This window comes from Engystomops pustulosus, chromosome 7 (genome assembly GCF_040894005.1).
Source record: "Engystomops pustulosus chromosome 7, aEngPut4.maternal, whole genome shotgun sequence".
NCBI classification, from domain to species: domain Eukaryota; kingdom Metazoa; phylum Chordata; class Amphibia; order Anura; family Leptodactylidae; genus Engystomops; species Engystomops pustulosus.
In genome coordinates this window covers 29,472,682-29,523,279 of record NC_092417.1, presented here as the reverse complement: position 1 = coordinate 29,523,279, position 50,598 = coordinate 29,472,682, and the positions used below count along the sequence as shown (strand labels likewise).

General features: G+C 45.5%; 2 protein-coding genes across 2 annotated transcripts; both read right to left on the bottom strand.

Annotated features, from left to right (window-relative positions):
- Positions 1-26,268: 26,268 nt before the first annotated feature.
- Positions 26,269-30,990, bottom strand: EMC7 (ER membrane protein complex subunit 7). Its single transcript, XM_072115240.1, has 5 exons — positions 30,717-30,990; positions 30,060-30,179; positions 29,767-29,905; positions 28,390-28,470; positions 26,269-28,299 (listed from the first exon to the last, which is right to left on the bottom strand). The coding sequence occupies exons 1-5, from the start codon at positions 30,929-30,931 to the stop codon at positions 28,150-28,152; spliced, it is 705 nt and encodes a 234-aa protein (XP_071971341.1). The 5' UTR covers positions 30,932-30,990; the 3' UTR covers positions 26,269-28,149.
- Positions 30,991-34,449: 3,459 nt separating this feature from the next.
- KATNBL1 (katanin regulatory subunit B1 like 1) lies at positions 34,450-47,991 on the bottom strand. The gene is made up of 10 exons (XM_072115239.1): positions 47,773-47,991; positions 41,704-41,825; positions 40,835-40,875; positions 40,398-40,677; positions 39,743-39,861; positions 38,425-38,475; positions 37,530-37,619; positions 36,263-36,352; positions 35,645-35,738; positions 34,450-35,026 (listed from the first exon to the last, which is right to left on the bottom strand). The coding sequence occupies exons 2-10, from the start codon at positions 41,809-41,811 to the stop codon at positions 34,994-34,996; spliced, it is 906 nt and encodes a 301-aa protein (XP_071971340.1). The 5' UTR covers positions 41,812-41,825; positions 47,773-47,991; the 3' UTR covers positions 34,450-34,993.
- Positions 47,992-50,598: the final 2,607 nt, after the last annotated feature.

Genomic DNA, 50,598 nt, shown 5'->3' with positions numbered 1-50,598 from the left:
AGATAGCCAAGCCAGACGTTATGACGGTCCTTACATCATGGCGGTCCTTACATCATGGGGGTCCTTACATCATGGCTGTCCTTACATCATGGGGGTCCTTACATCATGGCTGTCCTTACATCATGGCGGTCCTTACATCATGGCTGTCCTTACATCATAGCAGGGAGCATAATTCACCTGCCGCTCCATTCAGACAAGAGGGCAGGACCCCCGTTCCTGTCATAAGAGGGGGCTATTAGTGAAATATTACCTCTCCTGAGATGATTTTAAGACTTGGGCCTACACCAAACGCCCAGGTGCCCACTAGCGGGTTTAGACAGACTCACTAATAGCACTGGCAGGATTTCCCGGCAGAACCTCGAATCACTGTCCTGAATGGACCTGCCGAGTTCAGTCCAGTGATTCAGAAATCCCAACAACACTGAGAGCAAGTGAGAAAAAAATGCCAAATGCAGTGAAATTGGTGAAAAAAACGCATTTGCAGCATTTTCTAGTGGGTTTGTTCCTTACGGCTTTTACTGTGCAGCCCCGAATGACGCTTCTCCTATAGTTTTTTGGGTTTGCACGTTCAAAGGGATACTTAATTTATATAATTTTTATTGTGTGTGTTACAGATGGGTGTAAGCAGCGAACACCCACCTTGTACGGAGAGGGCTCAGTTCTCTGCACACCCACAGCCGACTTGTGATGTATACCGTAGAAACCTCACATGTTGGTAAGGGGTTAAACCAATACAAATGTTCTAGGGCCCAATCTCACCTTGAGGGTGCAGTCACACATGGAGTTTTTGGTCCGTTTTTGGCTGTTTACAACCTGTTTATGTATTAAGATAATTGGACAAAAAGGAAAAAAACGGTCAAAAACTGATGCGTTTTTAAATGGACTGAAAACGCATGCTTAAAAACGGACGAAATCACTCTAAGTGCCCGGGGGTGGGCCTCGTCCGGATTACATGTGCGTTTCCATCGGTAACCAGCATCATTGTTTTGTCTTGCAACGCAAGCACCACGTGCAGCCGCACCCTGGGGGCGCGTTCACACATTCATAGCGTGATGCTAGCGCACAGGGGGCGTGGCTAGTGGCGATCGCATATGCATTTCCAGAGAAACGCATGCGATCGGGTTATCAATCGCATGCATTTCCCGGGAAACGCATATGCGATCGGCCACACTGTGTGTTCTTGGTTCTTCTTAGGCCGTGGTCACACGTAGCGCTAAGCGTCCGTCATAACGCGACGCTAGCGCACAGGGGGAGGTCCTCGACCCGAACGCACATGCGTTTCCAGGGAAACACATGCGATTGTTAAGCCGATCGCATGCGTTACTCTGGAAACGCATGTGCGTTCGGGCCGAGGACCTCCCCCTGTGCACTAGCGTCGCGTTATGAAAACGCATGCATTTTTGACCAGTTTGAATTAAGATAATTGGTCAAACCTGTCAAAAACGCATGCGTTTTTTTACGATTTGAAAACGCACTAACTAAAAACGGCCCAAAAACGGCCTAAAAACGCCACGTTTATCTCCACCCTTAGGCTGGCGGGACACGTGGCGTTTTGAACCCGTTTTTGGGGCGTTTTCAAGCAGTCCGTTCAAAAACGCATGCGTTTTTTGAAAACGCATCTGTTTTTGACCAGTTTTAATTAAGATAATTGATAAAACCGGTCAAAAACGTATGCGTTTTCAAAAAAACGCATGCGTTTTTCAAAACGCGTGCATTTTTAAACGTATGCGTTTTTTAACGGACTGCTTAAAAATCGCCCAAAAACGGGTTCAAAATGCCACGTGTGCTGCCAGCCTGAGGGCGCATTCACACGATGTATTGTGTCGCGTTGTGCGTTGGGTTTTTGACGCATTCCACTGGCTTCAGCCTCGATTACATGCTGAGGTTACATTTCGTTTTAGCAGATGCAGTGGAAACGCAATGTAACCTCAGCATGTGATCAAGGCTGAAGCCAGAGGAAAGGGTCAAAAACGCAATGCGCGACGCAACGCATCGTGTGAATGCGCCCTTAGGCTGCGGTCACATGTGACGTTTTGAACCTGTTTTTGGGCAGTTTTTTGAAAACATATCCATTTTTGACCGGTTTTAAATAAGATAATTGGGAAAACCCAGACACAAACTGATGAGTTTTCAAAAAACGTATGCGTTTTTTTTAACAGACTGCTTAAAAACAGGCCAAAAACGGGTTCAAAACGCTACGTGTGACCGCAGCACAAAACACCGGCGGCTCGTTCCCGATCGCAGACGTTTCCATAGAAACACCGATGCAATCGGGCCGAGGCCCGCCCCGGTGGGCGCTACTTTGTCTGCGTTTGCAAGCGCAGACAAAGCGCTACGTGCGGCACCAGCCTAAGGGTGATGGCAAACATGGCTTTTTGAACGCATTTTTGGGCCGTTTATCCGTTTTTTGACAGGTTTGACCAATTATCTTAATTCAAACTGGTCAAAAACGCATGCGTTTTCAGTGCGTTTTTAAACACTTGCGTTTTCAGTCCGTTTAAGAACGGACCAAGAACGCACTTTGTGACAGCACCCGTCCATGGATTCAGCTGTTCCGAAAATGAGTAATAAATCACCATGGATTTCATGGGGATACTTCTGTGGATTCCCACTCAGGGCGTGTTCACACGTGGCAGAAACGCATGGGTTTTCCAACGTATCTGAGCCTGATTTGCCTGATACTGTTTACAAAAAAAACGGATATGGTAACGCAATGTTAACACACATGTTGACACAGTGTTAACAAATGCATGTTATACCTTGCGTTTACAATGTATGCGTTTTGTAAATGCAATGTTAACAGCTGTGTAATCAGTCAGATCTCCTCTTCTCAGCTGTTCTCCAGCGTTACTGCCTTGACTGAACGCACCCACAGAGAGGAGAAATCTAATCCGAGACTACAGCAGAAAATTTACATTAAAATCCATATCTTATGGATATAAACTCCATAACCCAAGGCCGTGTTCACACACAGCATTTGGAATGCGTTTAGAAACATGATTGAAGAGCAGTGGGGAGAAGCTTGTATGTAGGCAGGTAGCATGTTACACGTTGTTTTACAAGTAAACATGTGCTGCTTGTTCCCGATCCCAAGTGATTAGGTGTAAACACATCTATGATTGACAGCAGACTCCTCCCCACTTGTATTATTTTTTGTAATAATAATTCCTTTATTGATATAGCGCACACAGATCTAATCAGTATGTTTTGAAGTGTGGGAGGAAACCGGAGGACCGAGAGAACATACAGACCCTTTGCAGATGTTGACCGCTGCAAGGCTGTAATGCTAACCACTGAGCCACAGTGCTGTATTTCTATATGCGATACAATAGCAGCATGTGAACATGATCTAAGAGGATAACAATAATCTCCAAGTGATCAGACATTTATCGTGTATCCAAATGGGACAACACCTCCAATTGCACTAGCTGAAAAGTGAGTTGTGCTCCACCGGAGTTATGTAAGACACAATACACCGAGCAGAGGTCAGGTCCGGGGAGGTATCAGTGGAAATACCTGCAGTAGTATTGTATAACACGGGTTATAAATAGTCACAAGTTACTCAAGTTCAACACGAAATCCTCCTGCGTTGATGGAACGGTAGACAAATAAATCCGAGCAGGGCGCAACCAGAATCCACCAACCGTGACAAGTCCACACTTGTAGCATCTTTACATGTCATTGCATCGTGTAGGGGGATACATTACTTCTAGACTCCAAATGGCTGCGTTCACACCTGGTGTTTACAGCTGAGAAGAGCAGATTTGCCTGTGCAATGCATTAACGGAATGTTAACATGTGTTAACATTGCATCAACATTGCATAAATGTAAATGTTAACAGCAATGTAATTCATTTTCCCCACATTCTGAATATTTAAAAGGCTTCTCCTCTATGTGAATTTGCTTATCTATAGCTAGAACTGATTTATCATTACATTTTTTACAGTTTTGAAACGCATTACAACAGCTGAGGAGAGGTGATTTGCCTAATTCCATTACTGTTAACATTTGTGTTTACAAAGCACAGTGTAAACGCATTGTAAATGCATGTTTTAACTATACGCTAACAAATAGTTAATGCATTGTATTTACACTAATGTTTACAGTAATGTAATTAAGCTAATCGCCTCTCCTCAGCTGTAATATGTTTCAAAACGCAATAAAAAGCGCATCCAAAACGCACCGTGTGGCCGCGCCCTTATAGGATCACATGAACGATCTTCGAGGAGAAGGCTAAATCTAGGATTTTCTTTTGCATATCAGATGGATCTTGTACTACATCATGATCATCCGCCGTGGAATCTGGTGATATTAGACGTTCCTCTGGGCTTTTGGTGCAGTCATCTGCTGATGTGAGGGGCTGGTGGTCCTCCATCATGACGTTCCTCTGGGCTTCTGGTGCAGTCATCTGCTGATGTGAGGGGCTGGTGGTCCTCCATCATGACGTCAATCTGGGCCTCTGGTGCAGTCATCTGCTGATGTGAGGGGCTGGTGGTCCTCCATCATGACGCCCCTCTGTGCTTCTGGTGCAGTCATCTGCTGATGTGAGGGGCTGGTGGTCCTCCATCATGACGTTCCTCTGGGCTCCTGGTGCAGTCATCTGCTGATGTGAGGGGCTGGTGGTCCTCCATCATGACGTCAATCTGGGCCTCTGGTGCAGTCATCTGCTGATGTGAGGGGCTGGTGGTCCTCCATCATGACGCCCCTCTGTGCTTCTGGTGCAGTCATCTGCTGATGTGAGGGGCTGGTGGTCCTCCATCATGACGTTCCTCTGGGCTTCTGGTGCAGTCATCTGCTGATGTGAGGGGCTGGTGGTCCTCCATCATGACATCAATCTGGGACTCTGGTGCAGTCATCTGCTGATGTGAGGGGCTGGTGGTCCTCCATCATGACGCCCCTCTGGGCTTCTGGTGCAGTCATCTGCTGATGTGAGGGGCTGGTGGTCCTCCATCATGACGTCAATCTGGGCCTCTGGTGCAGTCATCTGCTGATGTGAGGGTCTGGTGGTCCTCCATCATGACGTTCCTCTGGGCTTCTTGTGCAGTCATCTGCTGATGTAAGGGGCTGGTGGTCCTCCATCATGACGTTCCTCTGGGCTTCTGTTGCAGTCATCTGCTGATGTGAGGGGCTGGTGGTCCTCCATCATGACGTCCCTCTGGGCTTCTTGTGCAGTCATCTGCTGATGTAAGGGGCTGGTGGTCCTCCATCATGACGTTCCTCTGGGCTTCTGTTGCAGTCATCTGCTGATGTGAGGGGCTGGTGGTCCTCCATCATGACGTTCCTCTGGGCTTCTTGTGCAGTCATCTGCTGATGTGAGGGGCTGGTGGTCCTCCATCATGACGTCCCTCTGGGCTTCTGTTGCAGTCATCTGCTGATGTGAGGGGCTGGTGGTCCTCCATCATGACGTTCCTCTGGGCTTCTGGTGCAGTCATCTGCTGATGTGAGGGGCTGGTGGTCCTTCATCATGACGTTCCTCTGGGCTTCTGGTGCAGTCATCTGCTGATGTGAGGGGCTGGTGGTCCTCCATCATGACATCAATCTGGGCCTCTGGTGTAGTCATCTGCTGATGTGAGGGGCTGGTGGTCCTCCATCATGACGCCCCTCTGGGCTTCTGGTGCAGTCATCTGCTGATGTGAGGGGCTGGTGGTCCTCCATCATGACGTCAATCTGGGCCTCTGGTGCAGTCATCTGCTGATGTGAGGGGCTGGTGGTCCTCCATCATGACGTTCCTCTGGGCTTCTGGTGCAGTCATCTGTTGATGTGAGGGGCTGGTGGTCCTCCATCATGACGTTCCTCTGGGCTTCTGGTGCAGTCATCTGCTGATGTGAGGGGCTGGTGGTCCTCCATCATGACGTTCCTCTGGGCTTCTGGTGCAGTCATCTGTTGATGTGAGGGGCTGGTGGTCCTCCATCATGACGTTCCTCTGGGCTTCTGGTGCAGTCATCTGCTGATGTGAGGGGCTGGTGGTCCTCCATCACGATGTCCCTCTGGGCTTCTGGTGCAGTCATCTGCTGATGTGAGGGGCTGGTGGTCCTCCATCATGACGTTCCTCTGGGCTTCTGGTGCAGTCATCTGTTGATGTGAGGGGCTGGTGGTCCTCCATCATGATGCCCCTCTGGGCTTCTGGTGCAGTCATCTGCTGATGTGAGGGGATGGTGGTCCTCCATCATGACGTCCCTCTGGGCTTCTGGTGCAGTCATCTGCTGATGTGAGGGGCTGGTGGTCCTCCATCATGACGCCCCTCTGGGCTTCTGGTGCAGTCATCTGCTGATATGAGGGGCTGGTGGTCTTCCATCATGATGTCTTGTACAGATCTTTGTGTCCTTCTAAATCCTCCCACTCCTCCATGGAGAAATAGACAGCCATATCCTGACACCTTATAGGAACATCTCCAGCCAGCAGCTCAATCATAGGTGAGTTCTAGGATCTTCTGGTCATTGATGTAATCATGTATCAGGGGTTGAGGTGGAGGAGCTGGGATTGTGCTCAGGATTCTCCCCCGTCCTTCATACACAGGGGCCTGACAGCGACCACTAGAAGTCTTCTTCACTACTGTGTAAACAAGACTTCTCTCACGTAATTAGGCATATCCGCTCTCCTCAGCTGTTGTATTGCATTTCTTACCATAATGTAAATCGCTCAAAAACCAAGCAAACATTCAAGGTAAACGTTCACATTGCCTTGGTGCTGCCACCCATGCCGCATCACTCTCCCTCCACACCCCCTTGGCAGTTCGCAAGGCTTTGGGATTACTTCAGGGCTTCCACATCAGTTTTCTTAAAACTTTTGTTTGAATGGAGCAGAAAATAAGAAAACCTTCCCTTGTAGTACTTTGGGGTTCCAGGCGGCAACTTGTCCACGTGAATTTGTGCATAGAAAATGTCATAATGCAAATATTGTGCTTTGTATGGATTCGTAGCAGGTTCTACTTTTTTTTTTTTTTTAAATGTGCCCCATTGGATCATGGGAAACACAGTATAGATATCTCTTTAGTCATGTCTAAAAATATCTGTCTAATCTCCTTAGTGAAAGGGAAGAGCCGCTCAGGGGGCAGATGTATAAGATCACCTTGTCTGCCTATAATCCACTCTGTCTTGTATTGTCAGGGCTGTGCAACACCCCCGTCAACACATAGGCAGGCTGGTAGTTGCGAATAGCGTCCTCTCCAGGTTAGGAGCTGTCAGAGGGAGTCATGAACCTTCTAGTAAGTTCTAACACTGGGTTATTAGGTAATCAGAGCTGTAGAGGCAAGGGTTAAGTGGATGTAATTATGCCTACCAATTGTATTGCACCATGTACACTGGAGTGTGATTGGAGAGTAAGCCACCACCTGACCAGGGTAATAAACACCCCCTGGACAGGGAGGGGCTAGGTCTCTTGGAACCCAGCTCTCTTACCAGAGAGATCTTAGAGCACATGCCCTGACCACAGGCTTCCTAGGCCTCCGCCCTCATTATGGAGCACATCCTGTCACAGAGGAGAGAAACAGTGTCTGTGCACCATCGGCATGAACACACAGCTAAACCCAGGATAAAAGCTGCAGCTTCCACAACTGGACACAGCTCCATCCCAGCCTGTCTCTGCTACCAGGCTGGTGACCCAATTCCTGAGGACCACTCTCCGTGACCACTCCAGTAATCCGGAATCTGTACCAAGATCGTTCTGGCCTCTTGCCTGCTGTTGTTCTAATAAAGAACCCTGAGTTATTTTGCACTAAGTTGCCTCTGTCTGTTCCCTGGATAAGGCTGTACCACCAAGGGCTCCCCATCCATCACTCAGGGACATATATTACAGATTGCCCCAGAGAGAACCAGTACATCAGCCTCTCCCTCCACATTTCTTGCACAAACCACCTGCTGGAGACCTGCCAGGCTGTAGGACAGCCCTCCGGTGTCCATACCGAGCACTGTGACCACAGCGTGCCTAGGCCGCAGCCGCCAGCCACTTTGGTATTCTGGGCCCCGGCTGCCTCCAGGCCCCAAGAAAAGGCTAGGCCCCGGTGGTGGATGTTGCAATTTGCACAACGTTGCCTCCCTCTGATCCCTGGATATGGCTGTCTACCACCATGGGTTTCCTCATCAATTACCCAGGGACCTATCTTACAGACACCTCAGGGATTGGCCAAGGGAGAAACCATCGCATCAGCCTCTCTCTCCATATTTTTTGCACACACCACCTGCTGGAGACCTGCCAGGCTGTAGGACAGCCCTCCGGTCCCCCATACCAAGCACCATGACATCAGCGTGCCCTAGGCCGCAACCGCCAGCTACTCCGGTATTCTGGGTCCTGGCTGCCTCCAGGCCCCAAGAAAAGTCTAGGCCCCGGTGGGGATGTTGCAGCTGCATTTGCCAATAGGCAATTGAGGGTCTGTGCATAGGGTCACCCCAGCAAAATCCCTTTTTTGTTAATCTCCTAACTGAAGTTAAGGAATTGCGGTCCATGTGGTAATAGTCTCTAGGGTGTCATCTACAGGATTACAATCGAGGTAAATCACTAAGCGATATAGGAAATTGTGTATAAATGGGCCATTAATGGGAGTATGTCCAGGCTGAGTGCCTATAGCAGTGTTAGCTGTAAATATGGCCCTATATTATTTCATATACTGATCCGTGTGATACTATGTAGCAGATAAACTGTGTGTTGCAATAATGGACCATGTGCAGAATACACATAATATGTGATGGAGGAGGACAGGTTGTTCCGGGTTTGCAGCTGTTTCTTTTACTCCGACCCTCCCAGAAGAGACGGCCGTGCAGGTAAACAACATAGTTGAGGCGGACAGATCAGCGGCCATAATTAGAAATCCTATTTCCAGCCTATTTGTATAACCATGACTGTGCATTCTGCTGCAGTAAATAAGGATGTGTGTTACCGCTCACAAGTAGGGACGGATTATATGGCTCTCTATAAATGGGATCCTTCGGCTCATTTTTCAGATTGAGTCCCCCTCTGACCCACCAGCCTTTGAAATGCAGTAATGTGAGTTAGCAGTTCTTAGTAAAATCACAAATGTTTCTGGATTATTTCTGGAGTGTATTTCCAGGTAGGGGGGAGGAGGGGTCCAACTAAAGACTCATGGGCCCCTTCTGTAATCTCGCCTTACACCCACCAGCCACAGCCCCTTGATGCTGCACTAGTTTCAGATTGTCGTGTTATAAATTACATAGATTCTCTGCCCCTAACTCGGGTTGCCCCTGCCATAGGGCAAGTTGAGCCTGTGGCCTAAGGGCAGCAGAACCTACAGGAAGGATCAAGGGTCAGTGGCTATTGAAATTGAAAAATCCTAAGAAGCCAAACCAAAAAAAGTTACTTTTCTGAAGCAACAGGGTATCCAATGTGTGCATCTTCCCCACTGCCAGGACGTGTCATGCTCTGGTGAGGTGGTACATTTCTACAGGCTATGCCAAGTTTACCACCCGAAAAGAATGTATAAGAATCTACAAAAATTGGTACCTTTCACTTTTTTTCAAATTTTTATAAAACAATAATAAAAAAATAATTTTTACTTTGTTATTGGTTCCTGTAAAATTAATCCAAAATATTAAAATGTTATCAGTTCAGGGTTGCACCACAGGGACACAGTCAAGCACTACAGAACAAGCAGTAACACCCAGCACCAATCGCTGGCATTAACAGTGTTGGTGGTGAACTGAACCTGACCCTGCTCCGAAGTTCTAATGAAGTTTGGGGTCAAGTTAACATTGGAGTTAATTGCTAATCTAACACCGAAAACCTTGGCTTTAGCCTCTGCTTATTTTTGCTGATCCGCTATGTATCAAGCTCTATCAAGTTCTGGCATTGGGTTAAAAAAAAAATCCTTCTGCTCGGAGAGAAGTCAGTTTCCGGAGGGACCTTTCTGAACAAGTGAGAGATCCTTGCTGGTATGGAAACCCCAGGACCTGGAAATATTAATTGAACTATTTAGCGTTACTCCACCAGGGCCTGACCGCAGTGTGGAGGCAGCTGGATTCCCAGGGTCAGAAGTGGCTGGCTTATAGTGCAGCCTTGCGCCAGAATATGTCACAGTGGCACGGTCCACGAGAATTGGTCTTGTCCACGCCCCTAAGGGCCAGCAGGGAGATGCAGGAAGAAGGAAAGGCTGCAGTATAGATTAGAGACCCCCTTAGGGCACTCCTGGTTTGTCTGGTAATATATCCATGGACAGATGGGGAAGGTGGGGGGGCTGTGGCATAAGCGGCAGCAGCCAGGTATCACCCTGGACAATGGAAATCTTGAAATAACTTTCTCTTTAATGGCAGACACAATCCACACAGCAGCAGGTAACCAGCTGAAGATGGTCCTTCCTGCAGGAACACACAAGGCAGTAGATTGGTTGGCTGTGGTGATGATTCCCTTGTGGAGTAAGAATTTAGGAGCACCTCAGCCTTGATCCAGTGTTCAGAAGGCTGGAATTGGGAGCCAGGTTGGCTCGGCTGCTTGGGCAGCAATCGATGTGCAGAGATGAATCTCTCTGAAGGAAGACCAAAGAACTAAGACCCAGCAATTTGGATTGAGCTCCTATTTATTCAGTAGGAGTCACCATTTAAGCTTTAGATGGCGGTAAAGGATAATAATAGCGACTATTACTAAAGAAACTCAAACCTTAGGTTGGTGACAGACGTGGCATTTTTTACACGTTTCAAACGCGCTGAAAATGAATGTGTTTTTGCGCATGTGTTTTTTAAATGTTTGCTTGTGTTTAGTTTTTTTTAAAAACGCAATGCTTGATGTGCGGTAATATAAAGCAGCCGTGTCTTGGAACTTGTAAAACCCGCAGTGATCTTGTTCTCCATGCTGTTTATGCATGCGTTTCCAAACGCAGACCACAAACGCATGCGTTTTCAAAAACACAACCACTTTAAAAAGTGCAATGAAAACGCACCTCAAAAACGCAGACAAAAAACAGCAGGGGAGAAAACGCCAAATTGAGACACTTTAACCTAAAACCCATTGAAAAAGCCAATATGCTAAAATGATGCGTGTTTCAAGGATGCAAAAACGCAATGTAAAAAACTATATGAGGAGACAAGCACCTGTGTGACACCACATGACCAGAGATATAATGAGCCGTGCACCTGTGTGACATCACATGACCAGGGATATAACAATCCGCGCACCTGTGTGACACCACATGACCAGAGATATAATGAGCCGTGCACCTGTGTGACACCACATGACCAGAGATATATAACGAGCCGTGTACCTGTGTGACATCACATGACCAGGGATATAACAAGCCGAGCACCTGTGTGACACCACATGACCAGAGATATAATGAGCCGTGCACCTGTGTGACACCACATGACCAGAGATATAACGAGCCGTGCACCTGTGTGACATCACATGACCAGGGATATAACAAGCCGAGCACCTGTGTGACACCACATGACCAGAGATATAACGAGCCGTGCACCTGTGTGACATCACATGACCAGGGATATAACAAGCCGAGCACCTGTGTGACATCACATGACCAGAGATATAACAAGCTGTGCACCTGTGTGACATCACATGACCAGGAATTCTGAAATGTAATATAGTTGTTGGTGTATCTAGGGTGTTGGTTACTGGTGGGGCCCATTAAAATTGAGCAGTGTGACAGTGCAGCCCTCGGGACCGATAAAGGTTTTTCACCCCTGACCTACATCCTTAAATCAGGAATGAAACTGACATTTAACCCCTTACCGACGTGTGACGTATCTGTATGTAACATGTCGACTCCCACTGTATGGAGAGGGCTCAAAGGCTGAGCTCTCTCCATACAAGGTGGGCGTTCACTGCATACACCAACCAGTAACAACAGGTGGCACGGATCGCGGGTGTTAACCCTGTAAATGCCTCCGCAGAGCTGGATTTACACATTGTAATATATGATGTGTAAAATCCCCATATACTGCCATAATGTAGTAGGCAATATATGGTAGGATCAATCAGACAACCTAGGGTTATAGTACCCTAGGGGCTCTCAAAAATAATTAAAAATAATAAATAAAATTTATTTTAAAAAAATGTATAAAAAAAACCTAAAATTCAAATCACCCCATTTCCCTAGAACTGATATAAATATAAATAATAAGTAAAAATCATAAACATTTTGCGTGTCGCCACGTCCAAAAATGTCCCATCTATCAAAATATAATAAGGTTTTTTTCCTGACGTTTAAAGGACTTTTTGTCTTTGACTTCATTGATCAAATTGTACCAGTCGGATGCCCCCCTTTTACAGTATGCAGCCTCATACGCATAGCGCCATATCTATAGGACTTAAGGACACCCGACTTACAGATGACCCCTAGTTAGAGACGGACCCTCTGCCCACTGTGACCTCTGGTGAAGTCTCTGGATGTTACTATAGTCCCAGACTGCAATAATCAGCTGTAAGGTGTCTGTTATGAAGCTTTATTGATAATCCTTGGTCTCATTACAGCAAAAGATTTTGAAACTCCAATTGTCACTGGGGAAAATTTTTTTTTGTCTGGAGCTACAATTATAAAATATACAGTTTCGACTTACATACAAATTCAACTTAAGAACAAACCTATGGAACCAATCTTGTATGTACTAAGACAGTGGTGGCGAACCTATGGCACTGGTGCCAGAGGTGGCACTCAGAGCCCTTTCTGTGGGCACTCATGCCATCAGCCTAGGACAGAGTTCACCAAACAGGACCAAATCCATTAAATTTTCCTGCAGTCCTAGACACTTCATTGACTGTTTTGAACTGCTTGAAAAGTGAGAAGGTGTTAAAAGAACTGCATTAACTTTGGAGATCCTCCTGCTGGACCCACCGTTCTTCCTGTATAGAGAGACCCTGGAGAGAAGCTACAATGATAGTCTGAATTTGCCCACCTTCTTTCAACTGTATTGGTGGCATCAGGCAGCCGATACAATTAAAGAAGTGGAAGAGCAGGTAGCAATAAGTTACTGCTTAAAATGGCACATTGGCACATCAGGGTAAATAAGTGGATTTTGGTTGTAGTTTGGGCACTCGGTCTCTAAAAGGTTTCCCATCACTGTACTAAGATCTCCTCTGCTGCATCAGCTATGAGCACCGGCAGCGCTGTGTGATATCGCCCCCTACTGTCCAAATCAACTATATCTTCTCGTAATCACATAAGTCATAATAACGAGAAGTTGCATCATTACGACAATCCCTATCTGTATGTCTTATAGGGAGATGTGGAGAAAATGTAATCCCAAAATAACAAGCTTTGCTCTGCGGCCCCATGGTCATTACTTAAGGTTCTCCTAATTCGTTTTCTGCACATAGATATGGAACATATCTATGTTCTATAAAGTATATAGAATGATATATAATCCTCCTAGATTATGAAGAGTTAGATACATAAGAGGCAAGGGATCTGTGAGCAGTTATTCCCATGTAGATATGGTTAGGTAGCCCTTGAGATCTGTGATACCATAACTGTGTGTTGTTAGTAGCAGCAGGACTGTGAAATATGCCTTCCTATTCCAGTATAGTAGTGTCTCCCATTGCACTAGGGTAGTGCCATCTAAACCTACCCTTCCTTCTACTATAAGGAAAGATGTATTAGGCTAGGGGTACTACACCAGTTACCCAGCTCAATGCACAGAGCACAGCAGTGAGAGGAAATGCTTCCAGCGCACTAAATCTAAGAATCAGGAATATACATCTATATAGTTCTGTAGCGACTTACACCATACAGAAATGTAGGATTTTACGGCTCTTCAAAGCCAATACCGAACACTGGCTGCTATATTGTATGTTTGCATTGCAGATAGATTTCCTATGAGTGACTAAACTGGTTGGTACAGTATGCTACTATTTCAGCACAGGCTGCCTGTTGACAGTTTGTACATCTGTAAATTAGAGGTACTACCAAGTACATGTACATGCCAAGTAGGTAAGGGATGTATAATATTAGTGTCTATAGATCATCAGAATTTCACCTTATTCTGGATGTCTGCTATATCTGTGGCACAGATCAGGGGCAGTGGTGGAATCTAAGCTATCAAAAGGTAAAAACAAACAGACAGTGGATCATAAGAGACCTCCAGTGACTATAATGGGGTATATTAGGTACCCATTATGGTACCTGTGACTTTGGCAGAATAAAATGTCATACATGCAGGACTTTTTGCCCTTAAAATTAAGACAGACTCTGGTGTATATGTGAAAATAACCTAATATCTAAAAGGTAACAAAACCCATAACATGTATACATTAACATGAAATGTAAATTTACTGGAACCATCTTTCTTCTTCCATTACTTCACAGTTAAAGGGCTACTTCTTCCAGATCAACAAATCTAAGAAAGAGGACTGCACAGTTAAGAACCCAAACATGGCTTAATCATAGAGAACAAATAACCACATAAGACCCTTCTTCATCCTCCACTATTACATGGAAATGTGCTATAAGGGAGGAAGCTGCCTGTGTAACACAGGGGCAGGGGTGGGGCCTCCAGTGACTATCATAGGGTGTGTTTGGTATCCATTATGGTACCTGTGACTTACACACATGTAGGACTTTTTTCACTTAAAATTTAGACTCTGGTGCAGCTGTGAAAATAATATCCAAAAGTACCAAAACATATATTCATTTACATTAGATGGCAGTGCCCTCAACTTCCTGGATCCATCTTTCTTCTTCTGTTATTTCACACTTACAACTTCTTTTTGCTGCTCAGCAAATCCTAGAAAAAGGACTTCAAAGTTAAGAGTCTAAACATGGCTCCAACAAAAAAAAACAAAAATTATGTGAAAATGTCAGACCCTTCTCCATCCTCCATTGTGCTAAGAGGGAAGAGAGTACCCCTGGGAGTAATACATGGGCACTGGAGAGACCTGCAATGAATATAATTGGGTGTGTTTGGTACCCATTACGGTACCCATCACTTTGGAAGATAAAAATGTAATGCATGCAGGATGTTTTTTGTCTTTGATTTAACCCCTTCCCGACATTTGACGTAATAATACTGCATGGCAGGAGGTGCATTCCCGCAATTTGCAGTATTACTACGTCATGCTTCTGGTACCGGCTCCTGAATGGAGCCGGTACCAGAAGCATGGGGTGCCAGCTGTATGTTATTTGTCCAAATTTCCAAAAAAATAAATACATTTATGAGGTTTTACTTTTATTTAGGCCTCTTAAAGTGACTTGAAATCTAAGCAGGTCCTGCAAAAGCGTGATTTTGTGTTTTTTTATGAAAATTTGAGAAATCGTACCTAAAGTTCAAAGCCCCATAACATCTTATAAAAATGAGAGAATGCATAAAAAAAAACCATGGATACATAAAGCAGACATTCGGTTAATGTTAGTTATCAAGTTTTTTGCTGTTATGACTACGTAAGGAAAAAGTACGGTAGGAAATTTTCAATTTCAAAAATCTAGACTTTTTTCACCAAATATCTGTTTTTTTTTAAATAAATAAACGCAACACATACCACCAAAATTTTTAAACTAACATGAAGTACAAAGTGTCACGAGAAAACAATTTCGAAATCACTAGGATATGTTAAAGCGTTCCGAAGTTATAACCGCTTATAGTGACACAGGGCAGATTTTTAAAAAAATGGACCGTGTCATGAAGGTGAAAAGTGGCTTCGGCGTTAAGGGGTTAAACAGCTAATATCTTAAAAGGCACCAAAACCCATCACACATATCCATTTACATAAGATGGCAGAGCATTCAATAGGATCCGTCTTCTTCCATTTCTTCACAGTTACAGGGACTACTTCTTCCATTTCAGCAAATCTGAACTGCACAGTGATGATCCCATATATGGCTCCATTATAGAGAACATAAAAAAACTAAATATGCATTAAAGAAAATGTTACACCCTTCTCCATGCTCCATTTTTCCCATGTTTTCCACGTTTTATACTTCCATTGTTTGCTATCGGTGATTTTACCCAATAAAGATGCATGATGTTGGGAATTTGGTTGGACCGTGACCTTATTTTGAGGGAAGAGAGTAACCCTGGGAGCAGGGGTGCGCCAGCCATGAGGCAAGTTGAGCCGCTTGTCTCAGGCAGCATCAATCACCTGCAGCAAGATTGGGGGCAGCATTAGGTGTCACTTGCTACAAAGCAGGTCCCGACACTTAAAAATAGTGTCTCTTCACACCCAATTTCAATACAGGTGTAAGACACTGCATAGAAATAATGATATATATTAGATATATTTCTGCTGCATGGGGAGGAGTGTGGTGCCATTCTATAGGTCGCCCAAGGCAGACAGACGAGAATTTAGGTTCGCCCCATGCTCGAAGATGTAAGTGACCCAACCACCTTGATCACCGGGAGGCTCAGGATTACTGCAGTCACCATTCACATTGTTATTACTATTCCTTTTTGTTACCCATCAGGACCTATTGTAGATTCATACGGATAACATAATACTCCATATCACCATGTGATATTCCAGCCTCTGGCAAAGCAGCAATCACATAATCAGATGATATGAGATGTATACAGGTCTTATATCAGCATGGTGGCTGAGTGGCTAGCACTTCTGCCTTGCAGCGCTGGGGACCAGGGTTCAAGTCCCACCCAGGTCGACATCTGCAAAGAGTTTGTATGTTCTCTCCGTGTTTGCATGGGTGTCCTCCGGTTTCCTCCCACACTCCAAAACATACTGTTAGGTTGTTTGGATTGTGTGCCCCATGGAGAGAGGGACCAATTTGTCATGCTTTGTGCAGCGCTGCGTAATCTGTGTGCGCTATATAAATAAAGAATTATTATTATTATATCTGCTGTAATGGGAACAGCACAAATTGTAGCAAATCCCTGATTCTACAGGACATTCCAGGAAGAGATAAGGACGAGCCCAGTATCTTGTGTTATTTTGTTATGTTCTTTGTTCCCGTCGCTGCCCTTGAGTTATATTATTATGGCGTTATATCTGCACTTTTTGTTGTGTTTTCTTTATAGAATCCAATGTGTGTTTTGTTGCAATGGAAACAATGAGGCCACAGGACAGTGGGAAAGTTTTAGGCAGAAAAAAGTGTTCGAAAGTAAGAAATGGGAATAGAAGAATTTAATACAATAATCCCAAACATCCAGTCAATGTCATGAAGTGATATGGCTCCCAACATCGTCCAGTCTGTCTCATCTGAGGGTTTAAGCAAGACTAAATATACAGAAGATCTGTATTTACTGTATCCAAGATGTTTGGAACAACTTTCCCGCCGAGGTTCTTTCAAACACTATGGAAAATTACTTTGCAACCTATTATTGTACTTGTTTTTTTTGGAATTTTCTTCACTGAATAAACCATGTTTGTAATAAATTGTCCAAGTTCTTGAGAGTTTGTACACATGGTTGTACGAATCACTGACAGCAAATGCTCTTTAGACTGTATATATAATTGTAATGTATGTGCACAGATCGATGTGTTTATACCCACTTGTCATACCCATTCATGTTGCTATTACTGGCTAGACTTTTCAACAGGCATATACAGTATGTCAGGCTCCAGGGGCACTGGACCAGTGTGGATGACGGCGTAAGCCGACACCTGGGACCGGAATCTAAGTGGCACCCGGTTTTCACCAGGGCCCGCCACAAAGAAGGTTGGACTTGCTGCGGCGTGGTAACACCAGGTCATCCAACAGATGTGACTTTGTCTGCGGTGACGGCCAAGGTGAGGTACAGGAATGGCAGGCAATCTCGTGGTCGGGGACGGGCAGGAGGTCAAGACGGACGCACAGGATCAGAATCGGGGATGTAGCAATAGGTCAAGGCAGGCAGTGGAGGAGCGTAGTCAGGAAAGGAATCAAGGTCACAACGGGAAATCACCATAAACACAAAGGACATGGGAACAAGCTTTTTCTATGGCACCAGGCATGCAGATCCGACAGGGTGTGCAGGAGAGGCTGGTTTATATGGAATTCTGGGAAATGGCCAGCGCCAATTAACAATGAGCTGGCCCTTTAAATCTTCAGAGGAGCGGGAGCAGGAACAGAGACAGGTAAGGGGCGCGGACAGCGAGGGGCACGGGTGAACCCATGACCCGAGATATGGGTCCCCCGAGCGCCCATGACACAGTATATACACTGGAGAACAAAATTAGAGGACAGTGTGTGATCACTTCATTTTTTTCAGAAATAATAATCTCCAAGTATCATCATTTTATGGATTTTTTGGAGGGGGTGCACCATGCCCCTAGAACAGTGTTTTACAAATTATCAAAGTATCAACATAAAACCTTTATTTTTTTTATTAAAAATAAAAGATAATTAGAGAACAGCAATGACTGGGGCACAGGGAAAGATTATAACTACCCTTTCTGAAGGTGCCACCGGTCACCAATCAGTAGGGAGTGCAGAGGCCTTTGCTGTGGATGACTTCACCACTGGCCTCAGGACACCACTAGGCTCTGCTGGGATCTGCTCTGCTCTTCTTCCAGTCTCTTCCTCAGTTCTGTGACTGTTGTGGGTTTCTTGGCCAAAACTTTGCCACTAGGGATTTTCCAGAGGTTTTCTATTGTGTTTAGATCAGGACTCTGGGCTGTGGTCATTTCATTGTTTCAATGTTTTCAGTTTCAAGCATGAAAATTGCTGGCTGAATGAGTCTAAGGAAAGGACTATGGGGGTCATTTACTAAGGGCCCGATTCGCGTTTTCCCGACGTGTTACCCGAATATTTCCGATTTGCGCCGATTTTCCCTGTATTGCCCCGGGATTTGGCCGCACGCGATCGGATTGTGGCGCATCGTCGCCGGCATGCACGCGACGGAAATCGGGGGCCGTGGCTGAGCGAAAACCCGACGGATTCGGAAAAACCGCCGCATTTAAAATAATAAAAGTGTCGCTTTTGACGCGCTTACCTTCACTTGGTCCGGCTCGGTGAACTTGAGTGCGTTCAGATGCTTTTCAGCGCAGCATCGCCACCTGGTGGACGGCGGAGGAACTACCTTGATGAATCCCGGCTGGACCCGAATCCACCGCAGAGAACGCGCTGCTGGATCGCAAACGAACCGGGTAAGTAAATCTGCCCCAATCTGTTGTTGAAGAAGGTGCTGATACACACTTGCATTCACTCCGTGCCATGTAGCTGTATGAGAGGTCCAACTCCTGCTGCAGAAAACATTCCCCAAACCATGACACTTCCTCCACCAACTTTCACTGACTTCTTTACAAACTTTGGTTTTAGTCTTTCTCCAGTTTGATGAACATAGTGTTTCCCATTTTAGGGCAGAACGGTGGCTGAGTGGGTCGCACTTCTGTCTTACAACGCTGGAGTCCTGGGTTCAAGTCCCACCCAGGGTCAACATCTACAAAGAGTTTGTATGTTCTCTCCGTGTTTGCGTGGGTTTCCTCTGGGTCCTCTGGTTTCCTCCCACACTAGATTAGATTGTGAGCCCCATGGGGACAAGGACCAATTTGCAATGCTTTGTGCAGCGCTGCATAATCTGTAGGTGCTATATAAATAAAGAATTATAATATTATTTTTCCCATCAGACCCAAATAAATTAAACTTGCTTTCATCACTAGAATGAACTGTGGAGCACTTCTCCTCTGTCCACAAAACATGCTCCTTAGCAAAGGTGAGTCTAGTCTTTTGTTTCTTTTAGTCCAAATGCTCTTAAATGTCGGGACACTGTATGAAAAGACAGATCCTTACCCAGACCTGACCTGGCAAGCAATTACAGCTGCCGTGTGGCAACGATTACCCATGGAGATTCTCTGCATTATCCTGTCCTCTCTTGCATTTGTCTTTCAAGGGTGACCAGCCTTCTTAGGGGAATGAGTTTGTGATGTTGTAAAGATGCAATATTCTAAAAATCACAGACTTGGAACAACCAACTTATCTTGCTATGGCTGATAGAGCCACCCCTTTGGCCTTCATCTGGACACCTGCTACAGGAGGGTTCCAGTTATTTGGGAATGACAGAACATTCTTTAGGAAACTGTGTGTTGTTCTCTATTTTTGAACTTCAGTGTATAGACCCTACATCCATGTTGGAGATTATGATGCTGCTGTCTGTCTATTGTTAATGTCTCTTTTTTGCTAAACCACACCCACTTGTCAAAAAAGGGGAAAAAAGTCTTAATAGATGTGGTGCAATGCACTCGTACCTGTATGTGATGCAAACGGTGCAATAATCCTGGTTCATAAGTAAATCTCCCTCACTGTGAAAATGTTTAGATTGTCTCCACATGTAATTAACCCATCGATCTCTCTCGTGACTAAAGGGTGTATCCTAGTAATAAAACTTATAATTTCACAAAGCAAAACTTTGGGATCAGCGATTTCATGTCCCTCTACCTCCAATGGGGAAGTTACCTCTCTTCAGGTTCTAGATATTCAGGTTTTTCTATCCTCTTATGTGTTGCCTAATGCATACAGGGAGTAGCTTTGTTAGGTAGTAACATGTCGGAGGGTTAGACAACTCCCTGCCATCCTTATTATGGGCATATATAAAGTCATGGACATCGCGTCAGACATTCACAGCAACATGGCACCTCCAAGACGGATTGTCCTGCTGACGCTATGTGCCATCCTAGCAGGGATGGACCTGACCTCCGGCTTCATTCTTAGAAGACCAAAGGGTGAGCGTAAGATACTGCAGCCATTGAGCATGACGTGAACACTACGGCCTAAGTACCAGGCTCGTATAAGCGTGATCATTCCCGTAATTATAGTACTGAGATTGCTATGAAGATCGTGATGTAGCATGCAGAATCTGATCCCTGGCAATATTTTATTTTCTGTATAATGTGCATTGTTCACATAGGGGGCTTTATTCAGGATACAAAAAAACCCCTGTGTGTAGGATGCTTTTGTCTGGCCAAATGATAGGCACCGTAATGGGCACCTAACAGACCCCATTATTTCCAATAAGAGTTCCTAAGGCCCCTTCCACACTTACGTTGCAGATCACGTCAGAGTCTGATCAGGGTGCCATCAGGGTTTGGTCAGTGAAACTTGCATTGTACTTGCCAGTGTCTCAGAGTGCGATGCGTTTTTGATGCCTCTCCATAGACTTGTATGGTGCGTTTTTCACGCGTATGACTTGCAAAAGTAGAGCATGTCGAGATTTAAACGCACGTTAAAAAAAACGCGTGTGTGCGTGAAAAAAAATGCAAGTCTGAAAAGACCCATGGGTTACAATGGGTCAGAGTGCAATGCAAGTTCTGCGCGTCAAAAGCGTGAAACGTGAAAAACGCAAGTGTGGAAGGGGCCTTAGGATCCATATTGATCATTCGTTCCATTCTTCAGTTCCTATGATGAAATTACTCAAACAAGCCCGTTCCCTCGCTGTTCTGTACTTTCTGGTCAAGCAGTGAAATCCTGACATAGGGGACAGTAATTGCTGCAGCCAATCAGTGAATGTATCTATGGTTATACCAAGTAACCCTAGTCTGTGAGATATAATATATAAAATATGACCAGATGTTTTTCCCAGGCTGCACGTGGAAGAAGTATGGACTCAAAGTAGTGATATATGATGCAGTTGAGCAGAGACAGGGTCAGTCCTAAAATGCAGTAGTTGTACGCAAGTGTTTTCTGGGGTGATTATAAAATTTGTCCTGGGACTTTACAAGCTGAGAAATTCTTACATTACAGAATACTACAGGGAAGAACATCTAGAGGTAATAAAGCTGCGTGCTCCAGGACCTGCTTCACTCAGACCCAGGTTTATCAGCTTATTCCTACATACATCAGAGTAGTGGCCAGTAGTAGGAACTGCATCTATGCTCTTATTTAAGCCTATCCGATATCAGAGCTGCAATTACTGGTGCAAGGCACTACATAAGAGAATGGAGCTGGACTTGAGACCTTATTGACTGTGTGCAGTCACCCCCATTCTATAGACAGGTCATCAGTATCTTAAAATTGAAAAAACTTTTATTTTATATGAAAATAGTTTTTACACCTGACTCATTTTATTAGTTGATTTCCCCCAAATGCAAAATTAAAGAGGGTTTTCCAGCATACTGATATTAATGATCTATCCTTAGGATAGGCCATCACTTTAAATAGTTTAGGGTACCCCCCAGCCAACCATCTGCCAGTATTGTAGTTCATTCAGGGTGGATTGAATCAATGTGTCGTTGGGGGTCCTAAGTGATGGACCTCCACCTATCTGACATTGATTACCTATGCTATGGATACAGGGTCGGATACAGGTTTCAGTAGGCCCCTGGGCGATAGAGCCTCAGTGGGCCCCTTTGCAGTGACCTCATGTGGTGACATTAAAAATTCTGAAACTTAAACAGTCTCCTGTTCCCTAAAATAGGATAAAATAGTACCCAGTTTTTTTTATACAGATTCCCCTCCTGGTTTATATTATATACAGCCCCCCTCTGCCCTTTGGATTCATTAGATATCCCCCCCTAGCCTTCATGGATTACTTATGTACAGTCTTAAGTGCCCCCCTCCCCACCCGGAGTTCTGGGCCCCGGAACTTGCCCAAGTATGCCTAGTGCTAGCGCCGACCCTCTATGGATAGATACAAGTCCCAATTTTCTTTTTCTGCTGCTGTAGAGTCTGCAGTGTTCCTATAAATATCCGGCTGTCCTGCTGCTTCTAACACTGATTTTGCAATAATATTTCTGTCTGCTGCAGGCTCAGGGCGGTGTAGAGGAAAAAGTAGGGAGGGGAGAGAAGGAACAAGTTCTGCTATATTAGAGAGAAATGGGAGAACATCATCTGTGCAGGGAGCGGGGAAGCTGGAAAGTGGAAAGCAGCCACTACATAATCTGCAGAGGAGATCACAGATAACAGGGCAGAGGGGGGTATCTGTGTGCGACCAGCCTCCGGCCTAGCTTATTGTTGTATTAGTTTCAGGTGGCAGCTCCTATTGACATTCCCATAAAACAAATTTCATAAAAACAACTGTATACATATGTTTAATTAAAAGCTGAATCATCACAGGTTACAACATACTGCATTGTGTGTAGTGGTGACTCATCGGCAGCACAATTGTACGGCTTGGGCATAGCCCATAATTGCAAAACCTAAGTCTGTATGGGGTTGGTTGTGATACTAAGGCAATGTTTAGTTAAAGGGAACCTGTCACCACATTTTACCTTACTAAACTACCAGCGCTCTCAGGTAGGCAGGGACAGCTCCAGGTTTAAGTAGGCCCCTGGGCGACAGAGCCTTAGTGGGCCCCTTTTCAGAAAACTCACATCCCAGTGCCACACTGCCCCCTACCCCCATAAGGCACACTGTCTCCCCCTATAAACCACTCTTTGCCCCCTTCCCCATAAGGCACACGGTCCCTTCCATAAGGCACACTGCCCCCCCTCCGCATAAGGCACACTGTCTCCCCCTATAAACCACTCTTTGCCCCCTTCCCCATAAGGCACACGGTTCCTTCCATAAGGCACACTGTCCCCTCCATAAGCCACACTGCCCCCCCCATAAGGCACACTGCCCCCCCTCCGCATAAGGCACACTGTCCCACTCATGAGATGAGTCAAGTTTAGTGGTTGCAGAGGGAGTTCCAATTCGGATCTTTGGTTCTATAGCACCTAGAAACATGTGTATGGTGTCATATTAAAGATAGGAACCTCATCTTTCTGATGACGGTTCTGTGAGCTATAGAAAAGGACATACAGTTAAAAAAAATGGGAAGGAACTGGAATTTGAAGCTTGTATTTCCAACTATGTTTTTAGCTGCCTGTATCTCTGATTCTGTAGCCCACAAAGCCATAAGCCTGATGTGATCTGAAAGATGAGAATGACTTCTTACATGACCCCTACAACCACTAAACTTGACTCATCTCCTGTGAAAATGGGATGAGAAGAGTCATATTTGTCTGACTTCACATAAAAAAAAAAAAAAAAAAAAAGATTCTAGAAAGGACATCTCATACCTACCCTGACGGGCTGGTTGTTTTGTAAGGTACAAGCTGCTGACAGGTTCTCTTTAAATTCATGGTCATTCAAAGTTCACTTTATAGGAACTATATGAGCGCACTATCACGTGTATATTGTTGTGTAATAGTTGGAATGTTTTCTGTTTCCATAGGGGAATGTCCTGCTGTTCCACCTGGTGTCCGCTGTATACCTGGTGCAAGAAATTTCTGTGAAACCAGTGAGGAGTGTGACTGGAATAAGATGTGCTGCAGTAATGGATGTGTAAAGATCTGCATGATAGTCTCTAGAGGTGAGAGCATCTAACCCCGCCATGTGAGCATAGCCTTATCAGTAGGCATTGAACCCTGCACTGTACCCAGCATACCCACTACTATGGTGTATCTATTAAAGGGCACGTAGAATTTTAAAGGGCAGTGCCAAGTTCTATTGTTTTCAATGAAATCTGATTGGTGGATGACGCTCACCCATCAAGAGTAAAGGAGTCCTGTATTTACTAACCAATGGAACAGCAAGTTGCACATGTGCCCATAGGAATGACAGATGTTGCATAGTCTGTGAATGGGAGTGCTGGAGATATCCCAGCGCTGTGCTCTGCAATTTTCTAACACTCTCATACAATGTCATAGTATTGAATTTATCCTGGGGGCTGAACCTACATCAATTTCTGGGGGGAAAAAAACAAAATTCAAAATTGGTTGTCCTCTACCACTGGGGTTAGAGCCTTAGCCCACCGGAGGATCCTGGGCCAGTCCAACACTGCTCCCATAGTACTGAATATAGTGGCCTACCCCTCCATCCATTAGTGAGAAGACGACCCCCCCCCCCAATCTTGTGATCAGTCCTGACATCCACTTATCCAGTCGTAATGAAAATTGGTTTGGGAGCCATTTTGAACCCGTCACATTCCCTTTAATAAGACAAGTTCACACTTCAGAGGAGCCCAGCGCCCTAATCTACTACATGAATGACATTATATCCTATATAGGGGCCCAGATATGGATTGTATTACTGTATAACATGATATGTGACTATCCTGGCGCATGTGTCCACATTATATACATGTAATTGTGTGTTTTGTATTGCAGGTGCCGATCCCGTCCCCAACAAACCTCCTTTATTTGGACCATTTCAGCCTCCAGTTAAACCGGACATCCCCTTCCCCTATGACCCGTACAATCCATATAACAAATATCCTCCACCCAACCCCCTACCAGACTTCCGGCCTGATTTACCCCCATTTTACTTCCCCCCAATGGATCCAGGAAACTACAGACCTGATGATGACCATCTCCCGGTGTTCCCCGGAGGAGGGTACAATGATTTCCCATGAACACTTTCTTCAGGTTTCAACAAAAAATATAAGACACGTCCAAAAATGAATATGATCCGATCTTTGTAAATATAGGGGGTGTGTGAATAAATGACTCGTTTCTGAAGATTGCAATATGTTCTCTATATCAAATAAAATTCATAGTGTAAACTTTGAGGTCTTATCACTAGTGGGATCCGTCATACAGCAGATCTGGGTTGTGTTTTAACAAAATGTGAACACATCTTTAAAAGGGACAACGACACCAGATGCTACCCAGATAAGCTGCTAGCCCCCACAGGTAGGGGATGACATGTGCTTTCTTATGTGAAATCTCACCTTACCGAAAAATCCCCAAAGTCATGTGACAATAAGCAGAGAAAAGTCATTTCATATTTGTCTGAGAGGAGTCAAATTTAGAGGCCGCAGGGGAAGGGCCTCTTCAGATGTCTCCATCTTCAGCTCTATAGCACCTAGAAACATGCTGCTGGTGTCATATTAAAGGCAATCTCATCTGTCAGGTTACATTAGGCTTGTGGTTCTCTGATCTACAGCACTGGATATACAGTTAAAAAAGAAGCAGAAATTGGATCTCTATCCACAGCTCACCTCTACACGATGTCTTTATCTGCTTCTGTAGCCAGGAGTGACCCGCCCTGGGCCAAGGAGTGACCCGCCCTGGGCCAAGGAGTGACCCGCCCTGGGCCAAGGAGTGACCCGCCCTGGGCCAAGGAGTGACCCGCCCTGGGCCAAGGAGTGACCCGCCCCTGCTCATAGTCCAATGACTTTGGAAGACCTTATGACAGGTTCACCTTAAAATGGATTTTCCCACTAGTAACACATACCCTACCAGTGTATGATCACTGGGACCCATGGGTATTACAATAACTGGGGTCCACATGCACCCCCAAGTGTTTGATGTGCGCGTAATTGTATGACCAGCGCTTGGTTCAATTCTATGGGACTGTCAGGACATCTCTCACAGAAGTAAGTAGAGCGCTGCTTTGAGTTTGGGCACCAATATTCCTCTCATAGGGGCCCCCCATACTACCAATGACCTACACATAGGATAAGCTACTAATAGAACCAACCTTTCTGATTAGACATTATCAACACATAGAAATGAGGAAGACTCCGGCCGTCTCAGGTTTAAAAATCTCTTCACAGTTTAATGGAGATCACGATTCATGACCAGATGTATCCCCCAGCAACATCTTCTACATATACATCATAAATATATAAATTATTCTACGAGGCTTCTCTTATATCCTGTTACCATCATCAAGTGTGATCCGTACTATAGACTCAATCAGAGGAATTACCGTGCTGTGACGTATACTGCCCCCTGCAGGCTGTGCATGACACAACAGACCGAAACAGAACAGGGGGTACAACTATGTGTGCCACAAAGCCCCCCCACACTAATCTCACACGTAGGCCAAACAATTAAAGGGGTGGAGGGATCAGTCAGTGCTGCAGGTTATGCCCTGGTTATCAGCCGTGTCTGGAGTGTTAAAGGGATTTTCCAGGAATTACTGTCTTCAGGCTCAGCAAAGAGCGGATTAATGCAGAGGCTGGAAAATGGAGCCATCTATAGCAAATTCTTGGAAAACCCCTTTAAGATCCCAGAGTAAAAAACCCTGAGCAGCATGGAGATTACCGCAGGTTTTATATGCGTTTTTTAATTAATTCATCATGCATAACAGCGAAAGGGAACCCGTCACCAGGTTTTATCCTACTAAACCACTAGCCCCTTCAGGTGGGGGATGAAATGTCATTTCTAGCAATCCATCTTTTGATAAATTTCACCCCATTACCTACAAATAATCTCCCCCAAAAGTCAGGCAAATATGACTCTCCTCCCATTTTCACACAAGACGAGTCAAGTTTAGTGATTCCAGGGGGAAGTGCCACTTGAGAAGCCCCCATCTTCTGTTCTATAGCACCTAAAATGTGCTGCTGGTGTCATATCAAAAGATAAGAATCTAATCTTTCAGATCACAACAAGGTTATGGTTTATGGCTCTAGACAAACAGAACTAGACATAAAGGATGTTTATCAGCAGCTCACATTTTCAACTACGTATTTAGCTGTCTGTAAGTCTGTCCAGCTCACAAAGTCATTAGCCTGATGTGATATGAAAGATTAGAATCTCATCTTTAATATGGCACCAGCAGCATGTTTTTAGGTACTATAGAACAGAAGAAAGGGGCTTCTAAAGTGACACTAACCCTGCAACCACTAAATTTGACTCATCTCGTGTGAAAATGGAATGAGAAGAGTCATATTCACCAGACTTTGGAGGGAGATTTCACATAAATGAAGGAATGCTAGAAAGGACATTTCATCCCCTGTCTGATTGGGTTAGGGAGTTTAACGAGGTAAAAACCCGGTGACAGGTTCTCTTAAAATAACGTAAAACTGCAGCATTCGGCATGGCTTCTGCCAGTATCATATGGACACCTTGGCCCCAACATGTGAAGAAAGCCTAAAAGGGTTCGATAAAGTTGTGAAAAGATGTCAGTTTTGTAACACAGACATCAGCGCTAGTCTGATCAGGCTGCATCCAGTATTGCAGCATCTCCAAGTAAAGTGCAATACCAGAAGCAGCCTGTGTGTTAAAGTGGCGCTGTTTCAGAAAAAAAAAAAATCAATTGTGATACAACCCTTCTAACCATCTATTACCACACATACCGTCCTATCTGGAGGATATAAAGTACAGTATGGCTGAGAATTGAATTGGTTTTGTGTAAAATCAACAAACAAACAAAAAAAAAAATTGCAATGTTAATGTGAACTGCTCTGACACCAGGGGTGTAGGTGGATTCCTTTCAAGTCTTCCCCAGGCAGGGTACATGCAGGTATATAGACACATCTATAGGGCTCTACATATTTATACATTTAATGTATTAACCCCCGCCGAGCCACAAAATAAAGCAAAAACAACAGCGTCCTAAGAAACCAAGGCAGTGTCCCTACAGACAGAGGGTGGATGTGATAGGTGATAGGCTTCCGTCCGTATCACTACCTCCGCTTCCCGACTCCAATCTTCCCCGTTTTACTGCTGCTACTGGATTTGCTGGAGGATTTTGATGTAAAGAGTCGGGTCATGAACTCAGAGACGTCCGGCAGCTCAGGGTTGGAGTTCAACATGTTCATGGACTGCTCCATTTCCTGAGGAAGAGACTAAAGGGTCAGGAAAGTGCCCATCACTAGGTCCCAAATCTGACCGGACACATCCCCCTCCACGACACTAGTTCTTACCCTCCGCATCTCAGGGTCGCTCGTGTTCACAACTTTGGGAAGCAGAACGAAGATCAGCAGAGGAAGGACCATCATCATCACCTGGAAGAAACGCGATAGGTCGTCAGTACGTGATTGGTGGAGGTGCTTAACCCCTATAATATTGTGCATCTTAGGGTTATTACTTTCCCTATCTAAAATTGTAGAAACTAGGAGTAGAATTCTCGTATCTTACAAGCTCCCCTCCATCCAGAGATGCTGGAACTTAAAGGGGTTTCCCCAAAAATCACAGAGTAGGGGATAAGTATCTGCTTTCTGACTTTTGGTAACCCCATTACTGATAAATAGAGATGAGCGGACCCATAGTTATAGATCCTCCTGGACAATCACGGCTTTGGTTATTAGCATAAGGGATCTGTTTGAGAGATTGGCTGTTCGGCCACCAATACGTTCTAGCCCGTATGTAAAACTACGGGTCCACCCATCTCGACTCATAAGAATGGGGGGGGGGGGTCCGGTGTCCGCTGATTATATGCAGCACTGGCAACACATGCTTTCTATTGCTCTATCCAAGGTCTATGGGACTGGCGAGGATAGCCAATCCTAGCACTCAGCTATCTGTGCAAGCAGCATCAGGCTGCTCAGTCTGAACAAAAAGCATAGGACCCCAGATCTTGTGTGTGACAGCAGACCCAGTGATCCCATCTGCTATACTATGGGTAGAGGATAAAGTGTTAATCATTAAAACTACATCTGTATGGGGGCAAACTGTATTATTTCTCTTACTTTAATCTAAATCAATACAAAATTCTGTCCAGATTACTTTCTAGATTATCCAGTTTCTCTCATACACAGATCCAAATGTCCCAGGACTAACAGATAAAAGTATAACATGTTATTGCCCAGCAGCCAACACCAGGGGGCGCCCAGGAGCTTCATACAATGTGCCAAATAGAGATGAGCAGAACCAATGCTTCAGTTCACGTTCGACCCAGACATATTGCCGAATTGGAGGCCGAATAGACAAGTTGCCCAATTGACGCCACTAGCCATGACTACGGATTGGCCAGGGGTACAAAAGCCTTGGCCAATCATAGCCATGGCTAGGAGCGTCAGATTGCCGGACTGGCTTTTGGGAATCTAATCCAGTAATGTGCCCCGGTTGTGTGGGCCATCCCCAAACATTAGGTCGGCTCATCTCTAGTGCTCAGTAATGAGACAGCTGTGGTAAGCTCCCCCTAGTGGTGGCTGCAGTTAGCTGGTACAACATAGTTATGGCTCTAGACAGAAGAATTAAAGGGATTGTCCCAAGTTTAACTTCTCAAATCCAAAGGGCAACCCCTTTAATTGAAAAAGACAAAAAAAAGTAGTAGTAGTCTAAGTAGTCTAAGCACCTACCATGGGGTTCATGAGAAAGTCAGTCCAGCCCCAGGTCTCTCTCTTGATGAAGTATGAAGGGGGCCCGGAGGATTTCATCTGCAGGGGGTACGGCAGGCGGACGACTTCTGAGGTTTTGATGTGATTCACGTATCTTGCCCTTAGTAGAAATGAAAGAGGGAAAATTTGATGTGATATCTCCAGTCAGCTGATAAGTGGGATGTCAGGACACCCCTTTAAACGATGGATGTTCCCCTTTGATGCCCTGGCACTCTATCACATGCTGTCTATGTAGATGACAGGACAGGTGTTACCTCATCTTCCCCTTGGAGGTGATGTCCACGCGGACAGGCTCGAAGCGGTGAGCAGGGGACACGACCTCCACCACGTAGGATCCGGAGGGGACATCATGGACGATAAAGCTGCCGTCAGTCCTGAAAAGGAGGTGAACACCATTAGTCATTGCAATAGAATTCACACCCCAATATCCCATTCACTGCGCTATAGGTTTCAGGATCAGAGGGTGGTCTGACCCCCGGGAAGCCGCAGCAGGTCGCACATTGATACTGACGCGTCATTCATACAGTACGGGAATAACGGTGGCTGCAAACTATCCATAAAGCATGAATGGAGCCGCAAGGCACATGCACCCCCGGCCATTCAGGGCCATATTAAGTAGATGGTCTCCCATTGTTAGAATGTGGTTGGCCCGGTCATAAGGGGGCACCAGTCACCAGTACTGGATATTATAATAAGTTTCAAGTGTAAAAAAATGCAGTAAATCCATAATAATTGTATCATGCCCCAATATATAACGACCCTTATTATATCTTGCATCTTTTCCAATGCATTGGGCGATTCTAATGTGAACAGGACCTAACATCTGGACAGCTTAAAAACATATTTCATTGGAAAAAAAAGCAAGCAGAGATATTGACAGGTGGTCAGTAAGGGGTTAATGCTCTTCTTACCTCAGGAAGCCGACGTGCTCCTCCCCGTCCACCAGCACCCGGGCCCCGCTCACCCAGTCCTGGGGACGCACCCCCGGCACCACAGCCCGGCCCTCCACCTTAAACCTCTCTGTTCCTGAGGTAAAGACCTCCATGTCCGCCCGGCACTGGACCAGCAGGGTTAGGAACAAGAGGCTCCATCTGGAGAGAAGAGACAAAATCACCGGAGCCGACATGACTGGCACAGGAACAAGGCTTCTCCCCCCTCTGTGCTTCCTCTTCCGGCCTCTGACCTACATGTCCGCAGCGCAGGAGACATTTTCTTGTAGCCTAAAACCTCTACAAAATGGCCGCCGCGGCTTCACCCTCACAGATAGGGGTTTTGCAATCGTGTTATAGCTGCTGTGGCTGACGTTTTCATCCATATCTCTCAAATTTGTTGCTATAAATGATATGTATTATGCAAAATGACTTGTATAATATTATCATATACATCATGTAATACTGTTATAGCTCCTATACTGCCTGATCTGTTCCTGTTGATGGCTAAAACTTGTAGTTTTGGGGTGTAAAAAAATAGTTTTATCCAATTAAACAATGTTTTTAAATTATAGTTGCAATAGTTTTTTCCACTTTCATTGTACAGCCCAAATAACACCTGCTGGGCCTAGCAACAATGGGCCCGATTCCCAATAATTGAATAAAGTGACAGGTCAAGCACGCATCCTGCCGCTCCATTCTTTACTATGGGAGCCATCGTGTGGATAGATATTGTATGAGATTGCTGGAGACACCGGAGCGCTGTGCTCAGCAATAGTACCAAAAATATTGAATGGAGCAGCAGAATGCAAGCTCAATCCATCACTTTACTCAATTACTAAGGCAAAACTGCCTATCACCTTCTTCCAAGACATTAGTAGAGATGGACAGAATAGTTTTGCATTATGTATTCATTGGAGGATATTGCAGTAGAGTAGCTGCAGCAAACTTGTCCAAGAAGCCTGTGTACAATCTTCGCCGTTATATTCCAGTCCATTTTAGGCCGTTTTTAAGTAATCCGTTACAAAACGCATCTGTTTTTGACCATTTTTTCAGTTTTCCAATTGCTTAAAAACGGCCCAAAAATGGTTCAAAACACCACTTGTGCCGTCGGCCTTATAATTCTCATGGTCAGAGCTGGAAACCACCAACAAGTGGTTGTGTTAAGACCCGCAGCAGTGTGGTGGGGGATCTAGCTGCTGTGACTCCCTTTCTCCATAGAGCTTCTATGTCAGTGATGGCGAACCTTTTAGAGACCGAGTGCCCAAACTACAACCATGACCCACTTATTTATCGCAAAGTGCCAACACAGAAATTTAATTTGTGATTTATACTCACTGCTCTGTCACAGCTTTCATTGATACCAGCACCTGAGGACACCAATAAAGCAGAAATTTGGATGATCATTGTAGCTTCCCTCCAGGGTCCCATAAACTGGAAGAATTGTCAGGGCAGGAGCTGTTTTTATTCAATTCTGGAAGTGTAAGCAGCTGTGAAAATATTAACACAGCTGCTTACACATGCATAAAAGAAAATCAGATTCACACCAGCCAAATGCATAGTAAAAGTGCACGCAAATGTGTACAGGACCTATAGGGTGGCGGCCCCATTGACGCAGTTATGGTGCCATGAACACACGCATCGTGCACGGAAAAATATAGGACATGTACCATAAGTTGCCTACTACAGCACCCACCTCCCACTTCTCTATGGAGAGGGGAGAGAAGCGCTTGCCTGAGCTACAGCGATTATATTTTATGGTGACTTTAAAAATGAATTGAAATAAGTATTTCAGCACTTTTATGGATTTTTTTTTTTTTGAAGTTTCTTTTTTTCTTGTGGATATTGATGTGGTTTCATACCATAGGAAAATAATTCCCAAATGTCTTCTGCAATAACTGGGTCTATTTTAACTTCAACAGACCAAAATTGGCAACAAGCATATTGAACCCATAGGTTGAAGGGCATCTACCACCAGGATGAAAGAGTTTATGCAAAGGTGTCGGAGGGGCTCCAGGCTCCATTAACACCTATGTAGCCTGGAGCCCCTCAGGGTCAATTGCATACAGTCCTTCATCCTGGTGGTAGATGCCCTTTAAAAATAACTTTTATTCATGTTCTAGTACAGCCCCGATACTCCATGAGGATGGCAATGTGGCAAAACATATTACAGTCACCTCTGACATGCTTTATTTTTGGGTTATCACTAGACATATTTCTTCTAGACTCTAGTTATATCAGGAGGTAGGATAGGGAGTCAATCTAGCGTGTGGGGGTGTGTGCGTGTAGCTATGCGGTACAACTTTAATTTGGAGAGTAGCTATCACAGAGACGTAGGTGCCTTGTATTGAAGGCTGACTACATGAGGGTCGCAATGTAATAAGTGAGAGCGATAAAGGAACACCTTATGATACATTGTCTCAGGGACAGCGAGTTTAGTTGTAAATACAGCAACGACGTTTATAGCTAGAAACGCAGCTACATACGAATAGAGCATCACAGAGCTGCGCGACATCGATGTATTACACATCATTATTGTGGGAACAGTTTTTACGGTGAGTGGTTAAAGGGGTTTGCCCACTAAAGAAAATTCTCACATTTCAATCCCCTAGTGAGGTTTACACAATAAAGACCATTTTAACCCCTTATTTTACAGTGTTACTCAGTTTTATTGCGGTTTTAGCTCCTATCACTCAGTGATGGTCAGTGTGAGGCTACAAAATGTGAGCGGGGACTCCAAGTAGACGCTTCATGATTCCTCTGTGCTAGGAGATGCTGTGTGCTGACAATGTGCTTAGATTATCAGGGTACAGGGTTATATACACTTTCATTTGCCTTCTAAACATTCACCAGTATCTGACACCGAGAGAGAAGATAGCTCAGAGATGATATCCATGAGATTGATATTACACAATGACACAGTCAGCTCTGACACAACACACCATCAGATCTGCTGTGCCTCCCTCCCTGGATAAAGATCTTATCTGCCAGTAGCTCTCCACTTGCTGCTGATGTTTGCTGGCAGGAAGTCCGTGTGAGCTCATACTGGAATACAAAGTTGGGGGCTAGAGGCAGAGAGAAGGTCATTCCACAGCGTCAGACAAGATATCTGCCAACCCTAATGCCAGAAGATACAGGGTTGGAAAACAGGGGAAACAAATTGTGTAGACCAGGACTGAGAAACAGGTTGGACTCTGTGAAATGCTGTATTTTTGTTAACAGTGAATTACAGATTGTGTTATTTTGTTATCCTAAACTTGTCTTTGTGTGAATACCCCTTTAACAGTACAAAATCAGTAAATCCAACAGCTACTCCTTCCTCCTCTGATTGCAATTTGTACAAAACTACCCACCCACTCCAGCTGGGTTTTTAATCACTTTATGTATATAGACTTTTTCTTTTTAGATTATGAAACATTTTGAATATAAAAGAATAAAAGTTATATTTAACATTGACAAATGGGTTCAATATGCCCGTTGCCAATTTTGGTCTGGTGATGTGGTTTCCACACAGGTTCATATGGTTTGTAGCTACCATTACTTACATCTTACAACCTGTCCGACACAAATGAGAGGTAGCAATGTGTGTGGCTCACATGGTCCACATCACAAGAAGCCGTGTATGTGGGCTAAAGAGTCTTCTCTCTTCCAGGAGGTTCACCTTGGGGACATCTCATGTGCCCCACCATCCCATGCACCACACAAACCCCAGATATTATTCTATTGCAAAAACGTCTTTAATATTAGGGTTTCAAATAATATAACAAAATAAACAAAAAACGGCTGCAATATCCAGTGTCCCGGGGTAAAATGTAGCAGTTTTAGGCACAGCATTTTTGCACAAATTTGTAGACACACTCAGTGCACTTTCCCAATATGCCAGTTTTTCGTAGATCTTGATCCCAGTGATGATGCAACAATTCAAGGTTTTTGCTCAGCTCCTCCGGCAGCTGCGGCGAGGAGGAGGATGAGGAGAAGAAGAAGAAGTGACTCTCGTAATGTCCGTCACATCCGAGCGCCAGGTAAACATTACCTCAGTCAGTTAAAAACCACTACCTGGAATGAACACTACTTCAATATGAAGCAGGCGGACGCCACCTTGTCAGCGGCGGCAGTGTGAGCGCGTGTTTTGACACAAAGCCCTCTTCGATAAGTTAGTGGTTTTACTATTTTCTTCCAGGATTGTGAGGGGGGTCCTCCAATGTCTGCCGTCTTGTCAAGTCCCAAAACATACGCAGGATATTTGGTGAAGCCTCGGGTCAACGGAGCTGTGACAAGTAGCCATCCAAGTCCTACAACAAAGCAAGGTCAGGGAGTTAGACCAATACTGCCTATAGGAATCTATATCTATCACAGTACAATCAATATTTGTATGGGGGAGGGGGGAGCCTATTGCTAAAACTTCACTATTAGGGTGAGGGTTCAGTTAAAATAAGGGTGCGCATAGGGGGTGGAGTTCTGATTGTATTTTTACAATTACTTGAAAATAAAATCAGGTTAATTTAGGCTATAGCACCTTTATCTCATCCCACAAGCCGTAAGAGGCAGTCAGTACATGTGCCAGGCTCTGAACAGAGTCAGTCTCCATCCCCCTCTGGCAGATGACAATATAGTTTACTTCTCCTGCTATGGGAGCAGTATTGTCTAGTATACTAGGGCAGAGGTTCTGCCATCTCAATTAGTTGCCCCGCAGTGACCATCACCATAGAGCAGCCTGGCAGTAACGAAAGACTAATGTTACCATAACACAGCTCAGTGATAATGAAGTCCCCCATTTCCCAGTGCACGCTCCGGCATCCATCAATCTCACAACCACTGACCCTATAAACGGCATCTCAGGTTTTTCAGTAACTCATTGGAGTTTCCTACCAAAACCACATCTGCCCATGACGACGGTGGCATCCTCTCACCTTGGCTATGTTGCCAGTATAACCTGGTACGGAGGCGAGGTGACTTTCTTGCTGCCAGATTCCACTTAGTTGCCGCTTTAATATCAGGACATTTCTGAAAGTGAAGCAGGTAGTTAGAGCGGGTGACCCATTATACCAGATCCCCATAATACACATCACTAGCAGTCATGGTTCACACCTACATTGGGGCTTTTATCATATACAACAATGGTGCCAGATGTCTACTGACCTGGTCCTGTGTCAATGGGATAGATAGTGCCGCAAGGCGCCTTTACATTTTTTGGGTCAGACATGGAGTCTGATATAGGTGACAAATGTGAACTATGCCACACAGCAATTAAAGAAAAAATGACTTTTAGAGGATTTCTGCAGAGCTAGGGCTGGGGGAACCCTCAGGTAATACTGCACACGTCTCTCAGATCATATATCAGACATAACCAAGGTGCCATGTAGCAAACTTGTGAATGATTCAGTGGTGTAACACAAGACTGCCACATAGGCTACGGTCACCCTGCAGCGGATCATTAGCATAGATTGGGAAGTCCTATGGTGTATAGCAGTGCGAGTGCACCCCAGTCACACAGCATGGCACAGAGCCGGCCGCTTCCTAGCACTTACTCATCTGTCGCCTCTTCCGGACTAGTAGATAACTGCGTCCACCATTTCTTCACAATGGCCTGCAGCCAGTTAAGACCAACAATCACATATCTGAAAAGTGAAGGGGGAAAAAATAAAATAAAATACAAAACATAAAAATCAGGCGATTCTGTTCTATATGAAATACATAGAAACAGCTGTAATCCCCTCTCCGCAGAATACTACAATAAGTTTGTGATGAAAATTTTCTGATCTCTGCGCCACGTGGTCAGGCTTTATCAGCCACTAAAAACTTAACGTTATCACTATCTGTGACATTTACAGCACATCAGAAGATAAGCTGCTGTAGCAGAAACGTAACGCTTCCCTCAATAGAGTCCGTCCCATCAACACACTATAGTAATTCTGGCATTGATTCAATTCATTGTAGCTAATCAGGGGAGTCTACGTCTCAGGTGCTGCTCTGTGATTCGCAAGGGAGGGGGATGAAGCTGCAGTTTCCCTCCCTGTGACTTTTTATATACACAATGTGAGGAGAGATTCCCTAGATTGTAAGCTCTTGCGAGCAGGGACCTCAACCGACCCAGTTTCTTTATTGTAATGTCAGTTTCTCTGTAAAAGTCCCCCCGTGACCTGTACAGTGCAGCGAGATATGATGGTGATAAATAAATAAAGATCTTCTTTATACCATTACTAGAGATGGTGGGACGTTGGGCTATTCACATGGGCATCTCACTAATTTTCGAGAGTACTGAGGCCGGCAGATAATACTGCATTGTGCTGCTAGGAATCCATTTCCTCATGATTGCAGCCACTAGGTGGCAGCAGAGCTTACCATCTATACCAGCACCGGTAACTACAGCAAATCTCTGGTGCAAATTCAGGCCAACGTAACAGAACAAATACTGCTGCATCCACCCTCACAGTGACTGACACCTCATGGGAACTTGCAGACTCCATTATGCCAATGTGGTTCATCAAACCTCAGTACAACTGTTATACAGAAGCTACGATGTGTGTAAGAGCAGAAGCGGAAGAGCTGCTGTACACACAGGTATGCAGATCCCCCCTAATTGTAGACCCTGTACAGTACATAGCAAGGCAGTCGGGATGTCGAATACTAGATCGCAGAATTGCTGTAGTCAGATACTGAGCTATAAATAGATGCAAAATGAAGTTGTGGCTGAGTTGTGACGTGAAGCGAGGACACACAACGCCGTCTGCACTTGCAAAGCAGCGACATGAACAATGAGTCATTGTAGCCGGACGCAGAGACAAGGAAACTCACTCTTCAAATTTACTTTTAAGAAGGGATTTAACCAGCGGTAAAAGATCAACACAGCAGCCGACCGAGACCGAGGCCTTGTCCTCCTGAAGGCTGAAAGAAAGACAAACAGAGTTACCAACAGTGTCATACTGGGCAGAAGAACAAGAATGTATATGGATATTATATACAACCTAGAGACAGTATCCTGGGGGTCAATGCTCCTCTGGCTTTTTAAGCTTGAAAAATCCAGACAGGGTATTACAATGCATCTTAAAGGGGTTTGCCCACAAGACAAGTTAGGCCCTGTCCATAGGATGGGGCCTAACTTGCTGATTGGTGGAGGTCTCCATGGTGAGACTCCCACAGATCATGAGAACGGAGGTCCGACAATCACCACCAGCTCCAAAAAGATGACGGACACCCCCGCTCTTGTGATCTCATTACTGAAACTCCCACTGCTCAGCAAACTAAGCCTTATCCTGTGGATAGGGCCCAACTTCTTTCATGGGCAAACTTTAAATAGGTTTTTCTCTGTGACACCAGTTATCCACCATTAACAGTATAAAGGATAAGAGTCTGAGCTGGGGGTCCGACCACTGGAGACCCCAGTAATCACAGGGGCCAGCAAGTGCCCTTAATGCTGCAAACAGTTGTCCTGGAAGGGCCTCCGTCTCGTGATGGCAGGGTGCCCCAGAGGAAAGACTGGTAGGACTTATTCCATGTACAATGGAGAGGGAAGGAGTAACCTTAGTGTCTTTAATAAAGTGATAGGGTCAGAGATTCAACACTGCGACCCCAAAGGTTTAACCATCAGCAATTCTGATTCAGCAACCCCTGCTGGGGACGATGGAAGGTAACAAAGAGTTACACTCATTATCTACACCAGAAAAAATAATTACTTAGATTTAGAGGTTACCTATTTGTGATAACAGGAAGACAGTCCGCTATTACCCCTAAATCTTGCATCCTAGGGAGTAAGGGGAAAAAGAAGAGTTACAGATCGGCGTCATGTTTGCTTCACCTCTATCAATCTACAGCAGGATTCCCCGTTAAAGGGGTTTTCAAGCTTACTGTATACGCATATACATCTGACATTTCCTTTCCAAGGATCAGAGACCAGAAGTAGCAAATCTGTGAGAACAGTGGACCATCACTGACCTCACGTGGTAGAGCCAGCCGTGATATCGCTGATCTCTCACTAGTAACCAGGGTAGTCAATGACTGGCAGCAGTGTCCACAGGAGCCACATCACGGCGGGTCTGTGCAGGACTGGCACCAGGAAAAACAGAGGTCGCCCCAGAACTGAAGTACCAATAGGGTTTAAAAGTTTTTAACACACACCATGAATAATGCTGCCAGATGTGCATGAAAAACCCTGTACATTGCACTGATGTGATCAAGCCATCAACTAGACACTCAAGAATGGAGGATGTGAACCATTATATACATATTATCCTGCACAATGTGCGCATCTTCCAGGGTACAAAGCATGAACTGGCAACTCTGAAAAGAAAGGTCACAGAGGGAGGGGACAGCAGAATGACAGGACTAGGAATCTCATCTCTAATTCCAGCCGTTTACTTCCCCCACGTGAGCAGCAGCTACTGGGACAGATCTGTGTAAGTGTATAAATGTGTATAAGTATACAAATAGGTATATTTTCTGAGGGGGTAGGGGGCCCTGCCTCTCCTAGTTACACCCCTGGTTCTGTCACTATGTGATAAACCAGTTTCCTTAAAATCACAGGTGATGGAAATTGCAAAATGTGGGATTCAAACCTCGCATCTGATGGAACAGAGCCTTAAAAGAGAACCCGTCAACATAATTTATTAGCCCCCTCAGGTAGGGTACGAGTTTGTCCTTTCTAGAATTCCAGCTTTTATTTATAAACTTATCCAAAGTCAAGTTAGCTACAGATTAATATGCACTTATCTTCAGTTCTAGAGCTCCTACAAATGCTTTTGGTGTCATTAAAGATGGGGCGTCTCAAGTAACCCTCTCCCTGCAGCCTCTAAAGATGACTCTTCTCTGCTCATTTTCATAGGACTTATAAGAGAGGATTTCTTTATAGGCAAATGGTGAAAATCTCACATAAAAGAGTGAATTTTAGAAAGGAAATTTCATCCCCTGAGTGGACTGAGATTAATGTGGCAAAATCTGGTGACTGTCCCTTAAATATTTCTTAGCAATGCAAGAAGCCATCTCCAAAGTAAGCAGCGAGTGTGTGGACATACCTGACTAGATAGGCTACAAGTTCATTCACACTGCGCTTCCTCCAGAAAGTAAGAGCTACATTGAGCCGGAGATTTCGGCTGAAGAGGACCTGCGTCATCATGTCGTGATCCTTGGACACCTAGAGACCAATAAAAAGCAAAAGTAAGTAAATATGTCCATACAACCCAATGTGGGAGATCCAGCGATAAGATAGTAGGACCCTTTTAAATGAAACCCAGGGCTGCAGGGGGGAAAGCAAAGAATAAATACAGGCAAGCAACAACCACGTCTTTACTGTACTTACCTGCCTGTATTTACACTTCTCTTCCAGACGTTTTAATGGATTGACCAAGTTTTTTTTTTTTGAGAAATTGAATACCACATGCTTTCATTTGTATTCCTATATAGACATCTTTCTGGGGGCAGAGTCCGTTATATTGACATAGTAAAAAGAGACCCGTCACATTAGGGCCACATTGCCATAGACGTCAATGGGGAGTGATATGCAGCCGCATATCGGTTCCCATTATGTTTGTGTGAATTCAGGATAAGTGGCACCAGTTCTGGTGGAGGCCCACACTGAGCTATGCTTACATGCGGTGTAGATATTACTCTGTGGCATAGTAAAGCTACAGCACTGACACAGGTGATCCGCAGTGAATAAAGTAGTCATACCTCTGCAAAGAAAGTGCTGTACTTTGAGGAGGCCCCCTCGGTCTGCGAGGAGCCGGGGTCCGGGGGGTTCAGCATGAGGGTGTGTCGGTCATTCTGGAGCTTCTCGTGCATGTTCCCTGCTGCGATTTCGTTCTCCTTGTTGGCCATGTCACTGCCCCAGCCTTTCTGATGCTGCTTCCTCCTGTACACGGGGCTCAGTGCTTGGTGCAGGGCTTTCCGCTTGCACACCACCACTTTGTAAAGCTGTTGATCACTGGTTGAGGGCTGCCGACCCGGAGTTCTGCAGGAAATAAGAACATGCAGGTGATTTATGTAGTTACTGACTATTGTGGCCTAAGGCAGGTTTGTGCGATATTTCCTCGTCTTTGGTGGACAGGACTCAAGTCTTAGCATTTCCTATGGCAAATAAGTTAATTTCTATACTGTATAAGACTCACCTGTTTACTACAGGTACCAACTCTTCCTGTGAAATATTACCCTGTATAATACAGAAGGACATCATTAATATGCAGCAAGTTACATCACTTTACACATTACAGAAACACTATCACGATCCCCGATTTCACATCTGTAGAAACTCCATAGAGAGGTTTCCTAGGTCACAAGGAGGAGATGTACAAGATTCAGCACTCTTAAGGTTTGTCTGCCGTTACCCTTTAATCTGCCCTTTCAGGATTAGGAGAAGTCTCCTCTGGGTTGGGCTCACGTTACAGGCGTTACATTATATAGCTTTTATAGAGGAGAATTGTCTGGAGATCCGAAAATGAAATAATTACCTGTTCAAACATGGCTTCCAGATCATGAGGCGGATCATGGTGTGTAGACCCATGTTGTAGGCCTCATGTACACTGCCATATTTTCTGGCCGGGTCCACAAGCTACAGCCATGTCTGAGACAGTACAAAAAAAGCTGGCCTTCTACATCTGATCAGTGTTGGTTTAGTCCGGCTTTGCCAATTATCAAATGTACATGGAGCCTCCTGACTAGCTGAGCATGCGTGTGCACAGAAGAAGCTGAGCATGCGTGTGCACAGCGGAGACTGATAAGGCAGGATAACAACAGCTCTCCACCAGCTACATGTGGGCTGTGTGATGCCAACATATGCAGTAGTGCTTTCACCATGATGACCTAGCCAGAGCTTCCATCAGGTGCCGAACCAAAACCCATGCTTCTAACTCGCCATGATGGGTATACTGTAGTACATTGTACTATGTGGAGTCTATACATTACTCTGTATCTGGAGAAAGTCAGAAAACTAAAGACATTTTTATAGTAAAATAATATACATTTGGGTGGTTGCTCGTACCTCCTTCATGTTCTGCTTGGCTGCAGCAGAGACCCTTTTCCTGGGGTGCTCATTGGTACAACCCTCATCTAGGTCCCGCTTCTTGCCATCACAGGCGTCAAATGCCATAATCTCCAGAGAGCCTGCAACCAGAATACAGAAGAGACATGGCGTTAGGTCAGAACCGGAACAATGAAGGCACCTAGAACAAACTCTACCCTCAGGGATCTTAGATGTCTGACGTGTGCACAGTGTGGTGGCCTCATGTTAAAGGAACATTCAGTGTGCAGTGCCAAGGTATTGGTGGATGTGCAGTGGCTGGATGGCCCCTTTATTAATGTATGGATTATGTGAACACAGACTAATCCAGTCTGTAAAGCTACTCATACAGTAAATGCCAGCGCATGAATAGACAAGGGAGGCCACACTTCAGAGAAAACACAAGATAAAGGAACACAGGAGTAGAGGGCAGATTCCATATCTTCATTATATATGGTCTCTGTGGCTGTAATATGAGAGGTGCAGTGCTGGCTCACACTGGTATAACATGTCCTTTATATATTATACATGTTCCGTCACTGCCTTCTTAAAGGGGTAGTCCCAAAAAAAGACCCTGGACAGTAGTGGAAAAGAACGTTACATGACCCTGCAACCAGCATTTCCCGGGGAGAGGAGGGAACGCAGCGGGACGTGGCCCTGCTGTGACTTGTAGCTGCCCCTATGCATTTCATGACTACAGAGCATCTGGTAGGTGCAGACAAGCTCCTGGACAGTACAGGACAGGCACTTATTTCCCTATCAAATATTTACACATGGCTTCAGGCACCGAAATTATAGCAAAAGTAGCCAAAGTGACAAGTCTACTATTTTGGCTCAAAAGGCAGCCCAAGAGCCTCGACCCAGGCAGCCAAAGAGCACGGTGCCAGCCGAGGCAGGCAGCATTCATTCCCAGTGTATTATTTATCAAATCTATAGCAGAGTAGCTTCACCGCTGAGCATGTACATAAAGTGCAGCCACATTCATCTCTAACAGCCTAGAAGAGGATACACAAGCCCCGGTCAACCTGCTACATCGGTCTTATACTTCAAATATTCAATACTTCTTATATTTGTTATCCATTGCCGTCTTACTTCTTAAATCAAAGTTTTACATAATTCAAATGAGCCTGAAGGGCTACCCTTGTCCCTCTGGAACCTGGCTTTACAGACTTAGGCTACATTCACACTGCCGTTGCCCGCCCGTACCGGGCAACGGCAGTGTATGGGGAGAGGAGGAGGAGGAGGAGGAGGAGGAGAGCGCAGCTCATCCCCGCCCCTCTCCATAGGAAATAATGGGGCACGGCGCCGTATTACGGCAAAAGATAGGACAGGTCCTATCTTTTTCCGGGTACGGAGCCGCACGTGTGCGGCACCGTACTGCTCTCGTAGGGCGCTGTGCGCCCATTGACGTGTGTGGAGGACGTATATCGGCCGTATATACGTCCTGCATACGTTCGTGTGAATGTAGCCTAAGTGTGCATTCACACATCCGTCTGTGGGGATGTATATGTGGCCGCGTATATGTGGCCGCATATACGTCCCCATAGACAGCAATGGAGGCGGTACAGTGCCATACATGTGTGGTGCCCATGCGCCTCTGTTTTCTATGGAGGGATATCCTCCACAACGGTTAAAGTACCCTAGGGAGTCTGAAAAATAGTAAACGTTTAAAAAAATATTATAATAAAAAGCCTAAAAATTAAAATAACCCCCCTTTTCCTAGAACTGATATAAATAAAAAGTAAAAATCAAACATTAGGTATCGCCGCATCCGAAAATGCCCAATCTATCAAAATATAAAGTTTTTTCACGGTGTCTAACCCCGTAACGGAAAATAGTGCCCAAAGTTGAAAATGGCACTTTTTTGACATAAAAAAAAAAAACAAAAAAACAACAACAATAGAAAGTGATCAAAAGGTCATACAATCCTAAAAATTATAGCATCAAAATCGCAAAAAAAAAAAAAAAAGAAAAAAAAGACACCACCCAGGTTTCTATGTTTTCCCTGCGCCAGGATGGAATTGACAAAGGTTTTGAGAAGTTGCACTTTATAAATCTGACTACCACATCTAGATTCAAACAAAGTGAAAAGTGGTGTGGTCTGGAAAAAGTTGCAAACCTGCATCCACCCCCCACCCCATTAATATAACGGGTCACTTTCCAATGAGATTCCAATGTTCAATTCCCCGTCCAGTACAAACGCTTTGCTCCCGAAATCCGCTCATGCGAAAGGGCGCTTCTGAAAATTGTCTGCCGTCTGTCTGAGGGTGGTAAAGACTGAATGCCGCAGCAATAACTGACCTGCTGCAGATTGTTTTTGCGACATGTGGATGAGATTTGTAAACACTGTCATCACGATCGCAAGATCATTCCTCATAGTCATAGCAGTCATGTCTAATACTAGAACTATCCGATTCACAACATATTTCAGCACAAGATCCGTGTGCAGCCGCTTATTAGAGCCAAAAGAAGAACAATTACAAAAGATGACACTACTAGGTGAGAAAGTATACATTTCTGCACCATTTCCTGACTAATTAATGTCATCAGATCTCTACTGTCAGATGGGAGGAGCCTGACTGTCTGTTGCAACCCAGGAGCACCCACCTGACAGCAAAGAGCCCGATTAGCATAGATTTTAGGGTTGTTTCAGCACACAATATGCCAATTAGCCCCTCAAATGAGTCACATGACACCACACATTAGTCAGATGTGTGATGTAGTTAGTCTGGCTCCACCCATCTGGGTTTCTAAAGTGCTAATGAGCCAGAAGTGCTCTGGGAGGAGTTGCCCCCCCTCCACTGTAACTTCGCAGGCTGTTACACTGTCTCCACCTGCCTGTGATAGTTTCACAGAGCATCAAAGTCTGCGAAGCTGCACAAAGAAAGGGACTTTGGCAATGCCCCCCAGAGCCCTTCTGCCTCATTAGCAGAATTTTAAAATGAAATTTTAGAAGACGACCACGGATAAATATAAAAAATTACCACAGTCACAGTGCTTGGATCTATGAGCAAGTGTTAATTTTAGTGGTAAATTTCCTTTAACCCCTGACCGACATGTGACGTATTCGTACACGTCGGTTGCGAGGGTATAAAGAAGACTCTCCATACAAGGTGGGTGTTTGCCTCAAAATGAAGTAAACACCCTCCGGTGACACGTGCAATTGGTGGGTGGACACCTCCATGTACTTTTGTTAAATGGTCAGTGAAATCCCCATATAGTGCCAGACTGAAGTAATGCAGTATATTGCAGCAGCATCAACCAGACAACCTAGTGGTGAAGCGCCCTAGTGGGTCTGTAAAATAGTAAAAAATAAATAAAATGTAAAAATTAAAAAAACCTAAAAATTCAAATCACCCCCTTTCCCTAGAACCAATATAATAATAAACAGTAAAAATCTATTCCCATCGTTTAACCCTAAAACTGAAAATGGCGCCCATAGGGAAATGTGCCAAGGGTAGCACTGAAAACATCATCTTTTCTTGCAAAACATGGACACCAGACATTTTTTGTACAGGAGGTTTCAAATTTTGTAAATTATGAAAACACCAATTTAATTAAGTTTCCAAATGATTGCACCGACCTAAAGAATGCAGGAGACATGTCGTTTTAGGGAGCCATTATAACCAAACCCACAAGAACACGGCAAAAAATCCATTTTCTCCCCGCTTCATAGTACATGGAATATTATGGAATTAAAGAGAACCCTGATGTCTGTGTCTCTCACCTGTATATTAGGAGGATGCAGCATGTCAGCAGATGCAGCACACACACTAGCCATGCTTTACTATACATTACACACAGACATGAGCAGGGGGAGGAGAGGGGAGGGGTAACATCGGTGACATCACTGCCTCTGACCATGTGACCAGCCTCATTTACATAAGAATAGATGATTTTACAATGATTAATGTATGAAATAACTAGATAAAGGCTGGGATGGGATCCATGTGCACTGCTCCAACAGGTAGTAGTGACAGGACAAGTGACACAGACCTGATGACAGGTGTCCTTTAAGGCATGGAATACTAAATACCGTCACTATGAAATGCAATGTGTTTCACAGAAAACAAGCCCTCACACAGCTCCTAACATGGAAAAAAAAAAAAGTTATAGATTTCTGAAGGTGGGGAGTGAAAAATGGAAACGCAAAATAAAAAAAAAGGGCTTGGTCGTTAGGGGGTTAATAACGAGCAGCAAAGACACTTTCCAGCATGGCACAACTTCACCTATAACAATGCTACGGTGAGTCCATAAAGGAAACACACAGAACCCTGGACCTGTTGACGGAAACAGCAAAAAGTTGGCTTAGATTGAAACAGATCTCCTCCACCAAAATAAAGTAACGCAAGGGGGTGATCGGGGCTCCGGAAATCGGGGTGGTACTGCGGCCCTTGCTCTTTGCCCACTATGATAAATCCCTTGTCCCAGTGATCACATGATCAAACATGACATCACTACAGCTTCAGACCTGCTGAGACCATAAACATACAGAGCAAGGAGCCGAATCCAGTAGCGACCCCCTAAGAGAGGCAACCAGTGAGACACAATCTTAATCTAGAAGACAAAATCGGCTGATAGACGCCAGAGAACGCCTGCCACCAGAGTGCCCCCCCCCCGTAGGCCGCCTGCCACCAGAGTGCCCCCCCCCCGTAGGCCGCCTGCCACCAGAGTGCCCCCCCCGTAGGCCGCCTGCCACCAGAGTGCCCCCCCCCGTAGGCCGCCTGCCACCAGAGTGCCCCCCCCCCCGTAGGCCGCCTGCCACCAGAGTGCCCCCCCCCCCGTAGGCCGCCTGCCACCAGAGTGCCCCCCCCCGTAGGCCGCCTGCCACCAGAGTGCCCCCCCCCGTAGGCCGCCTGCCACCAGAGTGCCCCCCCCCGTAGGCCGCCTGCCACCAGAGTGCCCCCCCCCGTAGGCCGCCTGCCACCAGAGTGCCCCCCCCCCGTAGGCCGCCTGCCACCAGAGTGCCCCCCCCCCGTAGGCCGCCTGCCACCAGAGTGCCCCCCCCCCGTAGGCCGCCTGCCACCAGAGTGCCCCCCCCCCGTAGGCCGCCTGCCACCAGAGTGCCCCCCCCCGTAGGCCGCCTGCCACCAGAGTGCCCCCCCCCCGTAGGCCGCCTGCCACCAGAGTGCCCCCCCCCCGTAGGCCGCCTGCCACCAGAGTGCCCCCCCCCCGTAGGCCGCCTGCCACCAGAGTGCCCCCCCCCCGTAGGCCGCCTGCCACCAGAGTGCCCCCCCCCCGTAGGCCGCCTGCCACCAGAGTGCCCCCCCATGGGCCGCCTGCCACCAGAGTGCCCCCCCATGGGCCGCCTGCCACCAGAGTGCCCCCCCATGGGCCGCCTGCCACCAGAGTGCCCCCCCATGGGCCGCCTGCCACCAGAGTGCCCCCCCATGGGCCGCCTGCCACCAGAGTGCCCCCCCATGGGCCGCCTGCCACCAGAGTGCCCCCCCATGGGCCGCCTGCCACCAGAGTGCCCCCCCATGGGCCGCCTGCCACCAGAGTGCCCCCCCATGGGCCGCCTGCCACCAGAGTGCCCCCCCATGGGCCGCCTGCCACCAGAGTGCCCCCCCATGGGCCGCCTGCCACCCGAGTGCCCCCCCTCTCCTCATAAGCCTCCTGCCACCAGAGTGCCCCCCCCCCCCCATAGGCCGCCTCTAATCCATTACTTATTAACCCCTCCTGTACAGAGATGTCAGGGCGCCCCCTAGGATTACCAGGGCTAATGGTATAAACCCCTACATCACAGGATACCACTAATATACAAAATGAACCCCTGAAACACCACTAGGAAACTAAATGTTACACTGTCCCCATATCTGCGGGTCCTCACATCTGTCAGCACAGTGCTAAGACTAAATAGGGGCCCCAGATGATTCTATTGGGGGAGCAGCCGCTGTAGACAGGTACAAGTACAACCCCCTGCAGGGAGCCTGACAGCACAGCAGCTGTAGAGCCATGTTCACACACAACCGCATGCCCCGCCACGGCCTAGGACATACACGGCCTAGCTGACACCGCCCCGGTTATACAACTCCCTCAGCAGCCACTTACCGGCTCATGGCCCTGCCGGGAGGTCCCTCGCTGCGCCGCTCACTCTCCGTCCAGGCTCCACACAAGTTTTACACTACAACAAGCGGGCGACTCCTCCTGACAGGACGCTGCGCCATTCAAACTGCCCCGCAGGGCATTGTGGGTAAGCAGCAACCGCTGTCAATCACACCCAGGTCTCAGCTGCCGGGGATTGGCTCGCTGTCAGACAAGGGGCGTGGCGAGCGTGCGGCGCATGTTACGTACGGGAGCGGACGTACGGCTTTATTAGGGTCATGTGACCGGACTGCTCTGTACGTGCTGTGCTGTGTGTGCCTGTTCCTGGTGTGCGTGACGTCACGGAGAGGGGCGGGGCCTCCTACATCCTGCTCTGTGTGTATGTAGCTTACATGGGACTGCATGTTCAGGGTGAGAGCCCAGGAGCATCACTAGAGGAGGGACAGAGCAGCCCAGTGTATTATTCATCAGCCATTATCTTTTTGTTGTCCTAACATTTTCCTTTTGTCTCTTTTTGATCTGTGTATGTGGTGAGGTATATAATATTAACCCCTTATCTCCTCACACATTAATTCCCAGGCTGTTTTTCATTGTTTCCCGTTACCTTCTACAGCCTATAACTTTTTATTATTTTTAGTGACTATAGCTGTAAGTCTTGTTTTTTATTGGGACAGAATGTAATTTTTAAAGGTCATCTACCACCAGGATGAAGGGTTGTAAACCAAGCACACTGACATACAGGTGTGTGCCCCCTTTTGCAGGACCAGAACTACTTTTAGCTTCTTATGTCATGGTTTTTACAAAAAAAAAAGGCTTTTAAAATTATGCAAATGAGCCTGCCTAAGGTCTTCAGGCTACATAAGTGTTGCTGGAGCCTGAAGCCCCTCAGACTTATTTGCATAATATTTAAAGACTTTTTTTTTTCTTAAAAATAAGGGCATAAGACACTTAAAGAAGAGCAGATCCTGCCAGAGGAGGCACACACCAGAATGTCACTGCTTGGTTTACAATCCTTCATCCTGCTGGTAGATTTCCTTTAATGTCCTACTGATAAAGGGTTTATAAGGTTTTTTTTTTTTTTTTTTTAATGACCTTCCTTTGCATAATGACATCCTTTTTGGGGGAAAAAAAACATTTCCATTGCCACCTTTCAAGCACCGCAACTTTTTACATTTTCTGTCAGTGTGGCTTTGTAAGTGTCTATTTTTTTTGTGTGAAAACCTGTATATTTTATATTTTCATACTTGGGGGTTCATAAAGCTTTTTGATTAATAATAATTCCTTTATATAGTGCACACAGATTATGCAGAGTGTAACATCATTTTCTATGATGTTAAAGCATTGTTGAACATTGTTTTTCCTTCTTTTTAAAAAAATTTTTTTTTGTACAATAAAAATTATATTATCATTTTTTTTTATCCTTGGTTTGTACAAGTGGGAAAATACAATATGTGGGCAATTCTACTATTTCTTTAAAGGGGCACAGCAGTTTTGTGTGGTTCTATTTGTTTACACTTACATACAAATTCAACTTGAGAACAAACAAATCTTGTATGTAACCCGGGTATTGCCTGTATTAAAGGGGTTATCCGGTTAATACGCGCCCCTGTTTATTTACAGGGGCACAGAAGCCGCGCACTGGGAGCTTCCGGTCCGCGATGTGGCCGGCTCCTCCCATCCGTCCCAATCTCTCAGCGTTGTAAGTACTGGGAGATGGTGTCGGATGGGAGCTTCCGGACGGCAGTAAGCTCCCTATGCACCCTAGTAAACAAACCTGCGCACAGATGAGACGGACCGCGGCGTGGGACAATCGCAGCGCCGGACGAGGTAAGTACACGTTTATTATTTTTAAATAGCCCGTCCGGCCATAAGTAACTTTTTATAACCGGATAACCCCTTTAAAGTAATAAGAAAAAAAATGTTAAATAACCAAAACAATAAAGTGTAAAAAAAAAAAAAAAGTTAGTGTTTCTGATGGAGAACCATAGAAAAGCGTTGCATCAGAAGAAGTACTCTTAATGATGTAAATGCAGATATGACGGTCATGAAGAGGTTAAATAACATAGTTATTTAGGATGTATGAGAAGTATTTACAGTATTTAATTATAATACTTAAAGGGAACCTGTCACCAGGGTCCTCATTTTCACTAATGACAGGTTGCAGAAGCCCATTACACCTGCAGTAGAAATATGTCTTTCTGCCTTCTCTAAGCATTTACATTACAATATAAGTGTGTGATATAACTTACCTTGAACCCTGACAGAATCCTCTGTAGTCCCAGGGGTTGGGCTTTGGTTTAGATGCATTTCAAAAAACACCATGTGACTTGTCTGAGCTGCAGATTCCTCAGGTCTCAGCCCCCACCTTTGTGCTCCTTTAATATTTTTTTTCCCCTAACGCATAATGGACAGGTGGTGTCCATTTATAATTCTTTTCTATTGTTAAAGGAAACCTATCATCAGGAATCTACATATTAACGTAAATCTGTTGGTTGGTTCCCTTCTCGGCAGCAGTGACAATATGTATATACGTATCTATGCAGAGCGCATGCACGTCACATCGCTGCCACCACCTCTGTGACTACAACTTGTGCGCAAGCAGGTGGGACAGCAGCGGCTACTGGCGTGGAGTAACCTTTGCTCCCTTAGCCCTGAGGGGCTACTCCACTCCACAGTGACCTCTGCGGATAATTTGTACAAATCAAAGGTAAAGTTTATTTCAGGAATGGCTAGATAAGAGGATTAGAGAAGGACACTTTAGGGCTGAGGACAGAAAAAGGAACCCCTGCATCGGATCTACTTTTATAGGATAATTTCTGATGGTAGGTTTCC

Bases quoted from the DNA above. Each gene is read 5' to 3' on its own strand.
- KATNBL1 (XM_072115239.1), bottom strand. From the start codon at position 41,811: ATGGCATTTGACGCCTGTGATGGCAAGAAGCGGGACCTAGATGAGGGT. The intron at 38,476-39,742 runs GTATGTCCACAC...CTTACTCCCTAG, and splicing joins CTTGTAGCCTATCTAGTCAG to GATGCAAGATTTAGGGGTAA. The intron at 35,739-36,262 runs GTAAGTGCTAGG...CTTCACTTTCAG, and splicing joins CCGGAAGAGGCGACAGATGA to AAATGTCCTGATATTAAAGC.
- EMC7 (XM_072115240.1), bottom strand. From the start codon at position 30,931: ATGTCGGCTCCGGTGATTTTGTCTCTTCTCTCCAGATGGAGCCTCTTG. The intron at 29,906-30,059 runs GTAACACCTGTC...ATTTCTACTAAG, and splicing joins ACCTCCAAGGGGAAGATGAG to GGCAAGATACGTGAATCACA. The intron at 28,471-29,766 runs GTAGGTGCTTAG...CGTTTCTTCCAG, and splicing joins ACTTTCTCATGAACCCCATG to GTGATGATGATGGTCCTTCC.